Source organism: Sorex fumeus, unplaced genomic scaffold, assembly GCF_029834395.1.
Source record: "Sorex fumeus unplaced genomic scaffold, SorFum_2.1 ptg000047l, whole genome shotgun sequence".
Taxonomy (NCBI): Eukaryota; Metazoa; Chordata; class Mammalia; order Eulipotyphla; family Soricidae; genus Sorex; species Sorex fumeus.
In genome coordinates, this window is record NW_026606104.1 from 43,072,999 (window position 1) to 43,141,779 (window position 68,781).

Genomic DNA, 68,781 nt, shown 5'->3' on the forward strand with positions numbered 1-68,781 from the left:
CAAGGTGGGGCTCATCAAATCCATAATCCTTACCGAAGCATGGTTGGTGGCTACTGGCATATACCACTTAGAGACTTTTTTTTTCCTTTTTGGGTCACACCCAGCGATGATCAGGGGTCACTTCTGGCTCTGCACTCAGGAATTACTCCTGACAGTGCTCGGGGGACCATATGGAATGCTGGGAATTGAACCTGGGTCACTCACGTGCAAGGCAAATGCCCTACCCACTATGCTATCTCTCCAGCCCTACTTAGAGACTTTTTATTTTATTTTATTTTAATTAAGTTTTGGGGCCACATCTGGGGATGGTTGAAGCTGCTACTGGTTTGTTGTTTGGAGGCTGTTCCTATAATGCTCAGGAGATCATGTAGTGCCAGGGATCCAACTTGGTTTCCTGCATACAAAGCATGTCCTTTGAGCAATCTCCCTGACACCAAGCAATTAGAGATTTTTTGAGCACACCCAGCAGTGCTTGGGGGATACTTCTGATTTGGCAGTGTGCACCAGTGCCACAAATTGTACTGAGGCTTCCTGTCTGAAGAATGCAGTTATCCCATTGAAATCTCTCTCCAGTGGTCAATTCTTTAGGTCATTCTTCACCTTTCTAGCTTCTTCCTCATGTATTTCAACTTCCTTTTTTGACTCTTCTATGCTAGCATTTAGCTTTTTGTTTTGGGGACACATCTGGCAATGTTCAGAGGTTACTCCTGACTCTGTTCTCAGGAATCATTCCTGGCATTGCTCAGAGGATCATATGGGATGCTTGGGATCAAACCCTGGTCAGCTGCATACAAGGCAAATGTCCTATTGGCAGTACCATCTCTCCGGTCCATCTCCTATGCTAGCTTTAATCTTTCCTTCTTTCCTTAATTTTTTTTCTTTTTCTTTTTTTTTTTTTCCTTAGATTTTTCAGTGACAGGGCTGGAGCAATAACACAGTGGGTAGGCCGTTTGCCTTGCACACGGCCAACCTGGGTTCAATTCCCAGCATCTCATATAGTCCCCTGAGCACCGCCAGGGGTAATTCCTGAGCGCAGAGCCAGGAATAACCCCTGTGCATTGCCGGGTGTGACCCAAAAAGCAAAAAAAATTTAAAAAATAGATTTTTCAGTGACATCAGTGGGGTAAAAAAGCACTAAAGTGACTCCCAGTCATTCTTCCATCTTAGTTCCTTTGTGTGATCCTCTCTTCTTAGGGCAGTGCTCTGGAACTACTCCATGCAGTGCTGAAGGTTGTTTCCTGTGGTGCTCAAAGGACCATGTGGTACCAGGGAGAAAGTCAGGGGCTGCTGTGTGTAACACATGAGCTTCAGCCCTTTGAGCATCTCCCCGCCTCTGATTCTCTCCTCTTGGGTTTAAGTGGTACCCTCTAACTTAGAAAACATGGCAAAGGGAGGGTTGGTAAGATAGTACAGCAGATGGGGCATTTACCTTACACAGAGCTGACCCAGGTTTGATCCCCAGCATCCTATGTGGTCTCCATATGAGCCCCACCAAGAGATTCCTGAGCTTAGAGATGGGAGTAATCCCTGAGCATCACCAGGTGTGTTTCAAAATCTAAAATAAAGAAAAGAAAAAAAAGAAAACATGGCACAGGTGATGACATGAGGGTCCAGCACTAGAGAACTTGCCTTGCATGTGTGAGATTCAGGGTTCTGTTCCCAGCACTGAAAAAAAAAAAAAAGCAAACCATTTAAGGGTGTGTGTGATAAGATGTCACTCCCATTATGTATGTAAATTGAATTGTTATATAAAACTGTCTTAGCTAACAGTAGCAAGAGGACTATCCCTCCAGGCTTGTTGAAGTAAGCAGCCAAGTTAGTGAAGCCCAGGTGGTAAGGACCTGTGGTAACCTAGGAACCTTTGACAGCCTCTTGCTGAGGAAGGCCTCCTGCAGATGGCCAGCAAAAAAGTCTGGGTCCTTAATCATGTAGTGACAAGGAAATCACTTCTGCCAATTAACACAGGTGGGCTTTCATGTGAATGTTCTCTCCCAGTCGATTGCAGTTTTGCTCAAGGACTATGCTATGCTGGGGAAGGGGAAAGTTCCTGTGGTGACCTAGAGTCTGAGATGATTGTATATCATTTTAAGCAGAGAACGTTATTTGATACCCAGCAAAATAAAATTAAAAGAACCAGCATTCGGAAAAGCACTGTGGCCCTGAGGCATGAGCTCTGCTTTGGGGAGTTCCCTGTGATCTGCATCCAGATCACACAGACAGGCGATGGAGTCCAGATGTGGCCCACGCCCATTTTGGACTTCCAAGTCTCGGCTTTGGAAGCCGATTCTGTCATCACCCCCATACTGTGGAAGTGCCTGCTCGGTGGGTTCTCAACGATCTGTGGTGAATGGCTCTCGAATTCCGATTGTCAGAAGTAGATCATGAAGTCGCCCCCAAATCTCGGAGTTTGGCAAGGTGCCCAGCACCCAGGAGGAGCCAGGAGGAACCCGAGCACGAGTGATTTTTATTATAAAAGAACGGGGATAGTCCTGGAGTGCACATCTGAGCGCCGGTCGTTGTACCCAGGGGTGCCGACAGCTTAGGGGCCTCAGCGCTAAGGGCGGGGAGGTGGGTCCGAGCGCGGTCCCGGGAGCAGGCAGAGAGGGCGCTGCGGTGGGAGGCCGTGGGGGGCGGGGCGGGGCGGTGAAGGGCCCGCCCCTCGCGAGGGCGCGCCGCGTGTGCGCGCGCACGCGCGCCCCCGACGCTGCCGCCGCCGACGCTGCCGCCGCCGCTGCTCCGCCCGGGTCCCGGTGCGGCCCGGCCCGCCCGCGGGGTGCGGAGCCGAGGCCCGCGGCCGGCCGTATGAAGGACTGCGAGTACCAGCAAATCAGCCCCGGGGCTGCTCCACCGCCCGCCTCCCCCGGGGCGCGCCGCCCTGGTCCTGCCGCGCCCCCCGGCCCGGGGCCCGGGCCCCCGGCAGCCGCCGCCGCCGAGCCGCGCTGGAGCGGCAGTGGGAGCGGGAGCATCGGCCGCCGCCCTCAGCGCAAGTGGGAGGTGTTCCCGGGCCGCAACCGCTTCTACTGCGGCGGCCGCCTCATGCTAGCCGGCCACGGCGGCGTCTTCGCGCTCACGCTGCTGCTCATCCTCGCCACCACCATCCTCTTCTTCGTCTTCGAGTGAGTTCCGCGGCGCCCCAGTTCCCGCCCCCTCCCGTGCGCATCCCCTGCCCCCGCTGCGGGGCGCTCCCCGCGCCTGTCCTTGGCTAGCGCCGGACCTCTCCCTGCTCGGCTGGACGCCACTCGCCCGCACCTGCAGGCACCTCCCCGCCCTGCGGCTCCGCTGCTGGCGTTCTCTGGCTCTCGAATCTGCCCTGGGGCCGCTCTGCTCTCTGCATCTCTCTCTGCCCCTTCCGCACTTCGCAACCGCCCATCTTCGGGCAGCCCGCGCGGCCCCTAGTCACCTTTTCTCCGGCCTGCCCTTTGTACACCGTTCTTAAGCCCACACCTTCCCTTGGCCGGCCTTTGCCCTCCCACGTAAGTCCATGACCCGAGTCTGCTTTCTCTGAAGCTAGGCATCCTCAGTGGATAGATCCCATAATCCTCACTTAACCCGCCAGAATAGGCTCCTGCCTTCTCTCCCTCGGGGTCCTAAGTGTCTCCTGGACCCCGTTTCTTTGTATCCTTTCCTAACAACTGAATTTCCTTGGTGTCTTTTGGGCTGTGTACTTTAACCACTGGTTTCCCGGCCAACTTCCTCCTTCCATTGGGGTCCCTCCAGGGTCATCTCTTTTACTCTCAGTCCTGTCCCCTGCGTACCCTCCCCCCCCCCCCCTTGTTGCCCTGATCACAGAGGTGTCTCTCATACTTCCCTGGCCCTCTCTAGCACCCTCCTTCCCTCCACTTGTTCTGGTCCCCCAGAGGCTGCAGGCCCTTGCTGGCTCCCCACTGCTCCCCCACCTGGCTCTTTCCCAACTCATCCCAGAGCATCTATGAGGAGTGCCAGGCTCTTGTTCTTTTCCGTTTCTTTCTGTGTTTGTTAAGAACTTCACTGCAGCAGCAGAGTTGGTTGGGTTCAGTCCTAGCTGCCCATGGAGCTGACTCCAGCCTTCGGAGCAGCCATGTCATTTCTCAGCACCCCCATTTTCTCATCTTTCACCCTCTGAGATTGTTATGAGGGTAGCCTGAAGTCACCCATATCAGTGTCTTAGCCAGAGGCACTTAATGGCACACAGTTGCTCTTATCTTCCCCCAAAAGACACTTCCTGAGTTTCTGCAGCCCTAAGGTGGCCACAGACTATCAGAACCCTGGTGCTCCTGTCTGGGCAACCTCCGGTTTCCCCTTTGCAGCAAGGTGAGGACTTCCTACAAATCAGCTTCTCTCTTTTGCCTGGCCTTTTTGAGTCAGGCTAGTTTCGTGATCATTTAATAAGCAGAAGCTCTGGGGTGCCTCCGCCTGGCAGTTGGGCTATTGCTAATCTGCCTTTCTCAAGGCCAGGGTAGGTTTGAAAATGCCTTTCCCAATCCAGGTGGGTCCTTCACTCAGTGCTGCAGCCAGGGCAGGAGGAAGCAGTGGCCTGCGGTGGCCCGCAGTGGCCTGGTGACCCTGACGTATGGGATTCTGCAGTTCAGAAATGGGATCTTCTCTGCACTGAGTGGGTTTCTCCTTGGTGCCAGATTTCTCCCAGGAGGTGAACACGGGGACCTGTGGGCTTGGGAGAGTTTGTGAATCATCTTTGTCTCTGCTCCTCCTCCGTTGGGTGGTGGAGTTGCATTTGCATCCCCCCTGGACTGGCATGATGTGTATGTTGTAGGTGACAGCATTGGAGATCACAACTCCCCATTGCACTGGGGAAAGAGAAATGCATTGGCTTCCTCAGGTCTTTGCTGCTCTGAAGGGTTTTGCTTCATTGTCTGGGGCATTATCGTGTTGGACTTGTAGCTTCTGCCCTGCCTCCCCACTCTGCAGCCACAGCGCCCTAACAGGGGATCCAGCCTAGATTGGCCGCATGCAAGCACCCTACCCACTGTATTCTTAACTCCACGTTAGAGCAGAATCCTCCTGGCTCTGGGAGTAAGAGCCAGAGCCCTGAAAACTGGCTTCCCCTGGGCACTCCTTTCAGGCATATCAGCCCTGTTCGCTCAGACATCGCACTGTTAAGGAGTCACCTTCCTTAGCTTTTACACTTCCCCTTTCCCCCCTTCTTTGCTTGCTGCTCTTTGTGGACTGACAATTGCACACACATTTGGTAGCTGTGCTCACCCAGGGTTATGCTCCGTTTCCTTGTGGTGCTTGGATATGTGTCTCCAAGGGTCAAAAGTTTTCCCTGTGGTGCTTCCCCGCAGCTGCTCAGCGGCTGTGCAGGCATGCTTGGCTATGGAGCTCATAGGTGAGGAGCTGGGGCCACACCTGTGCATGCGAGAACACTGGGAATCAAACTTACAAGGCAGGCACTTCTGTCACCAAACTATCCCTAGCCCCCTCCTTATTTAACTGTTTTAGGGTAATTTTTTGGAGGTGCCAGGAATCAAATCCAGACTTCCTAAATCTGACACGTGCACTCCACTTAGCTACTGGCCTTGCAGTTAGTTCCCTTCCTTTTGAGAGTCTTGTGGCCCATTCTCACACTTTCTCCCATCCCTGGCTGTCCCTGTGACATAGTAAACCACTCCCTTCTTTCCAGTCCAGACTCAACTGTTCTTTGAAGGTCTGGCCAATGTGACAGTACTATCTGTAATTTTCAGTAGTTTATTCCTTGTCTTTGTTTATTTGCTTGTTTCTTTTTGGTTCATACTCAGTGGTGCCCAGGGCTTACTCCTGCTCTGTGCTCAAGGATCACGCCTAACTCTTAGATGGCACAGGGGACTATATGAGATGCTGGGGATCTAGCCTGGATTGGCCACATGCAAGCACCCTACCCACTGTACTATTGCTCCAGCCTCTCTTCCTGGTTTTTTTTCTGGGAAAGCAGTACTTTTCTCCTTGCTGCCATGTCTTTAGTGCCTGGGACAGGGTGTGAGTGTTGTAGGTAGCCGTGCGATATTTGGTCAGTGAATGAATAGAATTCTTTTGCTGAAACCAGGAGACCAATCTAACCAATGACTGACTAACTGACCACAGCTCTGGCGGTGGGGCTCAGCATCGGTAGAATCGAGGCTAGAACTCAGTTCTTCTTAAGGCTCTCTGCAAGTCTCAGGATTCAAGTTATTAGTGTGTAGGATGTCTGGCTGGGCCTTAACTGGTTGAGTTGCTATGTCAGGGACAAGGAGGGCTTGAGACTTTCAGCCAGGGACCATGGAGACATTGGAGTGGAATGTGGCCCACTTAGAGTCCTTAGCCTTGTTTACTCCTGAGGGAAGGACCTATGTGGAGGCAGCTCCCCTGCCAGTGGTGGCTCTTCAGGGAAGCTGGAGGTGCCTAGGATTTCCCAGTCACCCCTGTCCTGGCTCCAAGAACTTCAGCTGACTTGGGCCTCCTCACCCTCCAGATGCCACAGGTTCTAGGAGAGGAGGTAGCGTGGGCCAGTGACTAGAAGCCTGGGCAGCTCCCAGTTCAGACCTGCGGACAAGCTGTTCTCCCAGCCAGCCTGGACTAGGGGCAGATCGAACTGATTCTGGGAGGTAGCACCTGGGGCAGTGCAGTGAGTGAACCATGCTCTCTGCCAGCCCTTCCTGACCCTGCTTTCACACCACCCTTCGGACACCCACATGGCTTTTATCTGTTTATAGCTATTTTCCTGGCAGGGTCATGAGCTTCATTGGAGAACAGTTCCCTGCCATTATTCCTGTTGCCTATGGAAGATATTGCCCTGCAGGAAGAAGACAGTAAATATTTGTGGAGTGTATGGCTGAATGATTGAACATTGTTGTGTTCAAGTGACAATACAGTTAATTGGCAGTAACTGCCAGAAGCTCTTTGGCTAGAGAAATACTCAGTGAAAGGGTTAAGGGTGCTGAGATCTCTCCACCATGGGAAAGCGCAGGGATCAGTTAGTGATGTCTGCTGGAGTTGCTGTGGGGATACTGCTGCCCCAGAGGCTGTATTCAAGATTGCAGCCCTGGTTACTGGTGTGCCACCTGTCTAGGCCTGTAGCCCTGTGTCCTTGTGTCCTTGGGGCATCTCTCACTTCTCTCTCCCTTTCTCCATCTAGCTGTCCCTTTCTGGCCCATCATCTGACCCCTGCCATCCCTGTCATCGCTGCCATCCTTTTCTTCTTCGTCATGAGCTGCCTGCTGCAGACGAGTTTCACCGACCCTGGAATCCTGCCTCGGGCCACCGTCTACGAGGCAGCAGCCCTGGAGAAGCAGATAGGTGAGGCTCCGCTCCAGCCAGACCGGGTCTCCCAACTCTGCATCCTTGGCTTGAGGAGAGCTCTGCTTCTCTCTTCCCACCCTCTGCCAGGAACAGGGTACGGGAGTGGGTTAGCCTGACACTGACCCCAGAGTGGCAGAGATAGATGACAGATGAGCCCTTCCTTGGGCACATCAGAAAATGCTAGAAAGTGATGCCTGCTAACAGAGCTCTGGGTTCTTCCTCTGGACAGTAAGCTTTTCCTAATGCTGATCTTATTTTCTTTCCCTATAATCCTACAAAGTATGCTGTTTTCCCACTTCTGAGGAATTAGAGCATGTCTCAGAGAAGTGAAGTACATGGGGCAGATCTCACAGTGGAAGGAAATGCAGTGAAACCCCAGGCAGTCCGATCTGAGCATCTAAACAGTCATACACTATTCTTCGCTCACTACCAGACCTGTGCACCAGGTGTTTTTCTAGATGTTGGCAGTGGACAAACCTGACAATAATCCCTGCTCTCTTGTTGCTGACATTCCAGTGGGAGAAAAGGACAAAGAAACGGTAACAGTGAAACATCTGGGATGTCAGACAGAAGAGGAAATCAGTGAGGGCGGATACAGTCTGCAGGGAGGGTGTATGATTTGAAGGGCCGTTATGGTAGGCTTCTTGAGGAGGTGCCATCAGAGAAAGATGAGTGGCTGGGCATCATGGGTATGTATGTAGGGAGGTGGACTAGTTAGTGGAGGTATCAGAGGAGGCCTCGAGGAGGGGGCACTTGAGGTGACCCCCAGCTGGTGATGGAGCCAGTAATCTGTGGTCTAGAAACAATAGCAGCAGGAATACCAGTGTGGCCAGGGACAACTTGTACTCTCAAGAAACCCAGGTGGTTCCCGCCACCTCCCAGAACTCTGGGGCTGGGCCTGGGGCCTGGGCCTTAGTCTCAGCTTGCTCTGCCCCAGCAAAGAAGTGACATGGCTGTTTGCACACCTCAGGGGGTTTGGTATGTGGTTGGCTCCTTTATGCAGTAGCATGGCTTTGAAGCAGGCCCAGCTTTCCTGAGGAGCCCAGTGCCTGTAAAGGTCAGCATCATGGTGGCCCTGCGGGAAGCCAGTACAGGAATTCTCTGAGCCGACTGGCGGAGGGGGTGGGGGATGTTTCCTGGTTCTCTTCTGCCCACTCCTGCTCAGCCACATCTTGGGGTGCTCTCTCCTGCCTGCCCACCCTCTCACACATCGGCAGGGGGCTGAATGGCAGCCTCCAGGTGGCACTGTGATAAAGCAGGAGCATTACCTGGCCACCCAGGACTGCTGGCCTCCTATGAACTATTTGGGTGATCCCTTAGGTTTGAGGAGCATTTGGTGGTATCCTAAATATTTCCCATCCTTTACCCACGAAATCCTTAAACCAGCTCAGCTGCAGATGCAGAAACTCCTGTTAGGAGTCAAGAGTGTGCTCCCTGATTCCCACATCCCATGATTTCTCCTTGAGATGAGAAACAAGACATAGCCTAAATCCATTTTTTGAGGGGGTGGGGGTTGGGGAGTGTGATTTGGGGCCCCACCCAGTGATGCTCAGGAGCTGATCCTGACTCTCTGCTCAGGAGTGACCCCTGGTGGTACTGGGAGGATTCAAACCTGGGCGCCTACATGCAAAGGATGTGCTCTGGTCCTCTCTAAGCTCCCAGAATTTTTTATTTTGTTTTCTTTTTGAGTCATATCCCGCTGTGCTCAGAGCTTACTCCTGTCCCTGTGCTCAGAGATCACTCCTACTGGGGCTCAGGAACATTATGTGGTACTGGGGATTGAACCCAGGTTGGCCACATACAAGGTAAACTCTTTCTGGCCCTTGGAATTTTAAGTTGTTTTTTTTTTTTTTTTTTTGCTTTTTTGGGTCACATCCGGCAATGCACAGAGATTATTCCTGACCCTACACTCGGGAATTACTCCTGGCGGTGCTCGGGGGACCATATGGGATGCTGGGAATCGAACCTGGGTTGGCCATGTGCAAGGCAAACGCCCTACCCACTGTGCTATTGCTCCAGCCCCAGTTTTTGTTACTTTTAGGGCCATAACTGGTGGTCTCTGGGCTTCTCCAAGTTTGTGCTTCTGACAGTGCTCTGAGGATCATGTAGTGCCAGGGATTGAACCTGGGTCACCCAGTACTATCTCTCTGACCCCTGTAGTCAGTCTTATAAGGACCCTGAAGGTCAGGGTCAAACAAAGACTTCCTTTTGAGAGCAGTTGCCAAGCCTGCACAGTGGCATCTTTGTGGCCTTTGAATTCTCAAATGAATGGGAGCCAGAATAGAGGGTGCAGCCAGGAGGCTTCCGATCAGAGTGAAACGGACTTTCTTGAAAAGGACTTGAGGTCATGGAGTCTTTCTGAGAAGGTGGGAGCCTGTTCTGAATTGGGTGTTTCTGTAAAGGGAGGCAGTTTGCCTGGGCCCCAGCCCCTATAGGCGACGGGACCACTCAGACCCAGCAGTTTCCCACCTGTGAGGATGCAGGTGCGGGTGACCAGATACACCCCCACCCTCATCTTCCCAGGTCTGTCCCTGTTTCCACACTGCAAATCCTGTTTCATGGGCCATCAATCCCCGAGTTGCAGACAGGCTAGGCAGTTGGTTGCTCTGAGCTGAAACCATGACTTCATAGCTGCGACACCCTCTAGGGCCACACAAATGCCCACAGTTTTGGTCAGCGTGGAAAAGAGTTAAGGGCAGAAACATCGTCTCCAAGAAGTTCCAGATGTGATGGGTTCCACCAGAAACCTCAAATCCAGTGCCACGAACCTAGACAGTTAATAGCTTGCAGGAAACACCTAAAGGTCACCCCACACCAGCTCACCAACCACATCCTGCTGGTGTCCAGGAAGTCTCCCTCAGGCTCTTCTGACACCTCCTGCCCCACCAGACGTGACTCTTTTCTACCTAGATTGTCTCAGGCCCCAACATCTGGTCTCTTCCTCTGAGCAGACTTTTCTCTCCCAGGTTTGTCCCTGGCCTTTCTTAGCTCAGCACCATTTCCTGAAACTCTGTTAGTGGCATACTCTTCCATGGTTGTTGCTCTCTTCTTCATCTCATTTTTTCATGTAGGAATCATGCCTAGTGGTGCTGGGGCATGACTGACTCCTGACTCTGGTTCGGAGAACCATGTAGCACTGGGATTTACACCCTTGCCTCCTACATGCAAAGCTCTGTTGAACACTGTTGAACTATCTCTGTAGCCCTTTGTTGCTTTCTTGAATACTCCTTCCGATCCCATCCCACTTAGTGCCTCTGTGTCCCGTGGTATTGAGTAAGAAATGCCTTTCACTGGGGGCTAGAGCAATAGTATAGTGGGTAACACATGTGGCCAATGTAGGTTAGATCTCCAGCAATCCATATGAATCCCCAAGTGCCACCAGGAGTGATACCCTGATCACAGAGCCAGGAGACCTGAGCACCATTAAGTGTCATTCCAAAATAAAATTAAAAAGGAATGCTTTCAGTTGACTATCTTTGGATTAGTCCTTCATGTTGTATCATCTCTAATTTGTGTCATGATTTTACAAGGTGATTTTAATGCCCATTGAGAAAACAGAGACTCAGAGATCACAAAATCACAAAGCTAGCTAAAGAGTCCAGGTTTCAAAACAAGAGTGAGGGCCGGGGAGCTGGAAGTGATAGCTCAAGGAATAGAGCGTGGGCCTTACATGCTCACGGCTTCAAGTCTGATCCTTGGCACCATGTGATCCTCTGCACTGTCCAACCTGCACTGAAATCAGTGCATGACTTGGAGTGACCCTGCTCACCCCCCCGCCGTGGCCCCTCCAGCAGGAGTAACCCCTGTATTCAGTAAATCAGGGGGCCAGGGAGACAGCTCAGTGGGCTAGAACGCAAGTGACCCAGGCTTGATCCTTGGCACTGCACGGTTCCCTGAGCACCATGCTGAAAGTAGTCCCAGAGCATTTACCCCCCTCCACTCCTCCCCCCCAAAAAAAAAACAAAAATTAAATCTATGATCCGATTGATCCCAGGTTCACTGCATTTGACTCACCCAGCCTCTTTCTCCAGCTGTAGAGATCCACCTCTCCCACTCTGCCCTCCGGCCTGCTTTTCCCATATCTCTGGCCCTCCCCTCAGCCTGCTGCAGAAGGGCGCTGTGATCCTGAGTGGGTAGAGAGTGGCCCAGCACTCAGAGCCTGGGCACTCTGGCCTCAAGCTGGCCTGGAAGCTGAGGAGACTTCAGCCTTGCTACTGTTTTCCACAGTACTGGTGACAACAGAAGAGCTTGGGTCAGAACCCAATAGTCAATGGAGAACCTTCTCGGCAGCTTCTGGCCCCCCAGGCTGCTCGTGGCCACTTGCACTAGGCTCAGCCCTCGCTGCCCAGCATTTGATGGTGGAGGACTTGCCTGGTCTTTCCAGCAGGCTCTGGTGCAGTGAGAAGACACACATGCCTGAGTAAGAGGAAGGTGTGGGGAAGTTGATTGCTTCTGTCCACCTTAGAACATCCACAGGAAGAACTACATAGAAAGAGGAGTTTTACCAAAACAAAAACACAGGGGTGTGGGACAGAGAGATAGTATAGTGGGTAGGGAGCTGCACACGATTAACCCAGATTCAATCCCCAGCATCCCATATGGTCCCCTGAGCTCTATGAGAAGTAATTCCTGAGTTCAGAGCTAGAAGTTATCCCTGAGCACCACTGGGTGTGGCCCAAAAACAAAACAAAAGGGTTTTGGGGTGACACAGTAGAAGCCGTTGAAGGTCATTCACCAGCCCAGACTGGAGAATAGCTTCAAAGAGAAGGAGTAGAGGGGCTAGTTTAATGCCTGGCAGAAATGGAGTGACCTAACACATTCTGGGTCTACAGAATTATACTCCTTCTGGTAGTTTTTCTGGAAACTCCTGCATGTTCATGAGGGAGAGAGTGAAGTGTGCATGCAATTGAGAAATATACTGGGTTTTACTACGCAGTCTCCACTGGCCAGCCAGAGAGCCTTGGGTTCTTGTCAGTGCAAAAATGTTCTTAAGATTCCACTGTGGCCAGTCAGAGCCAACAGAATGCAATGGGGCAGCTTCTCCCTGGGAGAGGCCGGCACACCCTCCAAACTACAAGCCTCAGGCTAGTCTGCCTGAGCTTTTCCTAACCCCAGAGTCATTTTAAATGTTGGGGAGTTGGGGAAGGGGGAGAGAGGCTTCTCACAGCTGTCCAGTGAGGAGGACCCTTTCCCTCATTCTTCTGGCCCAGGACTTGGTAGCCCATCTGGAAGGGCCACCCAAGGTTAGTAGAGGGGTGTCCCTTCACTTCCTGGGAAGAGCCTGAATCAGGAAGAACCCAGAGGAGACCCTCTGTGCCTCTAAGCAGGGTGATGTGTCTTCACTGGCATTTCTCTCTGCACTCAGTAGATACCATCTGAACAGGGTGAGCACAGATGTGGCTGTCTCTGTATACTTGTCCCTTAGTCCCCTACTCCTCCCCCATCCGCCATCCATAGGCCTTAGCCTGGTTGTGCTCGTGTTTGAAGGAAGGAACAAATGAAAGCTTGGAAGACAAGGATTCTCATGTTAGCGTCTCTGATTGAAGTCTGCTTCTGCCGTTCTCCAAGGTGGGCCTCGCCCTTGCCCAACCCGGAGCTCTCAGTGTGACAAGCCAGGATTCTCTATTTCTGTTTATTGTCCAGTGCCAGGGCCTTATACCTGCAAGACAAGTGCTGTGCCCCTGAGCCACATCTCCAGCCAATGTCAGTGCTCAGGGCTTGCTTCTGACTCTGCACTCAGAGATCACTCTTAGTGTAAGGGGCTCATATGGGGTTCCAGGGATCGAACCAGGTCAGCCGCAATCAAGGCAAGCACTGTTCACTCCAGCCACAATGTCCGGAGTCTTTGTTCTTTTGTTTTGGTTTTGGGCCACACCCTTTGGTGCTTGAGCTTACTCCTCGCTCTGTGCCTTGGGGTCGTTCCTGGAGAGGACAGTATAGGGTGCTGTCTATTAAACCAATGTCAGCTTTAAACCTATGTCATCTGTGTGTGAGGCAAGCACCCTACCTGCTGTACTATCACTCCAACCCAATGTCAGTCACTGTCACTGTCACTGTCCTCCCCTTGTTCATCAATTTGCTTGAGCGGGCCCAGTAACTTCTCCATTGTGAGATTTCTTGTTACTGTGTGTGGCATATAGAATACGTCACGGGGAGCTTGCCAGGCTCAGCTGTGCAGGCGGGATACCCTCAGTAGCTTGCCAGGGTCTCCAAGAGGGGCGGAGGAATTGAACCCAAATCAGTCGGGTCTGCCGCGCGCAAGGCAAACGCCCTACTGCTGTGCTATCGCTCCAGCCCCCCAATGTCAGTACACTTTGAAAAGTGTTTTGTTCTTCATTTTTTCTGTTGAAATGTAAGAGACTAGGGGCCCAGAGAGTAGCTCAAGGGGGCGAGCACCACCTGGCATGGCTCTCTTCTTAACAAACAGAAGTGCTTAAGAATCTGGAGAGCCTTGAGCCTTGTGGTCAGGAGCAGCAGGTGGACTTGCTGTGGGCACCAGCAAGTTACCTCGGTGGGAGCGTTGGGGGAGGTAGGCAGGAGGCTTCGAGATGCGGCAGTGACTGGTCAGCTTTGCTGCTCCTGCTTGTCTTCTCCCCGTGTGGAGCTCTGCCTCTGCTGTGGCATCCCTGCAGGGCCTCTTGTGACCTATTTAGGGCCCTGTGCTTGGGTGGCTGTCCTCCAGCCAGCCTCTCTGGGTGGCTCCTGTTCTGCGCTGCCTGAGGAAACACTGCAGAGCTTCACTTCCACTTTCCCAGAGTGCTAGAGGGGAGGAAGTTTCAGAACCTGCTGGGCTGAGTCCCTCCCTGCCTTGTGGGCACAGGGCCTTTGTGACTCCCTGAGAGTTCCAGAAACTTCTCTCTGTCCTGAAGAGACTCTGACTGCCCGGCACTCAGGGGGGCTGTGTTCTGAAGATATTTTCCGAAGTCAGTGGGCTGGGCTACTCATAGATCCCACCGAGGTTTCTGTGAAACTCCACAATGGCTAGTATTTATTAAGCTCTTGTCTGGTTCAACTCACAAAGCCCACGTAAAGAACTCTCACCTCATCCTCCTGACGGTATTAGGAGAGTTACATTGCTTTTATTTTTTTCCTTAGAAAAACGTTTCCAGAATTCGTGTGACTTGGCCCATCTCACACTGCTTGTAGGTGGTTAGGTCCGAATCCATACTCATGTGTTTGGTCTGGCTCCAAAGCCCGTGTCCAGGTCTGGGAGACAGGAGGGCTGGGCTGGAAACTGGAACCCCCTGGTGTCTGGTGGGATTCGGGCCTGGGTTTGGAACAGCACCATAAGCTAGGCATCAGCTGGCCTGTCAGTGGGAACAGTTAGGGTGTCCCTGAGCACTCCTTCCGCCCTTACCTTGCACTAGAGGTTCAAACTCATTTCCATTTTACAGATGGGAAACTGAGGCTCTAAGAGGTGGGAAGCTTCCTTAAAGGGCAGTTAAAGTAGTAGCAAAAGGGCTGGAGCAATAGCACAGCAGGTAGGGTGTTTGCCTTGCATGCGACCAACCCAGGTTCGATACCTAGCATCCCATATGGTCCCCTGAGCACCGCCAGGGGTAATTCCTAAATGCAGAACCAGGAGTAACCCCTGTGCATTGCCAGGTGTGACCCAAAAAGGAAAAAAAAGTAGTAGCAAAACTAGGATTCAAACCCAGTGTTCTCAGACTCCAGAACTGCTCTCTGCTTTCCTGCCGATGAAAACGGCTACTACTGAGCACTTACCAATGACAATTCATTGTTCATTGTTCTACTCATCTGTCCTTTTGTGGGGGTGGGAGGGGAGGAGAGCCTTGGGTTTTTTTTGTTTTTGTTTTTGTTTTGTTTTGTTTTGTTTTGCTTTTTGGGTCATACCCTGTGATGCTCAGGGCTTACTCCTGGCTTTGCACTCAGGAATTTCAGGAATTACTCCTAGCAGTGCTCAGGGGACCATATGGGATGCTGGGAATCGAACCCGGATCGGATCGGCCGCGTGCAAGGTAAACGCCCTACCCGCTGTGCTATCACTCTAACCCAAGCCTTGGGTTTTCGCTGACCACATCTGACTCAGTGATCAGGTGTTGCTTGGAAGACTAAGCAGTGCTGGGGTCAGAGCCAGGCGTGCGTTCTGGACTTCACTTCATCTTCTTTGACAGGGGTAACACCAGACTCTGACAGGTCAGCAGCTCCCCTGAGGTCCTGATGGAAAGACAGGAATTGAGGTCCATGCCTGCCTATGTGCAGACCTTTGTTTCGCTCCTTCCCAGTCAAAGGCCCGGGATGGCTGCTGCTTCATGGGGTGTCATAGGAGAGACAGTGGCTGCACAGCTGTGATCGCTCAGCCATGAACTCTGAGCTGTGTGTGACGCGCAGGAGCCCCTGAGATTGATGTGGTTAGAGAGGCTGGTGGGGAGCGGACAGGGCGGGCTGAGTCCCAGGGAGCAGAGACTGGGTGGTCCAGGGCTTGGCGGTAGCAAAGGCAATGGGAAGAAAGCAGAAACACAGACTGGGCCCAGTTGTGGTAAAACAAGAAGTTTGCCCTTTATCTGATTTTTCAGGAGAGTTTTGAACTGGGAATAGGTTCAGGAGAGCAGTTTACTTAATTTTCTAAAATTTAATTTTGCTGTTTTTTGGGCTCAGTGCTTAATCCAGGTTTGTTTTTGTTTCGTTTGGGGCCACACCTAGGAGTTCAGGAGTTACTCCTGGCTTTGCGCCTAGAATCACTCCTGATGGTGCTCAGGGGGCCATATTAGGTGCCAGGGCTCGTACCCAGGCCCGCCATGTGCAAGGCAAGTCCCTTAACCCCTGTGCTCTCTGGTCCCTCAGAAAGGTTCTCTAAGAGGAATGTAGCAAAGTGTGTGGGGCAGGAGGGCTGGGAGCACGCAGTGTCAGGGGAAGTGATTTGGAGGTACAGCCTGATCAGAGCCAGGATATTGGGTGTGGAGGGCGAAGGATCCTGAAGGAAGCATCTGTTCAGCTGCTTCTGACCCCAAAATGAACAAACAAACATCCTAGCCAGGCAGGAGAGGGAGAAGGACAACACTCCAGATGGGAATCCCCTGTGTCTGCTAGGCTTATGTGTGTGACCCTGGGCAGATCCTCAGCCTCTTTGAACCAGTTTTCTTTTTCATAATAGAGCCAAGACCAGAGCAGAAAGATAGTGCAGTGGGGAGAGTGCTTGCCTTGCACGTGGCTGACTCCGGTTTGATCCTTGGCACCCCATATGGTTCCCAAGCACTGCCTGGTGTAATTCCTGAGCGTAGAGTTACCCCTGAGCATCATTCGGTGTGACCCCAAAATGAAAAACAAAAGACAAGAAAAAGAGCTGAGACCATCAACAGAAGCACATTTGTCAAGTGTGTGTGTCAGGGGTGGTGCGACACTCTGTGTTCTTCCTCTCTTGGACTGTGCCTTCAGCGGAAATCAGGAAGCACTGGAAAGTTGACAAGACCTCCAGCCCTGGCTTTGGAAACTTGGCTCCACATCCTTGCTCTGTCGCTCACTAGCTAGCCCAGTGTTTTCCAGCCTGCTTCTGACCCATGGCCTGCTTCTGACCTCATTTCCTTCCTGTGGCCTTCCTATTCTACTGATTGGTCCCCTGGTCTTATGCCATCATCCCCACTACCACCACCACCAAATTTTGCAGTTTACAGTCATGGTCCCCTTGGAATAGCCTTGGGCACACAGCTAAGAAACGCGTTGTTCAATGCTGAGGGTCCATCATTTCACCTGAGTGAAAAGTCTTCTTAACTGATCCCTGAAGACAGTGATGTTCTTCCCCCCACACCGCCCCCTGTAGGCTGTCACAGCACTAAAGGAGATAATGTCTCTTCCCTGTCCCCTCTCATCATTCTTTGAGTTTCTGGCAATGCATACACACACGTGCCCCTTTTACCTCCGCAAAGACAGGAGCATGGTCCCCTCCCAGCCCTGCTAGGAGGTGATTCTCCCACCCCCCCACCCCCCATTCAGTGACTGATGAGAGAGAGACCCTGATGTGAATCTTTTGTCCAGCCTGGTCCAGCAAGGGTGTGTCATCAGGAGGTGGGCCAGGCTCCTAGACACCTTTCCCCCTTGTACAGATGGGAGAGAAGTGGGGCTCAGAGACGTTCATTTCACTCCAGACCCCACATCACTCAGTGACTGAAGCAGGTTTCCACTCTCTGAGCCTTCCACCCCCACTCTGTGTCTCCACTTTTTGCCTGATGATGGGTAGGAGTTTTTTTGTTTTGTTTTGTTTTTTGTTTTGCTTTTTGCGATGCAGAGGGGTTACTCCTGGCTCTGCACTCAGGATTTACCCCTGGTGGTGCTCAGGGGACCATGTGGAGTGCTGGGAATCGAACCCGGCTTGGCTGCGTGCAAGGCAAACGCCCTACCCGCTGTGCTATTGCTCCAGCCCCTTGTTTTTGTTTCTTGTTTTGTTTTGTTTTGTTTTGTTTTGGGGAGCCACACCTGGCAATGTTCAGCGGTTACTCTTGGCTCTGCACTCAGGGATCACTTCTGCCAGACTTGGGTGACCATATGAGGTGCTGGGATTGAACCCAAATTGACCACATGCAAGGCAAAAGCGCTGCCTGTTGTACTATCTCTCCAGACTCTACTGATTTCTTCTAAGGGTGAAATACTCAAGGGGGTGGACCAGAGTGATAGTACAATGGGTAGGGCGTTTGCCTTGCATGTGGCTCACCTAGGTTCAATCCCCAACATCCCATGTGGTCTCCCAGCACCTCCAGGAATAATTCCTGAGTGCAAAACCACGAGTACCTCCTGAACATCACCAGGTGTCACCTTCCCCTCCCCCTAAAAAAATGTTCAGGGGCTTAGCTCCTTTTGTTGGGGAGTCTCCCATGTTCTGGAGGTCTGGAGGCCCTTCCCAGCAGCCCAGGAATCTGTTCCTAGTGCAGGTGAGGGGGGTGGGAAAGTACACTGTCTCTAACCCTCAGGTCCCTGGTCACAGCACTGTGCTAAAGCTGATGGCAGAATAGCCTGGAATCATCAGAGGCAAATAGGCTGGAGCTGCTCTCTGGGGAGGTGCCTGTTGGAATCACATGACCATCCTGGGGGATGTTTAGAACTCTCTCAAGGAAACTCTGCACTCTGGAAGGCCCAGAGCCCCCAAGGGTGAAATCGTGGGTTTCCCCTTTGCCAGGTGTCGGTACAGCTCCTGTTCCGCTTGTACACAGCCGCACAGCTGCACACCACCAGGTGCAACCATTTTCTTTTTCTTATTTTGCCAAAGTCTAAGGGGCTCAGAAAAAAATATAAAGCCTAACCTGTAAGATGCTCGGTGCTTGGCACACATGCTTTGCATCTGCAAGCCTGAGTTTGACCTTGGGCTCAACCTGGTCCCTTGAGCACCATCAGGTGTAAACCCAAAACAAAGAAAAAGAATATAAATCTTATGTTTTGTTGTTGAATGTTCGCAAACTGAGTGCAGCCCCTAAATGGCATTTGTTTTTGGTTTTTTTTTTTTTTTTTTTTTTGCTTTTTTGAGCCACACCCAGTGATGCTCAGGGGTTACTCCTGGCTCTGCACTCGGGAATTACTACTGGTGGTGCTCAGGGGACCACATGGGATGCTGGAGCTTTAAACCAGGTCAGCCACATTCAAACAGTAAATGCCCTATCCTCTGTACTATCACTCCAGCCCCAAGTTACCTGACTTTCGATAAAGACCGGGCAGGGGATCTTGTAGATAGATGTCCTACATTCTAGATCTGATTGATTCCCAAGAGTTGTTTCCTTATTTTGTTTATTTTTGTCTTTTGGGCCCCATGGTGCTCAGGAACTGCTGCTTCTAGTTCTGTGCTCAGTCAGTCACTCCCAGGGGTGTCAGGAATCAAGCCTGAAGCTCCTCTAGGCAGTCCATTGAGCTAGATCTCCACCTGTAGAGTGGTTTGCTTAGAAACTGGAATGTAGAGCTGGGCCTGCTCAGATGCACTTAACCCTCTCAGCCTTCCTGGTAGTCTTACAGCTCATCCCTGGCAGTGGAGGAATCCCTCACATCAAACAGGGCTTGATGCTTTGCATGATGCTTGGCACACAGCAGGTGTCTGGAGGGAGTCCCCACTCTTCCCACTGTTCCTGCCTCAGGTGGCCTTTTACCTCCCTAAAAACAATTTCTTTCAGTTCCAGGAAACGGTTTCTTTCTTTTTTTTTTCCTTTTCGAGTCACACCCAGCAATGCACAGGGATTACTCCTTACTCCTGGCTCATGCACTCAGGAATTACTCATGGCGGTGCTCGGGGGACCATATGGGATGCTGGGAATCGAACCAGGGTTGGCCGCATGCAGTGCAAACGCCCTCCCAGCTGTGCTATCACTCCAGTCCCCCTGGAAACGATTTCTTTCAGGCTTCTGAACCAAGGGACAGTGGCTCCCCCAAGCTGAGGCTCCTGGCCTTAGGCTGCCCTGGACACTTCCATCTTTCTCTTTCTCACCCCAGACAACACCGGCAGCTCCACGTACCGCCCTCCGCCTCGGACGCGGGAGGTGATGATCAACGGGCAGATGGTGAAACTGAAGTATTGCTTCACCTGCAAGATGTTCCGGCCGCCCCGGACCTCCCACTGCAGTGTCTGTGACAACTGTGTGGGTGAGTGGGAGACAGCAGGGAAATGTGGGGAGCCCTGGAAGACACGGGGGAGGGGGCAGGAAGCCTGGACTTGCTCTCTCTGAGTAGGGACCTCAGAGCGGGCCTGTGAGCATGACCATTGGCACTTCTTATCAGATTTGTGGATTGCTTCCCCTGGCTCTGAAGGGCCCTGATGAGAGGCTTCTTCCGCCTGACCCTTAGTAGGCCCAGGATCCCAGGAAGCAGAGGCTGGAGCAGCAGGATTCTCTAAGTGTTTGGTTCCTCAAAGAATATTTCCCACCCAGGGGCCTGATGCGCAGGGAAGGAATCAAACCTGAGAGCCGAGGTTAAGCTTGTGAGGCGGAGAGGATGTTGGCAGTTTGGGGCGCTGAGCCCCTGACACCCAGCTGTAGTGGTTGCTGGAGAACTGAGGCTCTTTTCATCCCCCTCTGTTCTCCAGAGGCCAGACAGCTCCAAGGAGGAGCCGCCATGTGCCCCTGGGAGCGCGTCACCAGGTTGAAGCTGCAGGAGGTTCGGGCGAGCTGAGCCATGGTGACTGAGCACCGTGGCCGGCAGTGAGCTCATGCGCCCACTCAGCGTTTCTCAGCAAGTAGCTGGGGAACACCCTGATGGCATCCAAGGGGTGACTCAGTGGGTGGCGCTCATCCCCGAGAACAGCCCCACCCAGCCCGGTGATCACACGAGCCTTGGCTAGGGGCCTACCGTATCCTCCCAGGGGACTTCTTCATTTGTGTGTGGTGATCCCATCCCAGGGCCATGGCTACTGTGAACTTGGGCCTCTAAGGCCGCTTCTCCACCAGCTCCAAAGCCAGGCTAGAGGTTATCGGGTGACGTACTGAGTTTAGGGCGCAGGCCAGCAGCCAGGAATTTTTTTTTTTTTTACTTTGGGAAGTGACACCTGGTGATGCTGAGCGGTTACTCCTGGCTACTGGCATTGCTTGGGGGACCATATGGGATGCCAGGGATTGAACCCAGGCCAGCTGTGTGTAAGGCAGATGCCCTACCTGCTGTACTGTCACTCCAGCCTCCGAGCCAAGATTTCTTTGAGTGCCATCATAGTATCAGGAACTGCTGATCCCTGGAATTCAGCTCACTGTGAAGCCACATGGTCCCCCCTGAAGAGCTTACCTATGGCCAGTCTAGTCCATGTAAATCAGCATGTAAACGCACTCACACGCAACGTGCTGCCGAGTCTGAGTTCCCGAGCACAGGCACAGGCGCTGCTGGAGGAGACCAGCGCAGGAGCAAGGAAGAATGCACAGGCGAGGGAACCCTCCAGCACAGGTGTCGAGGATCTGAGTAGGGGAAGGGAAGGAGGTGCCAGCTGTGACAGGAGAGGGCTACACACCTCGGCCAGCTACAGGCCACACTGGCCCTGACTCTGCTCCCGCGGCCTCTTTCCAGAACGTTTCGACCATCACTGCCCCTGGGTGGGTAACTGTGTGGGGAGACGGAACTACCGCTTCTTCTATGCGTTTATTCTTTCCCTGTCCTTCCTGACGGCCTTCATCTTCACCTGTGTGGTCACCCACCTGACACTGCGTGAGTGGGGGTGAGGTTGGAACGGGGGTGGCGGGGCAGGGCCTGTGAGGGGACCGGCCCCCTGAGCTGTGCCCGCTCCCATTTCTCCCCCTTCAGGCTCTCAGAGAATCAACTTCCTCTCCACTCTGAAGGAGACACCGGCGAGATATCCTTTGTGGGCTGTGGGTGCCGTGCTGGGAAGCCTCTTGGCCAGTGCCCCTCACTTGTCCTGTAACTAGAGGGGGTTGGGGGAGCCTTCTGAAATGAGCTGTGGGGGACTTTCAAACCCCAATTTCCATCCGGGACTGTAGCTCAGCAGCAGAGGCCCTGGGGGTTTGAACCCCAACTCCACAGGAAGGACATTAGAGCTCCGTCCCAGCCACAGTTCTTTTTTTTTATTTTATTTTTTGCTTTTTGGGCCACAGCCCCATGATGCTCAGGGGCTACTCCTGGTTCTGCACTCAGGAATTACTCCTGGTGGTGCTTGGGGGACCATATGGGATTCCGGGGATCAAACCCGGGTCTGCCATGTGCAAGGCAAACATCTTCACTACATCCCACCCAATGTACTATCTCTCCAGCCCCCCAGGCACAGTTCTGTCTACCATCATTTTCCTGGATCCATCCAGCCTGCCCTTGAGGGATCCCCAACTCCCTGACTAGCACCCAGGAGGTGATCCTGTTGTGAAGTGGTGACTGGGCCATAGGCAGGTCACAGCTGGGTGCCTTCCCTGAGAAATGGCTGCACAAAGGCTGGTCCAGCGGGGCCAGGGTGGGCCTCCCTGTCTCCAACAGTTCCTTGACTGCCGCGCACTGTGTTGGAGCTGGTGATCTGCTTCTTCTCCATCTGGTCCATCCTGGGCCTCTCAGGGTTTCACACTTACCTCGTCGCCTCCAACCTGACAACCAACGAGGACGTGAGTAGGGCTTCAGCAGTCCCCCTTCTAGATGAGATCCTCTAGGAGGCAGGGCCAGGGCTCCACAGCAGGCCTCCCAGCACACTGAACCATGCTCTGCAGGGGTGCGGGCCGCACAGGCGCCTTTCTTGCCTCCAGGGTTCACGCTTGGGCCTGGGTGATGCAGGCGGGCTTCTGAGGCCCACATCTGCCTCTGCCCTCAGTACAGGCTCCTGGGACCCTACAGAGGCAGCATCTCTGCCTGGCAGCCATAGCCTGCCAGCTCGTTTACATTTCCAGTTCTTTTGCTTTCTTTGGGTCCTTCAGCTCTGAAGTGAAGGGACAGGGACTTTTTCTTTGCTAGTGGCTCAGTGGCTTGTCCTGGGCCACACATCCGGCAGGTAAGACCCGGAACACTTGCCCAGAGCTGTGGCTGAGGGCTCTGCCACCATACTGCGCTGGCAGGCAACTTAGGGTGTTTCTTTGGCATTCTTGTGGGGGGCTGTGGGGAGATACAGTTCACTGGCAGGGCTCCCGAATGCATAACTTATTCCCCAGCCCTTGGAGCCATCTCCCTGCCCTCCTCCATATTCTCAGTAAGGAGAGCGGCCAGGCTACCACCTGCCCTCCTCCCCCCTCCCCCCCCCCCCCCGTGCTACCTACAGTTTGAACATTTGCTGTGTGCCCAACCCTGGACCAGATCTGACCACACTGTAGAAAAGAAAGTGGGGGGAAGCAAGTGAGGGGTCAGAACTGTAGTACAGCGGGCAGGGTGCGGCCAGCTGAGCACCACCGGGTCTATCTCCAGAACAAAACAAGCAAGTGAGGACATCTGTTCCGACTTCTGTAGCCCATTCTAGAAGTCCCGTTTCATAGAAGAAAATGTTTTCCTGAATACTCCAGCCTGTCATTTTTGTGGAGGAAACAAATATGCCACGTATGCCAGAGGATCTAGTGCTGGGGATCGGTACAGAGAAGGAAGAGGCCACAGTGCCTCCTGTCCATCCGGCCCGGGTCCTGCTGGATAGACCCATCATAAGCAGACATGCTTGGAAAACACCCAGTAAAACGGGATCCTTGACTGCTGAATGCCTCAGAGTAGCTTTCTCAAGCAGAGGGGCAGGATTTCATCCCGCACTCCCACAGACCTGCTGGGGGTTTGGTATCAGTGGGACAAAGGTTGAGATGCAAGTGGTAACATGAGCAGGGTCTGGCATAGCTGTGAGTCGGTGGCAGGGCCGGAGTTCACCGCTGGCTGAGCCCTTGCTGCCCCTCTTAAGTGGCTGAGCAGAGAAGGGCGGGGGCACCCACAGGTTTTTGTCTGGCAGCTTCTCTCTCACTCTGTTCTTCAGTCCTGGTTTGGCCCTTGCACCATGCAGTCCCCTACATCTTCACTACGTCCTGAGTTTAAAACTCTACCGTATCAGAACTGGCTTCAGAATTCCTCAGTCTTCCCCATCTCAATGCCTCAGCCCTAGAAACAGGTGTTGGAAGTAGGTGCCTGACCCAGACCTTCCTGCTTGCAGATCAAAGGCTCGTGGTCCAGCAAGAGGGGTGGCGAGGCCTCGGTCAATCCCTACAGCCATAAAAGTGTTATCACAAACTGCTGCTCCGTGCTCTGCGGCCCCCTACCTCCCAGGTAAGCTGAGGGGACAGGCAAGGTCCTGGTGCCCAGCCTGGCACAGCTCTCTGGGTTTGGGGTGTTTGCAGGTCTCTCCCAGTATCACACATGCCCTTGGATCTCAGCCCCAGCCTTCCTTGCGGAGAGCCCTCAAGGCATTTGTCCTGTGACAAAATTCTGTCCTTTAATTCTGTGCTCATTTTGGAAGCAAGTCTAAAATATGAGCACATGAGATGTCACCGTGATCTTACCCCCAGGGCTAACCACAGTTAATGTTTTGGCCAGGCTTGAACAACACTTTCCTTCTGGTGCTGGTGTCCCAGACTCTGGATGATGGATGTTGCCATCTGCCTCAGCCCTGCTGGGAAGTTCCCCTCCATCCTGGCACCAGGGGGCACCAGAGCGCCAGAACGGGTGTTAAATAGCCATGGACGCTGGCTGCCCGGGATGCTCACCCCTGACCCGGGAGAGAGGGAGGAGATGGGACAGTAGGAATCCTGACTGTTTCCTGACGCCCATTCCTCCTGCTTCTCCCTCCCCCGCAGCCTGCCTCCTTAACCATCTGACAGTAAGATGGGATAATTTAATAGTGAGTAAATTCTGTGTCCAAGAGCAGTTGTCCAGAGTCCTTCTGGAAGACAAGGGCCTTGTGCCTCCTACAAATAGAAGGAAGCTCTTTCTCCTCAGTCTCTCTAGGGCTGGGACTTCCCTGGCCTCAGCCACGCAGCCCTGGCCTGGAGCTCTGGGGTCTGCGGGGCCCTCAGTGTCCCCCTATGTTTGTGTTTTGGAAGCCTGATTGACCGGAGAGGATTTGTGCAGTCCGACGCTATGTTGCCCTCGCCCGTTAGAAGCGACGAGCCCACCTTTGGAGCCAAGCCTGACGCCAGCATGGTAGGCGGCCACCCCTGATCCGGCTCAGTCCTTGCCGCTCGCTGGCCTGTCCAACCCTCCGCACTCAGCTGCTGGGATCCGCCCGCACCGTCCAGGGGAGCAGAGCTGCCGACTCCAGTCTTGTCTTATTTATTTCCCACCCTGCGTGGCTTCCCCCCTTCCTGCTCCTTGGCTGTACCCTCTGCTCCTGAAACCGGGTTCCTGTGGCTAGGGGCCTAGATCCCTTTAGCCAATGAGTGACAAGAGGGCAGAGCCCGGAGACCTCCCAGGGGACCATGCCAGGTCTTCCCTACAGCTGCAGATGAGTGGGACTCTGAGAGGGGTCCTGACCCGGCCCAGCTGGATCCAGGGGGCAGCGCCTAATCTTTAGTGGTGGTCATTGTTCGTTCTTCCATGGTTTTGTGTTGTTTTGGGGGTTTGGTTTTTTCTGTCTGGACTTGCCCAGTTGGATAGAGCTGGGATTGCAAGTAGAAAGGCAGCATTGTTCGGGGCTGGAGTGATGGTGCAGCGGGTAGGGTATTTGCCTTGCACTTGGCCATCCCGGGGTTGATCACTGGCATCCCATATGGTCCCCCGAGCCCTGCCAGGAATGATCCCTAAGTTAGAGCCAGGAGTAACCCCTGAGCAACGTCGGGTGTGACCCAAAAGAAAAAAGGCAGCATTGGGCAGAAGGAAGCAGCCAGCTTCCCCGGAAACTCAGCTGCCATGTGATTCCTGGGTGGCACTCTAGGAAGGCCTGACCTTACCCTCTCTCTGCCATGGAGGGCTCTCTAAGGGACCCCAGCCTAAACCCCACCTCCTGCCTGAGTCAGGTCTCGGGGTAGGCATGTTTTGCTCACAAGCCAGCAGTACTTGAAACGGGTCGGATGCTGGGTATTTTGCACAATTTTATAGACCTCTTTTCTACATAGCATTTTTTAAATGGAAGAATTTTAAAAATAAAAAAAAAAGAAAGAAAAAAAAGAAAAAGCAGCCCCATTGCTCTCCGTGCAGTGCCAGGGCACATGCTCTTAGTTGGTTTTAGCAAGTTTAGGACAAGAGGCCTGGCTCTGGGCGCAGGTGCGTGTAAGAGCATGTGCGTGAGCGTGCCCTCTTGTGTGAGTGTGGCTGGCTCCCACCTCCCAGGGCTGCCCTTGAATGGGAGCCAGCAGCAGTCACTGCCTGCGCCGTGGTGGCGAGGAGCCTATGCATTTGGTCATGAGACTCCCATACCCCTGCCGAGCCCCCATCCTCCTCCGAGAACCAGTGACTCGGGACTCTGCCACCACTGCGCCTGCCCTCACCCCCACCACCCAACCCCCAGGCTAGGCTTCCTGCTGGGACCTGCCCAGACAGGCCGGGACTGGGTGTGGTGGATGGGGTAATGGCTGTGGAGAGCGGCTGCCTCTGACAGGCCACACCCCCTCTGAGCATGACTCCCAGTGCCAAGGAAAGGGGACAGGGCACTTTTGCCAATGGGAGCTGCTCTCCAGAAGCCAGGGAGGAAGGTGCCGGGTGGGCTGAGAGGCAGGGGTGGAGTGAGCGAATCTGGGCCAGACACAGGGCACTTCTCTGCTGGGAGTTCTCATCCCATGTCAGCATGATGGGACACTGTCCCTCTGTCCTCGGCCTTGCTAGTGGGATGGCTCCTCTTGCAGTGTCCCCCGTATCTTGGTCTGCCTTGTTCCTGAGGCCAGTAGGTCACACACCGCTTAGAAGTAGCCACAAAGGACCCCCGTCAATTAGGGTCCTCCTGGCGAGCCCGTAGTGGCCCCAGGCGGTGGGGAGGCAGCCAGCTTGAGGCAGTGATTCCCACGTCACTTCGATCTAAGCCAGTGTTCCTGTTCTTGCTTGTAATAAAACTTTTGTTTTTAAGAGTTGATTTGCTTTGGTTTGGTTTTTCTTTGCTCTTCCTTTGCTGAGGCCCCAGCCGGCAGCCCTCAGTTCTCGCAGCCCAGCCCGCCCTCTCCCGGAGTGCCAGAGCAAACAGGCAGGCCAGCACCCAGCGGAAGCTCACTCATAGGCAGGCCCCGTGTGCTGGGGCCCAAGTCGGGAGGACTTGGCCAGGCCCTGCAGGCTGCCCCCTCTTCTCTGCCTCAAGGACCTGGAGAGCCCAGGTTCTTCCCTGCTGCCTTTCTCCTCTGACCCCCGACCACCCAGTCTAAGTTTGAGAGCAGGAGCCTCCCCGGCCCCCACACCTGGGCAGCAGGGCCCAGCCAGACATCTCATAATCCTGGCCCACCTCTCTGGTATCTCCCCCAGGAGGACACCTGTCAGGATTTTGCCATCTCCTGCACAGCCTGAGGGCAGCTAACAGGCCTCTTGGCGAGGGTTAGCTGGTAAGACCGTGTCCCTCCCTGTCAGCCAGTGCTGCCGTTTCCCCCACACACCGTCTCGTCCTCATCGCATGCCTCGCCCGCCCTGTGGAGCCATTCATCTGTCTGGCGTGTGTTGTGTGTGTGCTGGGGTGGCAGGGCCCCCCCCCCCCCCCCCCCCGCCCCGGGCTCTCCTTGAGCCGAAGGATGGGGTGAGGGACTGGCAGTTCAGCTGCTCCGGACTGAGGAAGCAGCTTTGCGTAGCGCAGCGCTGGTGCCCAGCGGAAGGGAAGGGCGAGGTGGGGAGAGGGTGGTGGACCTGGTCCTAGGGGCTGGGGCCTGTCCTGGGGGGTCCTGTGGGCCGGGCCCAGTCACTCCTCTCTGTCCTGGCTTCCTCTCACCTGCCTGTTCTCTCTCCTGCTTTGTTGCCTGCTGCCCGAGCCTTGGCCCTTTTGTGGGGAAGGAAGAAGCAGGGTGGCACCTGACCCCGTTGGTCCTGCATCTCCCCCCCAATCCTGCTAATCCTCTCTCTTCTCCCCCTGTGCTTGCCTGTGGGATCTCCAGTGTGTGCGGGGGCTTAAGGACCTCCTGAGGACCGCCGCTCTCTGCCTGTCCAGGAAGGGCCTGGGGGGAGCCAGGCACCCAACACCCCCACCTGCCTAACCCGTGGCCCACCTGCCACCGTCTGTGCCTACAGGCTATGTCCCCAAGCCTGCCCCATGTGTGCTCTCTAGGGCCCTTCCCCCCCCCATAGGGACAGGGGCTGACCTCTGCCCCACGCCTGCTCATGCCCACCAGAGTATAGAAAGCCATACCCGCTGTCACAGGGTGGGTCACAGATGCCGACACGCCCGCCCACGCCTGTCCCCCTGCCGAGACTGTAAGGTGTGGAGACTGGGAATCTTGCCTACAGCCCCCCGCGCCCGTCAGGCAGAACCCCAGTCAAGCTGAGCAGGTTTCTTCAGGGGCTGTCTGGCTGGGTGGCCATGACGATGCCGATGACGCTGCTGAACAAGTTTGGTGACTGTTCTGAGTGCAGCTGGCCTGACACCGTTCCCACGGCCCCTCCGCCCCCACCATGAGAGTAGGCGGATGTGGGGAGGGTGCTGGCACCCTCTGCTCGGCGCTGAGGAACTGAGCTAGCGCCGACTGACAGCCTGTTCTTCCGAGGAATAACCGGGCAAGCCCAGAAGTTTCGCTGAGCCCCCTGGCTGGGGGCTGCTTGTCTGCTATCCTGTACCTTTATTTTTAAGCAAAATAAAGATTTCCTTCTTCTTGCCATATCTTTAGCCGTGTGACATCGCCTTTACTTTGGGTCTGGGGTGGTACTGCAGGGTTGCGTGGGAGAGCATCAGGCAACTTGTGTCTAGCCAGCTGGTTGTGGAATGTCACCCAGGTGATAGCGAAAGGGACACAAAAATGGTGGCCAGCGGCCTTCATTCTGCCCCCTCAGAACTTGTTCTTGTCCTGGGGATATGATACAGTGGGCCAGGTGCAAGCTTGAGGTGTGAGAACTCTGGGTTCAATTCCCAGCACTGCATGATCCCCAGCACCTCAAGGGTACTGGGGGCTGGAGCAAGAGTACAGCAGGTATGGCACTTGCCTTGCATGCAGCCAACCTGGATTCGAGCCCTAGTATCCCCGGAGTGATCAGGAGTACCACCAACTGTGATCTCTGAGCACAGAGCCAGGAGTAGGTCCTGTTTACTGCCATGTGTGACCCCCAAATCAAAATTGATAGGGACCCGACTGAGAGTACAGCAGGTAGAGGGCGTTTGCCTTGAACATGGCCACCGGGGTTCTTCCCTGGCATTCCATACGGCCCCCAAGCACAGCCAGGAATAATTCCTGAGTGCAGAGCCAGGAGTAACCCCTGAGCATCACCAGGAATGACCCGAAAAAAAGAAGAAAAAAAAACTCATAAAAGATAAAGCAGCGAATCCAAGATTTCAAACTGTTGGCTGCCTGGTGGGGCAGGGGATGAGAAATCCAAAAATTAGAGAATATCGGTCAGCAGGGAACTTAGGGATATCTGTGCCAGCCTCTTGCTTGCTGTTGAAATGGAGAAACTGAGACCCAGAGGTAGAAAGGGACCTGACATAGCTTCGAAACAGCCCCACACCCTGATCTCGTTCCGTTTGCTTTCCTAAACTTCCCCTTTACTTTCAGGCCTGTACTCAGCAAGATATGGATTCTCCCAACTATGGGGCACTGAGGAGAAAAGACTCAGAAGCTGAGTCATTGAGAGTGATCTTACATCCCTCCCACGGGGACTCAGAGGGTGTGCTGGGATGGCCAACTCAGCTGCACGAGGTGATGGTGGCAGAAGAAAAGGCATCCAACTTTCCCACTTACCTGCATTTCATCATTCCAACACACTTTCCTAGCAACTTCTTTCTGGCCTCTCACCAGAGTTCCTTGGGTACCATCGGAAGCCTGTCCCATTCTCAGGTGAAAATGGCTTCCTTCTCTCTACCACTGCCACCTTCAAAGCTGTTTTTCCCAGCTAAGAAGGTTGCAAGGAGACCTAAGGCTTGGAGCTCAGGGTTGAAGGGCTGCAGGACAGGAGGGTCGAGGTGGGACAGCCACAGGTGGGAGGAGGAAACCCTTTGGGCTGTAGCCCGAACTCTTAGGGCCTGCTGACTCAGGCAGCAAGCTGACTGTAGCACTCTATGCCCTGCCAGGGCCTGATGCCTCCTGCCTGCCAGGCCTCCTAGACTTGGGAAATGGACGCCTGGAGGCACAGGGAGGGGCCTGAGACAGGAACTGAGTCAGGATCAACAGGCCAGAGCGGGCAAGAGGTGTCAGGCAGCCTGGCTCCCAGATTCACCTCTGAGCTTCAGGCCAGGAGGAGCAGCAGTCAAGGGCCTGTCTTTACCTCCTCGCTTAGGGCTGTACTGAAGGCAAGGAGCTGATAGTTCTGACCCACCAGGTTCCCTGCCTGAGGAGTAAAGAATTCCCCTTCCCTCAGAACAAGTAGCCCCACAACACCCAGGCCTGCAGCAGCCCTATCTTCCAGGACCCTGAGATTCTGGGATTTCTGAACTCCTCCCATGGCTGCATGTCAGGACAAAGGAAGACCCGGCTGAGGGACAGAGTGATAGTACAGCGGGTAGGGTGTTTGCCTAGCATACAACCAGCCTGAGTTTTGATCCTTGACATGTCATATGGTTTCCCAAACACTGCCAGGAGTGATTCCTGAGTACAGAACCAGGAGTAACCACTGAGCGTTGCTAGGTGTGGCCCAAAAACTTAAAAAAAAAGACCCAACTGGGAAGATAGCACAGAGGATCGGGGGCTTGCCTTGCATGTGGCTGACCCTGGTTTGATTCCTGGTACCACATAACAATTCCCTGAGTGTGACCCCCTGAGCACAGAGCCAGGAGTAAGCCCTGAGCATGGGTATGGCCCAAAAATAAGAAAACAAAAGAAGGCTCTTTAGAGTCCAGAGCTTGCGTGTCTATTGTGGTGAGAGTGGAGGCAGTTGAGTGATCCCATCTGTCTAGAGAGAGAAAATGAAAGCAGCTGGACTGGTACTGGCCTTCCGCTCAGGCTTGCTGTGGATGCCTTCCTCACTTCATAGAACCATGTTAAGCTTTTGGGCGTAGGTGTCTGTAGCACTAAGGGTGGCTGGATTTTAGGGACCAGAGTGATAGTAGTGCAGGTAGGGCATTTGCCTTTTATGTGGCTGACCCAGGTTTGATCCCTGGCACTCCATAAAATCCCCCGAGCCTGCCAAGAGTAATCCCTGAGCACAGAGCCTAGGTGTAAGCCCTGAGCACTACTGGTTGTGGCCCAAAAATAAATAAAAATAAAGTTGGCTAGATTTGATCACATAATGGTTACAATCCATGCTCCCAAGCACTTTCCATCAAGTCATTCTGTATAAGACTGCATTATCACACTTTGAGAAATAGAATCACAGATTAAGGCCACGACACCTTTTAAGAATTTAGAACTGGGGCTGGAGCGATAGCACAGCGGGTAGGGTGTTTAAAGCAAAAAAAAAAAAAAAAATTTAGAACTGAAGAAAATAAGAAGAAAAAAGAAGAAAAGAATTGAGAATTGAGAATTGAAGAGAGAAGGCAGCAGGCAGGCACTGGCCTTGCATGCCAACCTGGGTTCTATCCCCAGCATCACATACGGTCCCCTGAGCCCACCAGGGATGATCTCTGGGAGCAGAGTCAGAAATTCTTAGCAATGGCCGGAGTGGTCGCACAGTGGTTAGGGGACTTGCCTTGCACACAGCTGACCCACGTTAAATTCCTGGCAACCCATATGTTCCCCTGAACACCACTAGGAGTGATTCCTGAATGCAGAGCCAAGAGTAACCCCTGGGCACTGCTGGATATGACCCCCAAACAAACAACAACAAAGTTCTGCACCATGGGTGTGACCCAAAACTTAAAAAAAAAAAAAACTGAATCCAGGGATTGGGGAGTTTGCTCAAAGTCCAGGAACATAGGCTTGACATGCATGAGGCTCTGGTTTCAATTCCCAGCACAACATGGATCCCTGAGCACTGTCTGGTGAGGTAATATCAGAAATGGTGAGTCCAAGTCCCTCTCGCTCTGGGTCAAGCCTATTAGGAGTGATCCCAGGGGGATCCTAAGCACTGCTGGGGAAACAGAAAAAAAATGAACCCTCATAGTCCAACTGAGGGATATTAGGCTAGACTATTATAGAAAAAGACATGATCACTTTTAGTAACTCCATGTCAGTAACAAAGAAAAAAGGTACAGGACAAAAAAAAAAAGGTCCAGGACATGCAGGCTCTCAACCTTCAAGGATCTTCCTTTGACCCCAGCCAACCTAGGTGTCCCCAGACCCTGTGCTCAAGATCCCCGCAGCCTGCGGATGAAAGCTGGATCTGCATATTGGCATGTCACTGTGTCTTCTTCCCATTGTTTTATGTGCCTAAGTTCCAATTTGAGCAAAACCTTGGGGACAAAAAGCCTAAAATCCCTTCTGCTGCTTTGGCAAACTTGTAGTATCAGCCCAAATATGTTCCCTACAACCCTCAAAGAGCCAGAACTCATCTTTGGACCTAAGTTCTTTTTTTTTTTTTTTTTTTTTAATTTTAGGCCACACTTGGTGGTACTCAGTATTCCTGGCTTTCCTCTCAGGAATCACTCCTGGCAGTGCTCAGGAGACCATATTGAGTGCCAAGAATTGAACCCAGGTTAGGTGCACACGAGGCAAATGTATTACCCACTCTACTATCTCTCCGGCCCACTGAATTCTGAACCAAGGACCCCTCAGAGTGTCCAGACACCAAGAAGAACTGGGAACAACAGGCCTGTAAGATGGCCCTGGCTCCATCAAGATGAAACTGGCTGTATCCCAGGGGAGGGGAACCCCACCCCGGGCCCACGTGGGCTGTGGCTGGTAAGCATGAACCCACCCTTACAGGCTCACAGCCAACAAAGTTAGTTGAAACTGTGCTGATAGGACAGTGCCTCAGTGAACAGGGACAGATATTGGCTAAAGAGAAGTCTCATCTGGGGGGGGGCCTCTGCCAGGGGTCAGAGGGAGAGCCATGGACAGGACATCTGAGGCAGGCTAGAGGTGGGAGAGGGATGCGGCAGCACTCGGGAGTCGGCCCCATAAAACAACATGGTTATGTGTCACCACCCCCGCCTTTTTCTTGGTCTTCTCTCCCCAGGTTGCTAGCGTCCCCCCTGGGGAACCAAACTGGGCTCAACATCAGGTGGCCTGCTTCCCAGCCTCTGACAGAGGACAGGCTGAGTCAGGCAGCTAAGTGGGACACCCAGCACCCCCACCCTTTGTGAGCCCCACTGATACAGGACAGCAGGTGGCTTGAAGGGGCAGGTGACCTGGCATGGAGAGCCAAGGGGTAAGTCCTCAAACAAGTGGCAACAGGCCACCAACTTGAAAGGGAAAATTGTGCTGCGATGGGGAAGGTGGCCAACAAGCCTACTGGGTGACTAATTACACAGGCTGGGCTGAGCGTCAGAGGCCGCTCGTTAAACACCTCATTAAGTGGCACCCTGAAAGCTACCCACTGTGCATTATGGGAGCTGAAAGGGGACAGGACCCTGGGGGCCAGTAAGGACTAGGAGATAGGACCATTCCGGGTAGAGTGGAAGAAGTCTGCTTCTTCTAAAACAACCTGGAGCCCCTAATTCAGAAACCTCAATGGGAGAGAAGCCAAAGGAGGTCGGATGCACAGGACTTGCTAGCTGTGACCCACCATGGGCAAGACTCAACCCTAAGCAGGAGTCACACACCTGCCCCTCTCAGAGATAAGTTAGGTCATGGGTCGGCAGTGAATGAACTCCCCTGAGCCCTGAACCAGAGGGTCAGTGTCCCCACAGGATTAGGAACCTGCCCTCCTGCACTTGGCCTGCTGTCCCTGCCCCTCCTCCCCCCATCTGACTCAGGAAACTGGGGCGGCTCCCTGATGGGGGAGGGGGGAGTACCTATATCACAAAAGCAGGGACCAAGAGGGGGCAGCCCAGAGCCTGGCAAGGTGCCTGCACAGGTGGGGCCAACTCCTCCCGCTGACTGTCCCGATGACTCACACCCATCCAGCCCTTCTACCTGTAAGCGAGCGCTAGAAAGGGTGTGGGGAACCCAGAAGACAGGAGGCAGGCCCCGGCTCCAGTCCCGCCCTCAGCCCCTCCCCAGACTCCCCAGCCCCGCCACCCAGCCAAAAGGCAGCCAGAGAGCCGGAGAGGCACAGAGTCCAGCATCGGTCCCGAGACAGCCCGTCAGCCCCACCACCTGTCTGTCCCCAGAGCCATGGAGAGAGCCAGTCTGATCCAGAAGGCCAAGCTGGCAGAGCAGGCCGAGCGCTATGAGGACATGGCAGCCTTCATGAAGAGCGCCGTGGAGAAGGGTGAGGAGCTCTCCTGCGAAGAGCGGAACCTGCTCTCCGTGGCCTACAAGAACATGGTGGGCGGCCAGCGGGCAGCCTGGAGGGTCCTGTCCAGCATCGAGCAGAAGAGCCATGAAGAGGGCTCGGAAGAGAAAGGCCCTGAGGTGCAAGAGTACCGGGAGAAGGTGGAAACGGAGCTGCGGGGCGTGTGTGACACCGTGCTGGGCCTGCTGGACAGCCACCTCATCAAGGAGGCCGGGGATGCCGAGAGCCGCGTCTTCTACCTGAAAATGAAGGGCGACTACTACCGCTACCTGGCCGAGGTGGCCACCGGGGACGACAAGAAGCGCATCATTGACTCAGCCCGTTCCGCCTACCAGGAGGCCATGGACATCAGCAAGAAGGAGATGCCGCCCACCAACCCCATCCGCCTGGGCCTGGCCCTGAACTTTTCCGTCTTCCACTATGAGATCGCCAACAGCCCCGAGGAGGCCATCTCACTGGCCAAGACCACCTTCGACGAGGCCATGGCTGACCTGCACACCCTCAGCGAGGACTCCTACAAGGACAGCACCCTCATCATGCAGCTGCTGCGAGACAACCTGACGCTGTGGACGGCCGACAACACGGGGGAAGAGGGGGGTGAGGTTCCCGAGGAGCCCCAGAGCTGAGCCCGCCCGCGTCTCCCTGCCCTGCCCTCCCCAGTCCCCCACCCCCGCAGAGAGGACTCAAGGGGTGGGAGGCCCCTGTGCCCTGCTCAGAACCAGCTCCCTGAGCAGGACCGACAGAGCCAAGGCCTCTGGGGCAGAGGAGCCCCTTCCTGTGGTGCTCCCATCCCACCCGATCCTGCTCTCTGCACCCCAGTTTTGGAGACCCACCCCACAATCTGGCCACTTCCCCCCATCTTGACTCCCATCTGCCTTCGGATCTTAGGAATTGAGGAGTGTCCCACCCTTGTGGCTGAGAACTGGGCTGGAGCGTGTGTGTGTGTGTGTGTGTGTGTGTGTGAGAGAGAGAGAGAGAGAGAGAGAGAGAGAGAGAGAGAGAGAGAGAGAGAGAGAGAGAGAGCTGGAACGAGAGGAAAAGCATGTCTGCTGGGTGTGGCCGTGTTTCCTCTCAATAAAGTTCCCTGTGACACTCCTCCTGTCTTTGCCGGTTATTGGCGGAGGGCTGAGGCTGGGACTGGGGTATGATTTACAGAGACCCTGATTTTGGACCTTCGTTTTAGGATCCTGACTCGCTCTCCCCCCACCCGCGGCTGGCTCCGCAGGCAAGAACCTGAGGCGGGGAACTGCAGGCGAGGCTGGGAGCTCGGCCCTCCCTCATAGATTGGCACAGAAGTAAGCGGGTCAGGTCTCTGGAGGGTCAGGGCCAGCGCAAAAGCGGCCAAGGAGGGGGGGAGCTGGGAGGGAGGCAGGAGTTGAGATCCGAGGAGACAGGTAATTAGTGAGGCCTCGGGTATAGGCGAGTGGCACTCAGTGTCAGTGGCACTGAGCACCCCAGATGTGGACATGGGGAACAGTTCCACAGGGGCTCAGACTTGGATGCTAGGAGAACGATATGAGGTGCCGTGTAACGCCTCATTAACCGCCTACATCAGCGGAGAGGGGAAATTCCCCACGGAGATAGGAGATTGGGACAAAAAAGAAACGAGTCGGATACGAGGAGCAAACGGGATGGGAAGGGCCGGTCCAAGCCAACTTAGCTTGTCGTCGCTGCTGGAAGCGGAGGAAGCTGTTAGCTGCCGGGCGAACCTTTACTGCTGGGGGTGAGGGGCTGGAGGCGGGCCCAAGGCAGATGCTACCCAATCATGGGAAGAAGCTGCTTGGAGGGCCCACCCTCGGAGCCTGCCTGGCCAATGGGAAAGTGAGAGGCAAATGCGCGCGCGGTACGTCTTTCCGCCTGCCCACGGCCCCGCCGGCTCAGCGCCGCGCTCTCCGACGGAGGGCCCCTGCACCCACCGAGGGCCTGGGCGGCGCTTTCCCGGTTTCAGTCAGACAAGTTCTCACCCGCCCCGAGAGCTCAGCATCCTCAGAGCAGCGGGCCGGGGCGGGGCCCGTCCTCGCCCTTTGAGTCATCCCCTCAGGCAGCGGGGCCTGGGCCGGGCTGGCGGGCCACCTGGGCGTCCCCACCACCGTCGAGAGTCCGGGCAGCCCTGCACCCGAGCGTGTCCCGGAGTCGGGGTGGGAGCTCGCAAAGCCGGTCTCATCCCCGGGACCTCGGTTCCCCTTCTGGATTTTCTTTCCTTCCCCCACTCTTGCCCGTCCCGAGGCCCCATCGCCGGCCCCTTGAGTACTCTCCCAGAGGACCGCGAGGGCTCAGACTCAGGCGAACTACTGGTTCTGAGGCCAACTAGGGCGTCGATTGCCAGCACTGCCAGCCTGCCTTGACCAAGCTGCTCGGTGGGGATTCAAGGTGTGTTTGGGAGTCAGCTGCGAAGTTTGAGGCCGGTGATGCCGACCTCCGAATTCAGGACCTGCGGGATGCGTTTGCGTGCCCAAAAGCCCGCGCGTCGGACCACGACGTCCCAGCTTTTCTGACAGAGCTGACTAGAGAGCTTCCTGCACAGCGCCACGGTGCTGGCCTGGTATCAAGCGGTCACTCCACCCGGCCATCAGGGGAAACTCAGCCCAGCCTCATCAGGTTCCCCAGTCCTAGTTCGGTCACACCCCGGGGACATAAAATTGAGGGATTCTTAGCAGAGCTTTTGACTCTCCACGAGAAGTTGGCAGGACCCCTGAGATGCGGGCTGGCTCTGATTTTCTTCCCGCTTTGCCTGGCAGTGTGTTGAATTTCAGAGTGCCAAACTGGGTAGAAACTCTGGGCTAGTATTAGTGACACCCCCATCAGTTTGGGAGGTGACCCCATTTCTCTTACCATACAGGTCTGGTGACTCTAATGGGTTAGGTTCCGGGGAAAGGAATTTCTTTTTTCTCATAACCTCTGTCTTGCCCACACTACTCATGATTGCCCTATATGGGAAGAAGTAAGCTCCCCTAAAGTAACATGCATCAAAGTGGCCTTGCCTCTCTGGGAATATACTTAGACTGGCTGACCCGTATGGTCACGCCTCAGGCCCAGGTGGGAAGTTGTTCAGGGACAGGGCCAGGCAATGCCAGGGATTGAACTCTGGGCCTTGCAGGCACTTCAGCCCTAAGAGCTATCTTCATAGTCCATCTATATATTTGTTTGTTTATTTTTAGTTTTTTTTGTGTTTTGAGGCCACACCCAACTGTGTTCCCGGCTTAGCTCTGTTCATGGATTACTTGGGTGGTGGTGGGGAGGGGGTGTTGCCAGGTTCTAGACCATATTTGGTGCCTGGGATCAAATTCAAGTCAGCTGCATGCAAGAAAACACCTTAATGCCTGCACTGTCTCCCCAGTACTTGTTTTTAGTTTTTGGGTCATACTTAACAGTGCTCAGGGGTTACTCCCACCTCAGTGTTTTGGGAATGGGTGCTGACAGTGCTACATGCTGTATGGCATTAAACCTGAGTCTCCCAAGTGCTCAGCCCTTTAAGCTACAACTTTTCCCCATATACGCTTAAAAAAAAAAGGCATTTAGCTCAGTGTTAGAGCATTTGTGTAGCATGTGTAGGGTCCTGTGTTCAAACCACAGCACCACAAATAACAAAAACCCACCTCTCTAAAGCTTTTACACTGTTTACTCAGGTGGGGTGTCAGTGAATCAACTTTTTCTTGACTTTATTAAAAAGCTTTCAGGGGCTAGAGCAATAGTATAGCAGAAAGGGCCTTTGCCTTGCATGTGGCAGACATAGGTTTGATTCCTGGCACCCATATGGATCCCCTGAGTACTACTAGGAGTAATTCCTGAGTGCAGAGCCAGGAGTAACCCCTGAGCACTGCCAGGCGTGACCCAAAAAGTGAAATAAAAAAATGAAACTCAAAGCTCAAACCTTTCAGAAGGGCTGGAGAGAATGTTAACAAGGAGGGAAATGCTTACCTTATACACAGTGATTCAGGTTTGATTCCTAGCACCATATATCACACTCCCACACCCATCACCACCAGGAGCAATCCCTGAGCACCACTAGGTATGATGCCTGAGTGATCCCTGAATGCAGAGTCAGGAGTAAGCCCTTAGCACTGCTGGGTGTGGCCCAACCCCCACACACCCCCAAAACTCCAAATTTGATCTGTAGACCCGCAGGAGTAGGAGAAGAGAGAAGGCACTGGGGTCAAGCAGGTTACCATGCCCTGCTTGTAGAAGCTTCCAGAAAGTCAAGACAAGCACGAGTATGCACACACACTTCATCACACACATCAACATGCCCAGTACCTTTTCAGAAAAAAGCTAATTTCATAGCTGATTGCACCAAGATGTTCTTCTGCCCACTCCTGCTTCTTTCAGAGAACAGAGAACAGTAAGGTAACAATAGCAGTTGGGATAACTACTATGTGGCAGATAGTTTCAATTCTTAATCCTCACAGAAATGTATTATCATCCCTGTTTTGCATATGAAGAGACCAAGGTTTAGAGCAGCTAAATAACCTTATAACCAAGGCTTTACAAGTAGTTGGGTACCTGGGGAGGTGAATGGGTATAACTCCAAGGTCCAGGATTTTAAAACTGCAACAGCTGTTTCCAAACTGTTCAGGGAGTCCTCAGAAGCTGCAGTTGGGCAGGAGTCCAGCAGGAGGGTTTCCTACAGTGGAGCTAAAATAGCCACACATATGTCTGTTTTAGGTATTGGAGTTTCATGAGTTAAAAATAAGATAGAAAAGAACCACATAATACTATGCTTTCCTGATCCTCTTGAACTTTTTAAGAATCAAAAGAAATTTTTCTTGGGGCTGGAGTGATAGCACAGCAGGCAGGGCATTTGCCTTGCACGCGGCCGACCCAGGTTCAATCCCCGGCATCCCATATGGTCCCCCAAGCACCACCAGGAGTAATTTCTAAGTGCAAAGCCAGGAGTAACCCCTGAGCATTGCTGGGTATGACCCAAAAAGAAAAATAAATTGTTCTTGCACTGAGGATATGGCCCCATGGTAAAACACACGCCTCAGATATGTGTCACTCTGGGTTCAATTCCTGCACTGAATAAGGAAAAAGAGGACTGGGGATGTAGCTCAGTGATAACTTGTATTTTTTTTTTTTTTTTGGCTTTGGGGCCACACCTGGCAGTCCTCAGGGCCAATTCCTGGCCCTATGCTCAGGAGTCATTCCTGTGTTCAGAGGACCATATGGGGTTTTGGGGATCAAACCTAGGTTGATTCGCCTGTTAGGCAAGTGCTTTATCCACTGTACAATCTCTCTCAGGCCCTATAACTTGCCTTGCATATCTGCGGCTCTGGTTTCAATCCCCAGCACTGAAGGGAGGAAGGGACTAATTTTGCCCTCAAAGGAAAGCCACGCAGAGCAGGCAGAAAGGAATTGTCTTACATTTAAAGAAACAAACTGTGGTGGACCAGGTGCTGGCTCACTTACTAAGTGTAGGTTTCCTTAACCTGGTTACATCTTTTGTTCCTTTTCAGTTCTTCACCCTGCTTGCAGGGTTACCCCATCCCCCACCCCTGCTGTGCGTGGGGGGTGAGGAAGGCAGGTTTCTACAAGGTAGGTCCCCCCTCCTCTTTGAACCCCCTTGGCCCTACCTACCCACTGAGTCAAAAGCCAGGAATGTCTGTGGGGGCAGCAGACAGGTATGTCACCGTGGGGGAGTCAGAGGCTGATTCATCCCAACCCCACCCAATCTCCCTGCTGCTCTCTGGGAAATTTAACTGCTTATTTGTCTAGAGATAGGGAAATCTCAGACTCTGAAAAGCACCAGTCTTCAATATGGGGTTATAAACGGTATATATCAGATTATGGTATTCAGTAAAGACTTCCTAAAACAGAAGGAAGGAGCTGAAGAGATTATACAGGGTTTAAGTCTCTTGCCTTGCATGTGGCCAACTCTTGTTTGATCCTCCCCAACACAGCATTGCTCCCAAGCACTGCTGGGAGAGAGCCCTGAGCATGGAGCCCAAGTAGCCACTAGCACCACTGGGTGTGATCCCAACACCACCTCATCCCACCAACACCAACAAAATGAAACAGAAGGCAGGAACCTCTACCCCTTCTTCATCCAGAATAAAATTAACCTGAACTTGTCTGGTAGTAGGGGAAGGTCTGCTCTTAACCTAGAAAACGTGTTACCACTAGTATGAGTTGGGAGAAATGATACCTATATCTCCCTTTACTGTTTCTAGGATCTGGCAAAATGATGTGGAGGAAGAGGCGACCCTCAGTGCAAAGGGGAGCTCTTTGCAAGGTAAGCCCATTGATTGATTTCATGGTGTCAGAGAGCGAACCCAGGGCCTCATACATGCAAGGCAGTGCCCTACCACTGAGCCACATTCTCTGCCCTACTTACTGCTTTAGATTTTATGCCTGGTTGGGATGGCTTAAAAGGGGCCTCTCATCTGTTCTACAGCTGCTCCAGGGGGTTGGATAAAGAGAAAAAGTTAAAACATCACCCTGTATTCTAGTTGAGAACATTTTACTAATATTTAACTTCTTATTTTTTTTTTTAACCTTAGTTAGGCCCCAGATTTCCAGTTTCTCTCCTTCCTGTCTCAGACCACCAGGACACCTAGATGTCTCAGGCTGTTTGCATTTGGTCCCACAGAAATGGAAGGAAAATGATTGGAAACAAAGTAAATAGCTTCTGGTCACAGCAGGCTGATGCTGTAAAGGTCTATGTGGGTTTGGGATTCTTCTTTTTTTTTTTTTTTTTTTGCTTTTTGGGTCACACCTGGCGATGCACAGGGGTTACTCCTGGCTCTGCACTCAGAAATTACTCCTGGCGGTGCTCGGGGGACCATATGGGATTCTGGGAATTGAACCCGGGTCACCTGTGTGCAAGCAAATGCCCTACCCTCTGTGCTATCACTCCAGTCCCTTTTTGGGGTTTTTTTTGACCACACCTGGCGATGCTCAGGGGTTACTCCTGGTGTTGCTCAGGGAACAATATGGGGTGCTAGGGATCAAACCCAGGATGACCACGTGCAAGGCAAGCACCCTCTCTCCAGCCCCTTCTTCCTTCTATTTATTGCCCCCTGCCCCCAGCCTTCTTGCTGGGGCTAGAACCCCAGGTCTAACAATTGGGAGGCATGTACTCTGCTGCCCAGCTTAACCCCCAGTCCTTTGTCCATCTTAGTTGGCCCCAAATCCCCAGTCAATCCAACCCAGCCTCTCAGTCTAAGACCACCCTGAGCCACATCTGTGGTCCTGGGGCACCTCTTCCTTAAGGGAACAGGAAAAGGAGGCCAGGCAGGTCGGGGCTCGGCGACCAGGCTCAGCAACCAGAGGAAGAAAGGGCAGGGAAAGACGCGGGCTACTCGCTGTGCTAGAGAATTTCCAATGAGGATTCTGGGCAGTTGGTCTGCTTTCAAAATTGAGGGGTTAGGAGGTACTTAGTACTGGGCTGTGTGCAATTACCTCCATCCATTCCAGGAGGCTTGAGAAAAGACAGAATTGCAAGGACTGACCTCCCCTTCCTCGCCCCACAGACCCTCACAGGACCCCCACCTCAGCAACACGGGAAAGCGGTTTGTTCATTCTGAAGCAACAGGGACAGACTGAGGGGGCTTTAGAGGAACACCCGCACCCCTCAGGCTCCCCAGGCTGGAAGGCTTTGCAATTACCTGTGATCCCTGAGGAACTCCCAATTGTTGGGGGTCCCGGTTCAGAGCCAGAACTGCATGTCTTCCACTGCCTCTGATTGGCAGATCTGCATGGAAACCCCTCAGAAGGCACTCAGATGTGGATTCTGTCCCAGAAGTTGAAGTTGTTCACAGGTTTTTCACTATTGGTGGGTATAGTGAAGTGGGCAAAACAAGGTGCTGTGGGAGGGGAACCCTTCCCTGATGTATTCAGGTATAAACCCACACTTTTCTGGTCCGCCGATGTGGAACCACTTGGAGGCTTGACTTGGCAGGAGAAGAATAAATGTGATTCAGGAAATAAAAAAAAAAAAACACTTGTCAGGAAGACTTTTTTTTTTTCTGGTTTGGGGGGCCACACCTGGCAGTGATCAGACTTACTACTGGCTCTGTACTCAAAGGTCACTCCTAGCAGTGCTCAGAGATAAGGATCAAACTTGGGTTGGCCTTGGGGCTGGAGAGATAGAACAGTGTGTAAGGCACATGGCTTACCCAGGTTCGATCCCAATATAACATATGGTCACTCCTGAGCACCACCAGGAATAACTTCTGAATACAAAGCCAGGAGTAACTCTTGAACAATTCCAGGTTTGTCCTCAAAACAAATAAACAAAAAAATAAAGCAAAAAACTTGGGTAAGCCACCTGTAAGGCAAGTACTTTACTTGCGGTACTATTGCTCTGGCCTTTTGGAAGACATTTTGGCATGATAAATCCAGAACCTGGAAAATATTTATTCCATTTCTTTTTTTTATTTGTTTTTTTGTCTTTTTGGATCACACCTGGCAATGCTTGGGGGTTTCTCCTAGTGGTGCTCACAATATGGGATGCTGGGGATCGAACCTGGGTCAGCCATGTGCAAGGCAAATGCCCTACCTGCTGTACTATCACTCCGGCCCTCTAGTAGCACTGTAGCACTGTCCTCCCGTTGTTCATCGATTTGCTCAAGCGGGCACCAGTAACCTCTCACAACAAATTGTGAGACTTGTTACTGTTTTTGGCATATCTACTCCGTCACGGGTAGCTTGCCAGGCTTTGCAGTGCGGGCGAGATACTCTTGGTAGCTTGCCGGGCTCTCTGAGAGGGGCGGAGGAATCGAACCCGGGTCAGCCGCATGCAAGCAAATGCCCTACCCGCTGTACTATCACTCCGGCCCTCTAATACTTTCTTAAATGCTACAAATAGAGACTCAGGCAAAGATTTAGGTACTAAAATGTCAATTAAAGCACCATCTAAGGGCCCTGAGCACAAACCTCACCTCCCCACCATATACACACTAAAAGGTCTTTTGAGCTGAAGAGTTGGTGCAGGCATTGGATAAGGCACTTGCATACAGCTGTCCTGGATTTCATCCACAGCATCTCATATGGTCTCCCAAGTAATCCCAGGAGTGACCCTTGAGATCATCTCTAGATTGATCTCCCCTCCAAAAAGAGGGGAAAACTTAACCCATTATGTTATTTTGGTTTGTTATTTGGGCCACACCTGCCTGTGTTCAGGGCTTATTCCTGGCTCAGTACTCAGGGATCACTCCTGGCAGACTCAGGGGACCATGTGAGATTCCAGGGATTGAGCCCAGGTTGGCCACGTGCAAGGCAAGCGCTCTACCCACTATACTCTTGCTCTGGATCCCCAGTTAGCATTAACTGGAAAAAAATTAATGTTTGTATTAGCTATTTTAAAATTATTTTAATAACTAAAAAATTGGATTATTTTGAAGCAGTTTGTGTTAACTGAAACAGGCAGGTAGCAGTTATATTAGTGCTATGGCTGTCTCATGTATGTACAGGAAAAGAGGGCAAAAAAGGGCTGGGGCTGGGGCTGAGGGCAGAACCCTTGCCTTGCATGCATGAGACCTGGGTTCAATCCCTGACTGGACCCTCCAAAACCCCCATTAAGATCTTGAAAAAAGTGAAATAGTAAAAAATATTTATGCATTTGAACAGAAATATTTTTAGTTTTTATTTACACAGTGGTGTTTGGGATTGCTCCCAGAAGTGCTCAAGGATCATGTGATCCTGGGGATCAAATCTAGGGTTCCTGCATGCAAAAAAGCATGCACTCAGCCCACTGAATTATCTCTCCATTCCCAGAGGGGGAAAACTTTAAACTGCTGCATGCCATACCTATTGGGTGATGCTCTCCCCCAAAGCTGGACAAGCTTTGCCTGGAACCCAGGCATCTCTGTATCCAGCTGATTCTGTTCTCAGGAGGTAGACAAGCTACTTATTGCAGAAACCCCTTGCCTCACATGAAGGCCCAAAAAACAAAGTTTTCGATCATTCCCATCTTTCCACTCCAGACTGCAGAGACTAAATGCCAAGGATGCTCAGATAAGACCATAAAGTTTTAAACAGCGCCTTCCTTGCAACTGGTTTGCTTTTGTGAACGCTGGGGCGTCAGTGAGGGGTAAGCATTAAAAGCCATGACCGCAGCTCTGGGTACTATTTTTAAAAACACAGCACCCACCCTCATGCCCTTAGTGATGAGGAATTTGTACAGCAGTCGGGCGTCAGGATTCTTGGGCTCCAGGCCCCACAGGTGACTCACAGCCAGCCCCAGGCTGTACCTCCTGGCCTCAGTTTCCCTGGCTGGTTCTATTGCTACTCCCCACCTACTATGCAAAGTGTTAATAGGGGTGAGATGCTTTGAACTCATAGATGAAAGAGACTGAGGAACGAGCACCCAGTTATTATCCCCTCTGTGACCAGGCGTGGGAGCGGAGGTCGGCTGCTTTCATATACTGCACCAGCCATAGGAGCCTCCTCAGAGCCCTCGATTCTTCAGCCTTCTCTTCTAGCTGCCCAAATTGGAAGGCAAAGCAGTTAATCCCATCTCTAGCATTATGTTTTTGGTTTGGGGAGACACTCAGCAGTACTCAGGGGCCATTGATGATGCTGGGGAGGAAACACAGGGCTCCAGCATACAAAACTTGTTTCAGTTCTTTGAACTAACTCCCTGGCTTCTTAATGCTTTATATTTTTGTTTTTGGGTCACACCAGGTAATGCTCAGGGGTTACTCCTGGCTCTGTATTCAGGAATTACTACTGGTGGTGCTCTGGGAACCATATGGAATGCAAGGATTGAAACTGGGTCAGCAATGTACAAGGCAAATGCCCTACCCTCTGTACTATTACTCTGGCCCTTTAAAAAATACTTTTTTGGGAACCTGAGAGACCACAGCTGGCAAGAGATTTGCCTTGCATGCAACCAACCTGGGTTGAGTCCCTGGCATCCCATATGGCCCCCAGAGCCCCACCAGAAGTGATTCCTGAGTGCAGAGCCAGGAGTAAACCCAAAAACCGAACAAAAATTAAAACACTCCCCAAAAAAGAAACTTTTTTGAGGTACTAGGGATAGAACCCAGATCTTGTGCATGCAAGACAATCCTCTTATCTCTAAGCCATCTCCTTGACCCTCAATGCCTTCACAATAGGTTTTTCTATTTTTCTTGTTTTGTTTTGTTTTGGGGTACCACCCAGAGGCTTGAGTCTTACTCCTGGCTCTGCACTTAGGGATCACTCATGGAGGGCTTGGGGACTATCTGGGGTGCCAGAGATTGAAACGGGGTTGGCCACGTGCAAGGCAAATGCCCTACCCACTATACTATTTCTTCAGTCCAGGGAACCCTTCAACTGCCCAAGCCACTAGTAAACCATGTCACCCTCAATTTATAATTTTGAAATACTCTACAGCTGTCTGACTGGATACAACTCCTATGGGAGTGATGATATTTCATGATTCTCATAAAAAGTCAGCAAAGCGGACTATGAAAGAAGCAAAGTTCGAATTTATGTGTTTCTTCTCTGTAAACTTCGTAACATTACTCATCTCTGAATTGCTGTGGGAATCTGAATGCAGAAAAAATCATTAAAGAACAAACCCTTCACGTGTACTAAAAGGATTGAGCATCCACAAATCAGACTCCTGGCACAACCATCACATGTACCCTACTGATTGCAACTGCGGAGGGAAAATAAGCCTGGGATGCCATCTATTGGTTGAAATATAAACTGCAGTTATAAGAGCAAAGCTGGAAACTCCAGTACTTCCCATCGTCAAGACACTTTCAAGAAACAAAATTTTTTTGTTTTTTAAGCCACACCTGGCAATTCTCAGGGGCCACTCCCTGCTCAGTGCTTGCGGTTGCTCTCAGCAATGCTTGAGAGACCATGGGTGCCAGGGAGCAAACATTGGCCTCCTGCATATAAAGCAGGTGCTCCAACCCTTTGAGCTATCTCCCTAGCCCCTAAACCATTTTTAATTTCTTTGTCTGGGGGCCATACTCAGCGATGCTCATGGTGTCATGGTGATGCTTGGGGGACAGTCTAGGACACCAGGGATTGAACCTGGGTCAACCATGTGCAAGGCAAGCACCCTACACACTGTGCTATCACTCTGGCCCCAAGCACCTTTAATTTTTGCCATACTATCATATAAAGTAACCATCACGTCACATTATATACTCAATCTTTTTCTTCAAATCACTCTATTACACTTCATATGAATCATTTTCACATTCAAATTTTAATTGCTATAAATGAAAAACTAGGTTAATACTTGCCCAAAACAATTAAAACCAAGAAATTAACACAGTGAAAATGCCAAGTTCTTAAGATGTTACAAGGAGGAAAGGTTGCCTGTGATAGCAGCACCCAGTAAGGCCTGTACTTGGGGGAGCATCATGAGTGGAGAGAGAGCTCCTCCCAGGGAAGGTGGGGGTCCCTTGTCTGTCATCAACCTGCTCTCCTCTCTTCCATGAAGTTTGGAAGTGTAGTCACTGCGGCAATCCTGGCAGCAGCCCCCAGAGCTCGAAGCACCGAGGGTGATAAAGATCTGGCGGTCGCTCTGCTGGGCCCGGGGTCTTTTGGTTAGCAGTCTTTTGCTGGGCTGAACATCCTCATAGTCCTCCAGCTCTGGCTGTGGCCTGCGTCCTTGGCTCTGCCTCCCTCAGACCCGAGCGCTGGCTTCTTGCCATGACAGCTCTCCAGAGCTCAGCTTGCTGCTATAGCTGCATGGCTTCCTGCTCCACAGATTGATCTGAGGAGGCCAGGTACTTCTCCTGGAGGCCCAGGGTGCTAAGGAAGGGTATGTTAAGGCGATAACCTAAGAAAGAGCAACAAGTTTGGGCAGGATCTGAATACTACCCATGCCTGTTGCTGTCACACCTGGCAGACCCCTTACCCACCTCTGATAACTTCAAGCCCCAGGAACAATGGATACGCCAATCCAAATGCTCTGGTATCTGACTGTTCCCCACGCTGCCAAGGATCATAGGTGCAGAGGCAGCTAATTCACAGCTGTGTGATGCGAATGCTCTGGGGCTCTGACTGGAGGTGGGGAGAAGGGAGAATTTTGCTTAGAGAACTCTGTTTTGCAGGGAGGGGTGTGGAGGTTCAATGCCTGGCCTCAGGACTGCTGGACATAGTTCCCCATTCACTGAGTTGGGAGTAGCCTATGAGAAGTACTAGGTGTGGCCTTCACCTCCCCGCTGTTGGGGCCAGGATGATAGTGATGCGGGTAGGGCATCTACCTTGTATGCAGCCGACCTGGGTTTGATCCCCAGCATCCAATATGGTCCTGAGTCCCACCAGGAATAATTCCTGAGTGCAGAGGCAGGAATAACACTTGAGCATCACCAGATGTGGCCTCAAAACAACAACAACAAAAAATAAAAATTAAGAGTTGTGAGGGTCAAATGAGATAACAAGAACAAAGTGTCTAAGATGGCACCAGGCACCTTGCAGGTGCACAAGTATTTGTGACCTTTGTTTTAGGTTTTTGGGTCATACCTGGTGATGTTCAGGGGTTACTCCTGGCTCCATGCTCAAGAATCACTCAGGGGAGCATATGGGTTGCCGGTGATCAAACCAGGGTCAGCTGTAAGGCAACCCCCCTGCTTGCTGTACTATCACTCCGGCTCCCGGTGACTTTTCTTTAATGCCAGGGAGGGAGCTCACGGTTGCTCAAAGGAAACAGTGAATTTCTGCTTGGGCCACAGGGTTTCTTCAGCCTCTCTGGAGAGCAGGCAGATCAAAGGCAAACACAAATCAGATTCACAAAAAAAAAAAAAAAAGATTTACAATGCTACGGACAACGGAGACTGAAGCTGCCTTGTGAGAGTCTGGGTTGACAATGACTCCAATGCCAGAAAATCAGACACAAAAACTGAGGGATGAGCCATCCATGTTCCATCCTGTGAGCGGACACTCTCCGAGACCCCAGAGCCTTCTCCATAAAAGGGGGCTGGGGAACAGGGAGAGTGCTCACAGGGCTGGAGCACAAGCCTTATATGCAGAAGACTCTGAGTTCAATCCCCTGCATTGCATGCCCCTCCAGTGTGGCTTGGTGGTCCAGCAAACATTTCCAGGGAGGCCAAAAGATAATTTGAAAAAGGGACTGAGAGGCTGGAGTAATAGCACAGCGGGCAGGCCGTTTGCCTTGTATGTGGACGACCCGGGTTCAATTCCCAGCATCCCATATGGTCCTCTGAGCACCGCCAGGGGTAATTCCTGAGCCAGGAGTAACCCCCGTGCATCACCGGGTATGACCCAAAAAGCAAATAAAATAAAATGCATCCCATATGGTCCCCTGAGCACCGCCAGGAGTAATTCCTGAGTGCAGAGACATGCAGAGGCAGGAGTAATCCCTGAGCATCGCTGGATGTGACCCCAGAAGCCAAAAAAAGAGGGACTCAACAAGGACCAAGTGACATCCTTTGAGTGGAGCAGGTAGCCGACCTCAGATGGTCAGTCAGACTTAGGGATCCACTCGCCCAGCCCATCTTGCCCTTATTCTGATCACTCATTGCCTGTGCCCAGCTTCATACTGCCCAGATTCAACGCCCTGTTTCTGTGCAAGAGCCCTGCAGGTCACTCAGAATCAATGGAACAAGGTGCCCAGTATCCCGCCCTCTTTAAACCACCCTGCCCACAGCACCTGACACAGCTCCTGGGCCTCGTTCCAGTTCTGTTTGGCTGTGACTGTTATAAAGTTGAGTGCTTTCTCTCCCACGTGTGAAAGGGCTGGATAAAAGTTACTAGCGCTGGCCACCGCCTGTCCTTTGCCCCCAAGCCCCCCTGGAGCCCACCTGTCTCAGTCCTGTCTAGATGCTGAGTCCCTGAAACTATCAGCCCGCAAGGCCTGCACCTCCCTAGCCTGCCTCCCATTAGGCCTCTGGGACCAAGGGACACCCCTACAGGCCTGTGCTCCACCCCAAAGGCTAACTAAACCAGCTCTATTTCCAGCTGCCTCCCAGATAGCCCTGGTCCCTCTCAAAGGCCATACATCTGCCAGCTCACATCCCTCCCATCCAGGTGACAAGCCTGTTCTTTCCTCTTTCCTTTTTCCCCCGGAGCAGGGAATATACCCAGCAATACTCAGGAATTACATGTGGTCCTTAGGATTGAACCCTTGGCCACATGCAAGGCAATCGCCCAATCCATTAAACTATTGCTCTGGCCCCACCTCTTCCCTTTCTTGCCTTTGTGACAACACAACCATTTGGACTGCTAAGTCAGACCCCTGGGGCATCTGCTCCACCTCCACCTATCCCATAACCATCTAGACACCAATTGTGAGTCTAGCCCCTTTAGAATTTCCCCAACCTGCACCCTTTTTCCTGTTCTCACAACTTAAGTTTCATCTCTCCTCACCTAGGTTGCAGAAACTCTTCTGCTGCAAACATAGTCCTTAAATGCATTTTCCACCTTGGAGGGGCCTCTTAAAAAGGTACACTCCGTAGTATTCTGTCCCGCTGTCTCCCACAGCTCCTTAGCAAGGCACTTCAGACTTCCACTGCACTACTAATCTCCTGTACCAAACTGAACCCCTACAGCTTGCCCAGTGATCAGTGTTCTTCCATGTCTTTTTTTTTTTGGGGGGTGGGGGCGTGCTCCTCCTAAACAGCATTCAGGTAACACTCCTGGTGACAGCTGGCCAACCTGTGTGAGTGAACCTGATGCTTCAGTGCTGGGGTCCAGCAGTGGAGATCGTCAGAGCCAAACCAGTGATGCAGGGGAGATGCTGATGGGGGCATGCTGTGCGGGGGTTCAAATTCAGGGCCTTGAGGATGCCTGTGGGCTGGAGCGATAGCACAGTGTGTAGGGCAATTGCCTTGCACGCGGCCGACAGGGCTGACCAGAGTTCAATTCCTCCGCCGCTCTTGGAGAGCCTGGCAAGCTACCTGTGACGTAGTCAATATGCCAAACACAGTAACCACAAGTCTCACAATGGAAACGTTACTGGGCCCACTCGAGCAAATCAATGAACAATGGGAGGACAGTGACAGTGACAGTGAGCATGCCTGCATGTGTTCCAGCTCTGGAGCTGTCTCCCCAGTATCTGCCTTTTCATTTTTGAAGGGAGGTATTTACTGCTCCTTCCAATAAAAATCCTTGCCTGTCCGCAGGTACCACCGATCCTGAAGCCTTCTCCAGGATCAGCTTTGCACATGAAATCAGCCAGGCCAGACAAGACCATTGCCGGGGCTCCCTGTGAGTAAGGATACGAGGGGAAGTGGAAGTCGGCTCCCATGGCAGCTGACATCATGGCCTCTAGGCTTCGCTGCTCTTGAACCCCGAAGCAGTAGCCATTGGCTTTATCCACAGCCTGCAGGACGCGCTGAATACTGTCCTTATCCTGAAAGGGGAGGAGAAAAACAGCTGTGAGTGATACAGTGTGGTGGAATCAAGGTAGGACTGTACCTTACTACTGTGATCTCCAAACGCCCCCTCGATCTCACCTCACACGGTATGCTCAGCCCAGAGAGCAGTGTGTGTCCTCAGAGGTCTGGCTGCCTCCCTCTTTCCTGACCTTAAATTCGGACAGAAACTCTCCCTTGTGCACACCCCAGCTTCCTCCTCCACAGCTCTCACCCTATCACAGTATTGATGCCTGGGAATACCTTGACTCCCCTACTTGACTGTGTCCCTGAGGTCAGAAATGTGTTTGTCACAGATCTCCCTGGCACAGTACCTAGCTAACTACAGGCACTCAAAATCATACCCGGAAGGAACCCCTTCTCTGCTAATGAACAGGGTTAGCAGCAGCACATACATCACAGCACGAGAAAGAGCAGATCAAGACAAAGTGGGGGCAGATGAGCCGAGTGGTCTTAGTAAGTGGGAGTTTCACCTCATTTCACTTTATTCTTTTGTTTCTTTGTTTGGAGCTTCACCCAGTGTTCTGCGTCACTCTCAGAGCGGAGTCATCTCTCCTTCCCCTCATTTAAGGGTTTTGGGCCACACCCAGTTCTCAGGGGTTAATCCTTGCTCTGCACTCAGGAAAAGCTTCTGGGGGGCACATGGGGCCATTAAGGGATGCCAGAGATGAAACCCAAGCTGGCCATGTGCAAGGCAAACACCCCATCCACTGTACAATCGTTTTGGCCTCTAAAAAGCTATATATATATTGGTGGAGAGTGGATCACAAATCGGCAATGATCAGGGCTTACTCCTGGCTCTGCACTCAGGGGTCACTCTTGGCACGATCAGGAGACCATATAGGGTGCCAGGGACTGAATATGGGTTGGCCATATGCAAGGCAAACGCTCTATCCACTGTACTATTGCTCTGGCCCTTCCCTTCCCTTCATTTTATTTTATTTATTTATTTATTTATTTTAGTGGTTTATTTATTTACTTATTTATTTTTGGGTCACACCCAGCAATGCTCAGGGGTTACTCCTGGCTCTGCACTCAGGAATTACTCCTGGCAGTGTCGGGGGACCATATGGGATGCCAGGAATTGAAGCCAGGTCAGCCGTGTGCAAGGCAAATGCCCTACCCACTGTGCTGTTGCTCCGGCCCCTCCCTTCATTTTAGAGTAAAAATGTGTGACACTAAAAAAGAAAAAGCTAAGTGCACTCGAGTCTATTCACAGTACAATCCTTTCTCTAACATATGTCTATGTCTTTGCAGGGACAGAGAGGGGTGCCGGGGAGGGACGACCATAGCTCTGCACTGTCAGCACAGCACCACAGTGAAGGAATGAGTCTTTCCCAGCCTCCCTCTCCACACCGGGAAGAGTATCTGTGCTGAGAGGCTCCTGTGGCACAGAACAGAGAAGTCTGGCCCATCTTTGTAACGAATCCTGCCCAGTACCACCCCTACTCCTGAAATCCAGGGGACCAAATGACACCAATGGACCCAGAACAAAGACTACTGTTTGAACCCACATGCACTTAAGTTGCAAATCTCTTATAATCATTGGCTTGGGAAGGTTACAAGGAGATGAGACCTCTGACTTGCCAGTACCTGAATGTTGAGAGGGATGAAGGAGACCAGGCTGTAGTCTTCAATGAGCTGCACCAGCTTCTCATTCAGCTGCCGGTAATGCCGGAAGAAAGGGTCAGAAGCCAGGTGGTCAAGCAGGTAGGATAGGTCAAGGACCTCTGTGTAGTAGTCCAGGTTGAAGGCTAAGGAGAGGAGTGACATTCAGAAAAAGCTGGATCACGTTAAAGATGTGAGGACATGGGGGCTGGAGCGACAGTACAGCGGGTAAGGTGTTGGCTTTGCACACGGTTGACCCAGGTTCAATCCACCAGGTTAGGGTAAGGGTTAGGGTTGGGGAGTTAGGGTTAGGGTGAGGGTTAGGGGTGGCCTAAAAACAAACAAAAAGATGTGAGGATAGAGCTGGGGAGATAGTATAGTGGGGAAGGCATCTGCCCTGCAAACAGCAGACACAGATAATCCAGTTAGATCTGGCATGGCATATGTTGTATCTCCATAGTCTCCGCCCCCTTCCCCCCTCAGTCCTCAGTCTCACTCTGGAGTAATCCCTGAGCACAGAACCAGGAGTAAGCCTTGAACACAGATGGGTGGGGCCCCAAAACAAACCAACAAACACAAACAAAACAGAGAGCATGTCTTCTTCCTTCCCTTGCCTTTCTGGATGCCTTCATTCACACAGTATTTGCTGAGATAAACTCTAACAAAGACTACTTGGTTTCACCTCTGGCCCTCCCACCTGGAGGGGCTATGCGAGGGCTAAGTGGTCTAAACCACCGAGAAGAGACTGATCATAGTAACAATGACACTGAATAGACAGTCTCAGCCCCCAGTCCCAATGCCTGCACACACAACATGGAGACTGTGTCTACGCTGCAAACGGCATGACTGCTGCACTCGGCCAGGGTGACCGCCTGGGTAAATCACTTTCTTTCTGGGTTAGGGATCTTATGTACAAGGAAAGTCCAGACCGGCTGACTCAAGGACCCTGAGTCAGTTCTACGAACACAAACTTGCCACAGGGACAGGAAGGTGGGATGCTCAGCGCGGTCCACTTCTGTCCAATAAACAAGTACTTGGGCTACTCAGCAGGTCTGTCCCAAAAGGAGCCCGGGACTCAGGCTGTCAGAGAAGCACAGACGCTTCCCGCCTCAGCCCCTTAATTCCTACTTCTACTTAGAAACTGACACCTGAGTCTGCCTACATGAAAATGTCCTGGTCTTGAATTATCTGACAGATGCGTCTCCCTGACTTAGGAACCTTAATACTGAGGCCAGGGTGACAGAGCAAGATTCGTTCACGTTTGATTCTTGGTTTGATCCCCAGCAATACATGGCTCCCAAGCATTGCCGGGTAAAGCCCAGAGAACCCCGAGCATCGTTTGTGTGACAAGGGTGGTCCCTGGCACTGCAGGGCTGCAGCCTTGACCCTTGACCACCCGAGGGTGACCATCACTGGGAGTGGCCTCCTGAATACCACTTGGGTGCGCCTGTCCCCCTCAAAATAAGGTAAAGGTAAAGGTAAAGGCCCTCCCGTTGATCGTCGATTTGCTCGAGCGGGCCCAGTAACGTCTCCATTGGAGACTTTGTTGTTACTGTGTCTGGCATATCGAATACTCTCGGTAGCTTGCCGGGCTCTCCGAGAGGGGCGGAGGAATCGAACTCGGGTCGGCCATGTTGGCTGCTTGTAAGGCAAATGCCCTACAGCTGTGCTATCGCTCCAGCCCTCCTCAGGGTTTGGATTCCTTTTTTTCTCTTTGCATTATTGGGGGGGGTGGGGAAGGGGGGACTCTGCACTCAGGAATCACTCCTGGTGGTTCTCAGAGTACCGTACAGGACGCTGGGGATCAAACCTGGGTCGGCTGCATGTAAGGCAAGAGCCCTACCCCCTGTGCTACTGCTCTGGCCCCTGGGTTTAGATTTCATCTCCAATAACATACTAGCTGTGTGACTGGACCAGGGATACAGGGTATTCATATAAGATCTCTGGGCTTCAAATGCCATTTGGGACCTGCAAGTAAGATATGAGGGTGACTGCAAAGGCCAAGGATATCACACAGACATCTGGGATGGGGGCTTTTTTGGAAAGCCAGGTATGAGCTGGCAGTGACAGGGCAAATGCAACCTCATAGGAGAGGGGGCGTTCCTGGCTCGTCCTTCACACCCTACTGAGGTCACGAGTTGCCCCCCATGAGCGGCTCTCTGGCACGGCCATGGCTCCAGAGCCACAAAAACCAATCTCATAATTATCTGGCTCTCGGCAGAAATCCCTCCAGGCTTAATAAGTAAAATGTCAGAAATCTAAAATCCAGTATTATATGGTTCTCATAACCAGTTGTAGGAAATAAATTATTTCACAATGCCTTTTCAACAGTTCTGATTGTTGGATGTAAACTCTAAACAATAATGGTGCATCTTTTGTCAAAATAATGAATGTAATCAAAGTAGATAGAGAATTAAGTAGAATTCATCTGCCTCACAGGCATTGGGAGGGTTGGGGGGGGGGTATATTGGGGTTCTTGGTGGTGAAAAATAAGTACTGGTAAAGGGAAAGGTGTTTGATTATTACATGATCGAGACTTAAACCTGAAAGCTTTGTAACTTTTCCCACAGTGATTCAATAAATAGAGAGAGAGAGAGAGAGAGAGAGAGAGAGAGAGAGAGAGAGAAATACAAGGAGCACCTCATGGTGCTTCACTAATAAAAATTAAAAAAAAAAAAGAAATACAAGCTCTCCCAACACCCCCAAACCCAGTATCTTGTAGAGAGTGGTACCAAATAAATGGACAGGGGCCTGTGTCTAGTATCACCAGGCCATGCTCGGGCCCCGAGCAGCCTCTCCAATTCATTCTGCATCACTGCTGCCCTCCTCTCCTGCCTGGATCAGCTGTTCTTACCCAGCTTCCCATAGTGCTCTATGAGGTCCATCTTGGAGAGAAGGTTGACATGGGGCAGCTCCACATGCAGCATGGTGGCCAAAGAGGTACACAGCACCGAAATGAACTTGGCCGGGTCTGTGCAGTAGTGAGAATCCACCAGGTGGACAGCAGTCAGCTGGGAGGGAGCAAGAGACAGGGTGAGAGTGGCTGGGAGGGGCAGGACCCCTCATAACCTGTCCCCTCCCCAGATTAGTGACTTCTGAATTCAGAGTGCAAACTTCCTGGCAAGTCCCCCTCTGCTTCTGTTCCATTCAAATGGTTGCACTCACTTCCTTATTTAGCAGCTATTAAGCTTTCCTCTTTTTGCTGTATTAAGGGATCACGGCAGGTGATGACTGAGATCAAACACAGGTCTGATACAAACATGACAAGGACCTTAACCGCACTATCTCCAGTCCAAGAAGCATTTCTTGCAAGATGCCTCTTACTAACTGTGCCCAGATGGAAATAGGCAGTTCCCACTGCACTGGCTCCTTTTTGTTTGGGAACCACACTTAGCAGTATTTTGGGTGGGCCTGATGCACTCATGGATTGATACCTGCAGAAGTCAGGGAATCATGCTATAGGAAATTAAAGCAGGCCAACCATGCATTCCAAACCCTTAGGTTATCTACTCTAATTCATTCTTTTATATTTTTTAAATATCGGAAGGACCATATGGGACGCCAAGAATGAATCTAATCCAGATCCCCTGGTGCAAGGCAAGTAAGTACCTTACTCTCTGTAGGATGGCTCCTGGCCCCCACCCCCACCCCATTTCATTCTTCCACTTATTGTTAGCCACGAATTTGCAACAATCACCGTGCCACTTTCCACATAACCCCTCTGATGACCATGTTCCAAATAATCCCAAACTGGGCAATAACACCCTTTTACAGACGAGAAAACTGAGGTTCAGATAAATCTGACTTACCCAGGGCCACACAGCTAGTCAGCGGGAGTCAGAATCCGAACTCACACCTTTTTTTTCTCCAAAGCCACTAGGCCCCTACCTCGCTGTGTGACATGGAGGCGTGGCAAACATCCTCCTCCCTGTCTGTCTCAGTTTCTCCATCTGCAAAAGGGGCCTGCCCGACCCGAGACGCACCCTGAGGTCCCACTGCGCCATCTGGGAGAAAATGCTGCGTAGCGCGCCGTGGTGCGTGCAGAGCTCCACCTGTCCCGGGCAGTCGAAAAGAAAATAGTGGCCTCGGAGGGGGTCGAGCTTGGCGCGCAACCAGTCCAGGTTGGCCTCCAGGTACTCCATGCAGTAGAGCAGGCCGCCGTTGGGCCCCAGTCGGAGCGCGTCCATCACATCGCCTAGTCCCACCAGCTCGCTCACGTCCACGGCGCACTCGTAGGGCAGCCCCTCGTTGGCCGGGTCCAGGTTCACCACCGCCACGCGCCGGCCCAGCGCGCGCAGGAACTCGCTCATGCCGAGGCAGTACGTGGTCTTCCCCGAGCCCGGCGGCCCGATCACCGCCTGCCCGAAGGCCGTGGCCGGGGCGGCCCCCGCCATGGGCGCCACAGGGCGCTCTGCGGAGCAGGTGGGCTCGGCGGGGAGGTCACACGGGCGGCCGCCGGATGCCCGCCGCTGCGCCGGACACCCCCCCGGAGCGGCACAGCAGGAACGTACCGGTAGCTGGACACTGATGTGACCAGCACCGGTATCCAGACCGCGCCGGAAACGGAGAGGCGTCGAAAGGAAGTCCCGCCCCCAGGCGTGACGCAAGCGCTGAGAGGCGTGGCCAGCGTCACGCCGCTTCCCTGGCGAGGGAAGGGCGGGGCCGTGGCTCACCCGCGCGGGTGGGGAATCTTCCTCCACGTTCTCTTCAGGTCCAGTTAGTAACAAATACCCGGTGGTAAACTTAATTTATTATCTCTCTTTAGGTGGCAGATCTGGGCCACCTTCCACAGTTCCACCTCTCAGCTGAGCTTAGCCAGAAGATACATATAGTACAAATATTGGAGTCCTGATTCAAGACCATGTCTACCGAGCGCCATAAATCTCTCTTCTACCCACTGCACTATTGCTCTAGCTCCTAATTTATGATGATGCTTCCTGTGTACACCTCCTTTTCATGGAGATCCACTCTTAACACCAGCCACAGGGAAGGCGGTTCTTATAAACACAGTTAATACGACTTTTCCAGGTACAGGAGGAGCAAACCGAGCCAAACTGGGTCTAGTCCCCACAAACAGGAAATAGGGTTAGGAGACCAAAGAGAAGTCAATAATCCTTAATCTGGAAGTAGAGCGGAAGAGGCTTTCTGTAAAAACTTCCTGGACTGGACGGAGCAATAGTTCAGTGCATAGGGTGTTTGCCTTGCACTAGGCCGACCGAGGTTGGATTCCTGGCATCCCCAAGCACCACCAAGAGTGATCCCTTGTAGTGCAGAGCCAGGAGTAACTCCTGAGCATCGCCAGGTGTGGCACCCAAAGAAACAAAATGACCTGGAGGTAGAAAGCTAGAAGGCAAATTCAGAAAGAAGCACCCAGAACAAGCTGCTTCCAGTCTTTTCACACTTCAGTGGAGGATAAAGTCACACAGCACTGTCCAGTTTGATCCATACTAAGGACCCCCAAAGATGTCATTCCGGCTCTGAAGGGCTTTCCCAGGCATGGTTGGAAGCCCTCACAAAAGCCATGTCTGGCCGAAACTTCATGCTAGTGGGTGGCTGGCGACGGAGCAGCGACTCCCCTTGGTCCTGGGGCAAGGGTTCATCATAGATGGTGGAGATGAGCCCCAACCCTGTTCCACGGGACTTCTTCAGTTGCCCAAATGGCTGCAGTTTCTCTCCATGATACCTGTATTTAAAAAAAAAAAAAAGGTGGCAAGTTTCGGTGGAGGCAGAGAAATGATAGAACAAATTTAAGGTGCTTGCATACATGGTTTGATCCCTGACACTGCATATTGTTCCCTGAGCACCACCAAGAGTGATCTTTAAATACAGAATCAGGAACAAGCCCTGAGCACCTCTGGGTATAGAGCCCTCCTCCCACCAAGAAAAAGAAAAAAGGATAAAAGAAGAAAGGGCTCTCAGTGAGAAGGCTTCTATAACTCAGTGAAGCCACTGAGAAAACAGGAAAGAAGCTAATACATATCTGGTTTGTCCCAAAATAAAAACTTTTAAATTTGGATATTACTCTCCAGCCCCTTATTCTTCCACTGATGGTGTCAACATGCTATTTTCATTATTTTTTTTGATTGAGGAGCTCTGATTTATGATACCGTTTTTTTAATTTTGCTCCTGGCTCTATGCTCAGGAATCACTCCTGGTGGGGAGTGGGGGATTCTAGGAATTGAACCCGTGTCAGCCACATGCAAGGAAAGTGCCCTACCCACTGCACTATTGCTCTGACCCCTAATTTATGATATTGTTAGTTAATGGTGTTTCCTGGGTATATAATTCTAACATCACATCATCACCAGTGTACCCACCTCTGACTGCTTTTAAACAGGGCAGAGAGTAAAAGTGGCACCACTGTTAGAGAGACTTCTTAACAGCAACAAGTCTAAACCCCTCAAATCTGCTGGGTTTTCCTACTTTTTTTGGGGGGTGGGGAGGTCAAACCAAACAATTCTCAGGGGTTATTCCTGGCTCTGCACTCGGGAATTACTCCTGGTGGCGCTTGGGGAAATCATATGGGATGCCAGGAATCAAACCCAGGCTGGCTGCATGCAACTACCTGCTGTACTATCTCTCCGGAAATTAGGGGAATGACAGTTCCAGATCAACGATGGGATCAAGGATTAAGGATTTTAAATGTGACAAAAAGATAGGGCTGGAGCGATGGCACAGTGGGTAAGGCATTTGCCTTGCACGCATGCGGCCGACCCGGGTTTGATTCCCAGCATCCCATATGGTTCCCCGAGCTGCCAGGAGTAATACCTGAACACATGAACCAGGAGTAACCCCTGTGCATCGCCAGGTATGACCCAAAAAGCAAATAATAAATAAATGTGACAAAAAATATGTGCTTGATCTTCTTCCTTCTCTGTTGGAGTCCATCCCTAAGCTTCTCTGGCAATAATGTTGACACCACAAGAAAATCCCAGTACAGCTGAAAGGCTAGTGTGGTCCACTCGGGGAGGTTCCTCAGCCACTCACCCCAATCCACGTTTGCATCTGGGGTGCTGGCCATCACTATCCAGGGCCTCGGGCACCCCTGAGCACTGGCTGCCCAAGCCTTGGCCTTCTTCCCAGCCCTGGCGCTCCATCACTCTCCGTCCGATGCCCTGTGGAGAAAAGAGAAAACTTGAGATGGCGCTCTAGGGAGGCAAACAAGGGAGAAGTGGGTGGCCAGGGCACAGTGCTTACCTTTGTGTGGCGCTCAAAGGTTCCCACCTGGCGCTTCACCAAGGAGCCATCCTCCTGGCCGTCCCGGAGTCTCCGCTCCAGGCGCATGCGGACAGAGTCCCGGGCATCCTTGTCTCCCCCATCTGAGGAAACAGCACAGCTGGTGTTAGCTCTCTTCCAACAGGAGGTGAAATCAGGTCTCTCAGACCTCAGAAGACTGACTTCTTCCTCTCTGGTGTTCTGATTCTCTCTCTCCAAGATGAAGCTCACCAAGAGTATGAACCTCAATTCTTCCATCTCACAGATAAGGAAAGTTGGGTGCACAAAAGTCCCAGAGCCAACAAACAAGAGAGAATCAATACAGGTCTCCCCTGCCCTCACCTTCTCTGGGCAGGTCATTTGTTAATCTGCCTGTGCCAGCCCCTCTCCCTCTGCAGAGCCAGTCCACCGTGACTATAGACCCTGAGGGTTGTCTGTGCTGAGCTTCTTCCTACATACAAAGGAAGAGGCTTTGCTACCACTGGCTTGGGGTAGTACATGCAAACACAGACTCTTCATGGGAGGAACCCCCTCCTTGGGCCACCCAAGGAAATTGGTCACCCGCCTCAGTCTCTGCTAAGTGAGTCTGGTAATGTCACTGCAGGACCAGCAGACACACCCAGCACCACCTCTGGCAAGTACCTTGGTCATAGTATACACTCATGTCCACATCCCAGTCATCGGCCGTCTGCTCATCGAAGTCTGTGGGAGAGAAAACCATCAGGCAGAGGGAGCTAAGATTCTCAGTTCGGTTCGAAGCAAACCTGGGGGGTGGGGGTGGGGAGGGAATATGAGAACACTGGTAGAGGAAGTTGACACCGATTGTGAGATTAGTGTTGAAATATTAAAAAACACTGTCACTGTCCTCCCGTTGATCATCGATTTGCTCGAGCGGGCCCAGTGACGTCTCCATTTTTTGAGACTTGTTGTTACTGTGTTTGGCATACCAAATACATCACAGGTAGCTTGCCAGGTTTTGCCGTGCGGGCGAGATACTCTCAGTAGCTTGCCGGGCTCTCCAAGAGGGGCGGAGGAATCGAACCCGGCTTGGCTGGGCTGGCTGCACGCAAGGCAAACACCCTACCACTGTGCTATCGCTCCAGCCTGTTGAAATATTATATCTGTAAAAGTCAACTATCAGTGGGACTGGAGCAATAGCACAGCGGGTAAGGTGTTTGCCTTGCACGCGGCCGACCCGGGTTCGATTCCCAGCATCCCATATGGCCCCCTGAGCACCGCCAGAAGTGATTCCTGAGTGCAAAGCCAGGAGTAACCCCTGAGCAGATGTGACCCAAAAAGAAAAAAAAAATCAACTATCAGTAACTTTGTAACTCACAGTTCTTTAGTAAAAATTTATTTTTTAAAAGAGTCAAACTTCAAGTTAGGCATATATTCTAGAACTCAGGGCTTCTAATTGCATTTTGGATTTTTTTTGGGGTCCCCAATGGTAGTACTCAGCTTATGCCTGAAAAAAGCTAAGAGATAAAAAACAGAAAAAAAAAAAAGCACAGCAGGTAGAGTTTTTGCCTTGTATGTAGCTGACCCGGGTTTGATCCCCGGCATCCCATATAGTCCCGAGTTCTGCCAGGAGTAATTCCTGAGTGCAGAGCCAGGAGAACACCTGAGCATCACCAGGTGTGACTTAAAAAGCCAAAAAAAATAAAAATATATATATTAGAGTTTACTCCTGGAGATACCCAGGGCAGGGGAAAATATGTGGTGCCTGGGACTGAACCATTATTAGTGGAACATAGGCAAAAGGCAAGTGCCCTGCTCACTGTACTAGCTCTCCAGCCCTGATTGTATTTTCAAATCTCTCCTGTAGGAGACATTCAGAACTTGAGGGTTGGGACACATTTTCTCTTCACCCCTATTTTAGGGGTGTTGCCAAAGCGAGCACTTCTCTCCTCCCCTAAAAAGGATTCCTGGTCATGCCCTTATTTGGTGGCCAATGGACCCCCCCAAGCACCGGTATGTGCTGTCCCGCCCCCTTTACCCCACAGAAAACAATAAAGAGTCGCCTCGTCTGCCACATGCCAACAACGGAAGCTTCGCCTAGTCCTTAGGCGCACTGTCTAGAAAAGCACTGTTTGGGCTAGAGACCCCCCAGAGCAGACCGCCAGCATCACAGCTGCCCCCGAAGGACCCCAGCATTACCTCCTTCTTCCTCCTGCCAGAACTGGGCATCCGTGTAGAAAACCAGGCCGGAGCCACCCTTCTCCCACTTGAGCTCGATCTCCTCCTCAAAGAGCCGCTCGGTGGTGCGCTCCTGCCTGGTAACATCCTCATGCAGCGCTTCATGCCGCTCCCACTCCTCACCCCGGTCATCGTCCTGGGCGAGAGAAGAAGCGACTGTCCACCAGCCTCTTGGCTTGCCAGTCCCTAGGCGGGCAGCACCAGGCACACAGGCCTGTAACAATGGCCCCATGTGGGCCCCTTGTCTTAGAACCCACGTATATTTGGCCCTTGACCCACACATCTCCCTCATTGCTGTCACCTCAACAGATGAGTGCCCTAAGGTCTGACCAGCGTGCTTTCGGTCACATTGTCCTAGCTGAAACACCCTCACTCCTGCCACCTCCCTTCCTCACCTGATTAAATCCTCCTCCTCCTCCCTCAACCCCTACAGGCTCCATGGAGGAGGCCCTCAGCACTCTCCCTGTTCTCAGCTTGTCAGGGCTTAGCAGGACACACTATGCTAAGGCCTTTATACATTATGTCACAAGGAATAAGAACACTTGTCTGCCACGTCAACTCTTCACGCGTGTTAGTGTCCTTTCCCCTGCCAACAACTTTATAAGGTTAAGTACTATTCTTCCCAGTCTACAGATCAGGGAATCTGGGTTCAGCAGAGGACAGTGACTTGCTCCAGACAAGGTCCTAAGAGTGTCACAGCCCTTTGCAAATCCATCAAACACCACGCAGTCCCTCCAGACTAACATCTCTGAAGATCTTAGTCTCTCTGAGGGCACAGGCTGGGTCTCAGAATGACTTTGGGAACCTCTTCTAGAGGCTCCTGGGATTTCAAGCCAGTCATAGTCATACCTATGACTATGTCTGTATGTCCTAGTCATACACCAGGAAGCCTCTGGAATTACTGCCAGAGCAGCAGGGCCAGGGCGACTCATGGTAACTCACGTCATCTGAGTGCGACTCTTCTTCCTCTTCCTTCTCCCCTTCCTCCTCGGGCTCTCCACAGGAGCTGGCTGGTGTGCCTTCCAGGCAGGTTCCCTGAGGTATTTCAGCCCCCTCGGCCGTATACACATGTTCTTCCTGTTCTACCATTTCAGAGTCCTCGTACCTGAATGGTACGTTGCCATAGCGCCGGGAAGAACCTGTCTTTGGGAACTGAAGCTGCAGCTGGGTGATGATCCGAGGAGGTAGGCGGCAGGACCGGATCAACTCCAAAAAGATCCGAAGTGGAGTGCCCACATTTCCGTTGGGCATGAGCACCGGGGGGTTCAATTCTGGCAGCTGTCTCAGGTCGGCCAGAGTGAAGGATTCGCTCCTGGCCTTCCGACTCTGCAGCTCCTTCCGCGTCTGGAAGGGAAAGGAGCCCAAACCTTGGAAGGGAGAGAGAATCGTTCTTGAAGTTAAGAAGCCTTCCAGTACATTTGGGAGAGCAGTGCGTCAAGGTTTAAACACCTGAATCTGAAATTTTACTCCATGGCTTGGAGGCCAACCACACATGCTAGGGGAAAAGGGAGCTCAGATAGAGAAGGGAACACCAAATAAAGGGTGTTGGGAGCATCCTCCCAGGATGGGAGAAGCATGCTGGAAGTAGACTATAGACCAAACATGATTGTCACCCATTGCCTCTTTTGCAAACCACAACACCCAATAAGAGAGAGAGAACAAAAGGAAATTCCCTGCCACAGAGGCAGGGTGGGATGGGGGGCTGGGGGGTGGGAGGGATACTGGGATCCATGGTGGTGGGAAATGGGCACTGGTGGAGGGATGGGTATTTGATCATTGTATAATTGAAACCCAAGCACAAAACTTTGTTAAGTCTACAACTGTACCTCATGATGTCTCACTAATAAAAATTTTTTAAAAATAAAAATAAACACCTGAATCTAACTCTGCTCCTCCTTTTCAAACCTCTCTGGAGTATGGAAACTTTCCTCCAGTCCATCAGATCCATCTAGAAATCTCATTCTCTCTCATCACCTTAGTCAAGCACATGTTTCTTCCAGGTATGTTTCCTTCTCGTTTTCTTCTCTAAGCTTGTGGGCCACACTCTGAGGTACTGGGGTGGGGAACTACTCCTGGCTTTGTGCTTGAGGGTTGCTCCCATTTGTGTTTGGAGGACCATGTAGTGTTAAGGATTTAATTTAGGGCTCTAGTGTGCACAAAATATGCACTGCGATCTGTTATCTTTACAGGCTTAGAATAGTGCCTAGTACACATACAAAAAGTGCTCAGTGTTAACAACTAGAATGGCAGGGGCTGGAGAGATACTACACGGGCAGGGTGCTTGCTTTGCAATGCAGCTGACCCTGAATCGATCCTGGCACTGATCACCCAAGCTCCGTTTGTAGTGATCCCTGTGTGCAGTCAGAAGTAGGCCCTCCGCACCACTCAGGGGTAGCCCCAAGAATCAAGAATCTGGTTTTCCCATTTCATTCTGTTTCAGTGCAACCTGGCACACAAAGGACTCTAAGGGGAGACCAAATGGGAAATGGAAGCCCATCCCAATATGCTTCCCACACCCCCCGCATTAAATAAACGTGAAAGTGGAAACTAAAACTTTGTCTACAGGCGTCTTCAGAGATCTAATGCATTTTCACCCCACCCCGCACGCCCCAGACAGGTGCCTCAGTGATAGGGCCCAGTCTACTGTCTCTCCCACTCATACCTGATGCGTCAGTCGGAAGCCTAAGTCTGCGGATGAAACAGCGACCCGGCAACCAAGTCCCCTGAGGATCCAGCCACTGGCGGCCCGAATACATGCGAAGAAACCTCTGGGCTTGAGCCACCCCCCGTATCGAGATGACGCAGCAACAGGTGCGGGTCTGGGAGCGGGCAGAGTCCCCAGTGGACAGAGCGCGGGCATCTGTGACCGAAGGCGGGGTGAGAACCTGGTCGACCGCGGCAAGGGAAGGGTCGGAAGCAGCCTGCGGCGGGGCGCGCTCAGGCCGATGCCGGTAGTGGAAACAGAGGAAACCACAGTCGCGCTGCTCCCGAAACTGGCTAAAGTAGCTTCGTAGCTGGGCCGACCTCAACCTGGAGGGAATACCGCTCACTATTAAGTAAACTACTGCTTCCTCCTCCGCCTCGCCGGGCAGCGCCATCTTGGACGATCACGTGATCGGCTGTAAGCAACGCTCGCGAGAATCTCGTAAACGGTTCTCGGGAGTCCGCGTTGCTAGGATCCCAGGATTTATCCTCCCATTTTGTGGATCCTGAGTGTGGAGAGTCCGGGAAAGGTGGTTGGACGTCTCCGTTCCCCACAAAGGGAGGTTGCTGACGACGGGGAAATTCGCCTGAGAAATGGGTTACAGAGCTCATTCGTACGCTTCTAGTTAGTACCAAATTAGAAGCCAGTGAGGGGCATTTTTTGGTTTCGTTTTGTGGCCACACCCGGTGGTGCTGCGGTGGCGGGGAATTTCTCCAAGCTCAGTACTCTGAGGTGACTCCGGGAGGTTCTTGGAAGTCCATGTTGTGCAGGTTTCCGTACAGAGCTCGTGCTTCAGCTCGTCGACCTAGCTACTTGATCAGGACGGGCAATTGTTTTGTTTGTGGGTCACTCCTGGCTGTGCTCAGACTTTACTTCTGGCTCTGCGCTCAGGGATCACTCCTGGCGGTGCTTAAGGGACCGTGTGGATTGCCGGGGATTGAACCCGTTTTGCCTGCCTGCCCGGCCTTATTCTCTCTAATATCGCTCTGGCCCCATTTCGGGCAATGTTTAAAATCTCTTCAATCTCAATCCTTAGTTCAGAGCCTTTTCAGTCATTAATCCAGTCTTCTGAAATGCGTTGGCGAACTCCCACAAATCAGTTAAGAACAACAATTGGGAAAACTGACCTAAGACACAGACAGGAAAGAAACAGTGCAAGATGCTCTGTCTCATTAAGCAGGGGAATGCCAGGAGACCACAGCATATCTACTATATTAACAAGAAGCTCTTTTAAGTCCTCTGGTGACAATGCAGAGCAACCACCATTCCCGTATACTGGTGGTGGACATGTAAGCTGATGACAACTCCAATTTGATGTTATCTAGTAAAAGTGAAGCTACGCGTATATTATTTGAGTCCAGCATTTTAAGGAAATTCCTTCACATTTGTATCAGAATTGACAATGTTGAACTGGGTAAGAAAGCTCTCCATCCTTTTGTGTTCTGGAACACAGTTAATTGCAAAGAAACACCACTCCCTCCATGACTTAGGGGCGGGGAGCACATGCTTTGCAAACTAGGACCCTGGATTGAATCTCTCTCACCATAAGGACCCTGAGTATTAGGAGTACTCCCTCAATGCTTCAGGGTGTGATCCAAAAATTAAAAAATAAATTTATGACTTAGAGAAAACTCATGGATGCCCCCTTGTTTAACCATCACAGGCTAGACACAGACTCTCCAAAATTTAATCTTTGCCTAGATGAACAAATGCTTAGATGAACTGCTTGACCATAATGCTCTGAACAGTTTGTTTGGTCACACCCAGTTGTACACAGAATGCATCCCTAACTGTGCCGAGGACCACTCCTGCTGATGCTTGGGGAAGCATATGCAGTGCTGGGAATTGAATTGAGGTTGGTAAACGCCAGGCAAGTGCTTTAACCCCTGTACTGTCTCTCCAGTTCAGAATAAAATGTTTCCTAACCAAACACTGGTTGAACTCCTCTCCTTACGAGGTTCCCAAAGTTCCTAAGTTGCATCCCCTTCCCCAATACATAGAACAAGCAGCAGACTATGCCTGTTTAGCAGCTGAGAAAACGTTCTCTGATCTATTATCCCATCATGGTCATCCCACATTACCACACTCAGTTCTTACTAGTCTTGTTCTCTCCTCCCTGTGAGAGAAAATCTGTAAACTTTAAGACACTTGCAGCTTTTTTTGTTTGCTTGTTTTTTGTTTTTGGACCATACCCTGGTCATACCCTGGGCACTCAAAGGTTAATCCTGTCTGCACTTAGGAACTGTTGGTCGCAGATATTTTTTGTTTGTTTAGGGGACCATACCCTGTAATGGTCGGGTTACTCGGGGCCATGCACTCAGGAATTACTCCTGGTGGTGTTCAGAAGATCATAGGGAATGCTGGGGATGGAACCTGGGTCATCTGCATGCAAGGCCAGTGTCCTACCTGCTATACCATTGCTCCAGCCCCACCCCCCCATACTTCCAGATCCAGGGCTGGAGCGATAGCACAGTGGGTAAGGCGGTTGCCTTGCACGCAGCCAACATGGCCGACCTAAGTTCGATTCCTCTTCCCTTCTCAGAGAGCCTGGCAAACTACCGAGAGTATCTCACCCACACGGCAAAGCCTGGCAAGCTACCCGTGATGTATTCGATATGCCAAACACAGTAACAATTAAGTCTCACAATGGAGACGTTACTGGACCCGCTCCAGATCTTATGTTACTGCATTTTGCTTCTCCCAATTGCCATGGTTCCTTTCCTCCTTGAATAATCATTTCAGGGGCTGGAGTGATAGCACAGTGGGTAGGGTGTTTGCCTTGCACGCAGCCAACCCGGGTTCAATTCCCAGCATCCCATAAGATCCCCTGAGCACTGGCAGGGGTAATTCCTGAGTGCAGAGCTAGGAGTAACCCTTGTGCATGACCTTGTGTATGACCCCCCCCCAAAAAAAGCAAAAAAATTAATAATTTCAAATAATAAATATAAGAAGAAAAATAAATAAAATTATGAAAAAAAAGTAAGGTGGAGTTCATGCCCAATTCAATCAGCTAATCAGTGGCTGAATAAATAGCAGTACTCCTACATTTAAAAAAATTGTTTTTTGAATTACACCTGGCAGTGGTGAGGGTTTTATTTAATATTTAATCTATTTTTGTTTGGGGGTCATACCTGCAAGTACTGGGAGCTTCTCCTAACAAGGAGTTGGGGGTTACTCCTGGTGGTGTTCAGGGGATCATGTGATACCACTGCTCAGGATGGGGATCAAACTTGGGGACTTTTGCATGCAGAACATGTGCTACAGCCCTTTGAGCCATCTCCCCCGCCCCATAACTAACTTTTCACCCAACATCATATACTCGAGGATGGGGTAGACAGTATTAATGTTACTGTAAATATTTGGGAGCTAAAGCAATAGTACAGTAGGTAGGGGATTTTCCTTGCACGCTGCTAAACCAAGTTTGATCCTATACATATGGTTCCCTGAGCCCCATCAAAAGTGATCTCTGAGCATTGCTGAATATGGTCAAAAACCAAATAATATTAATAAAACCTAAAGAAAAGTAGAAGAGCCGAGATGTGAAGGGTTCAACAGGCTGAGTGTGTGCTTTGCATGTGGGAGGTCCAGCTTCCCAGCACCACGTGTTTCCCTGGAAGTACCACCAGGAGCAACCCTGGAGTATTGAGTAGAGTGGTTCCTGAGCACCTCTGAGAATGACCCTTGAGCACCACCAGGTATGGTCCAAAAAACAAACAAACCTCCCCATCTATATGGATGAACAAAAAAATAAAAGTAGTTCTAATGAACTGTAATTGTAGCGATAGTGATGTATCTGAATTTTATGTATTTGGGGGAGATGTTGGGCTGCACCTAGTGAAGCTGTGATGCTTGAGATCAAACTGAGGGTGGTGGCAGGCAACTGGATGCCTCTATATCTGTACTCTTGGGTTCCAATCATTTTAACTTCTGTTATCTTGGGGTGGGAGGAGGAGGCATACCCAGCTATGCTCAGGGGTTACTCCTGGCTCTACACTCAGGAATCACTCCTAGCGGGACTCCAGAAACCATATTAGATACCAGGGATCAAACCCAGGTCAGCTGCGAGCAAGGCAAACACCTAACCCACTGTACTATCGCTCTGGCTACTCTTCTGTTTTCTTAAACCAAAGTCACTGAATCATTGAAGATGATGTCTCTGAAGTCAGTATCGTCGACTATTCTTCCCATGTTTCCTCAGTACAACTTATGGCTTTGGGTCTAGTGTCAAAGTGTGCTCAGGGCTTACTCCTGACTGCATTCAGGAGGAACTCCTTGAGGTGCTCGGAGGACCATACGGGATGCCGGGTATGAACCCATGCAAGGCAAGTGCCATACCCTCTATACTATGTCTCCAGCCCCTAGCATCAAGGTTTTAAAATATATTTTTGGTGATTTTGTTTGGTTATAATCCCAGTACATATTAACTTTGTCACCTTAGTAAAGTAAAGTAAAGGCCCTCCCGTTGATCATCAATTTGCTCGAGTGGGCCCAGTAACATCTCCATTGGAGACTTTGTTGTTACTGTGTCTGGCATATCCAGTAGCTTGCCGGGCTCTCCGAGAGGGGCGGAGGAATCGAACTCGGGTCGGCCATGTTGGCTGCATGCAAGGCAAATGCCCTACCCGCTGTGCTATCGCTCCAGCCCTTTGTCACCTTAAGCACATTATTTCTCTGTAGCACCTTGGTTCTTCCTTCCAGCTAGGGCTGAGAGAGTAAAGCAATAAGATGTGTGGGATGTGTCAGAGTACGACTGGAATGGGTGTTTTTGTTTGTTTGTTTTGGGGGCCACACTGGCAGTGCTTTCTCCTGTCTCTGAACTCAAGGATCACTCTTGGTAATGCT

General features: G+C 51.9%; 4 protein-coding genes and 1 long non-coding RNA gene across 5 annotated transcripts; 3 read left to right on the forward strand and 2 right to left on the reverse strand.

Annotated features, from left to right (window-relative positions):
* Positions 1–2,699: 2,699 nt before the first annotated feature.
* On the forward strand, positions 2,700–26,612 carry ZDHHC18 (zinc finger DHHC-type palmitoyltransferase 18). Its single transcript, XM_056123247.1, has 8 exons — positions 2,700–3,116; positions 7,088–7,248; positions 19,675–19,824; positions 21,229–21,366; positions 21,463–21,511; positions 22,160–22,262; positions 23,768–23,880; positions 24,654–26,612. Exons 1-8 carry the CDS (start codon positions 2,803–2,805, stop codon positions 24,769–24,771), a joined length of 1,146 nt encoding a protein of 381 aa, XP_055979222.1. The 5' UTR covers positions 2,700–2,802; the 3' UTR covers positions 24,772–26,612.
* Positions 26,613–26,845: 233 nt separating this feature from the next.
* Positions 26,846–28,336, forward strand: LOC130031757 (uncharacterized). Its single transcript, XR_008793706.1, has 2 exons — positions 26,846–27,071; positions 27,612–28,336. It is a non-coding gene; the product is annotated as an uncharacterized LOC130031757 (long non-coding RNA).
* Positions 28,337–32,514: 4,178 nt separating this feature from the next.
* SFN (stratifin) lies at positions 32,515–34,888 on the forward strand. The gene is made up of 2 exons (XM_056123384.1): positions 32,515–32,904; positions 33,809–34,888. The coding sequence occupies exon 2, from the start codon at positions 33,813–33,815 to the stop codon at positions 34,557–34,559; it is 747 nt and encodes a 248-aa protein (XP_055979359.1). The 5' UTR covers positions 32,515–32,904; positions 33,809–33,812; the 3' UTR covers positions 34,560–34,888.
* An 11,191-nt stretch (positions 34,889–46,079) lies between these two features.
* Positions 46,080–56,243, reverse strand: GPN2 (GPN-loop GTPase 2). The gene is made up of 5 exons (XM_056123219.1): positions 55,808–56,243; positions 54,679–54,835; positions 51,810–51,970; positions 50,064–50,194; positions 46,080–46,632 (listed from the first exon to the last, which is right to left on the reverse strand). The coding sequence occupies exons 1-5, from the start codon at positions 56,216–56,218 to the stop codon at positions 46,560–46,562; spliced, it is 933 nt and encodes a 310-aa protein (XP_055979194.1). The 5' UTR covers positions 56,219–56,243; the 3' UTR covers positions 46,080–46,559.
* Positions 56,244–57,140: 897 nt separating this feature from the next.
* GPATCH3 (G-patch domain containing 3) lies at positions 57,141–64,340 on the reverse strand. The gene is made up of 7 exons (XM_056123293.1): positions 63,898–64,340; positions 62,178–62,602; positions 61,197–61,371; positions 59,682–59,741; positions 59,022–59,143; positions 58,812–58,939; positions 57,141–57,507 (listed from the first exon to the last, which is right to left on the reverse strand). Exons 1-7 carry the CDS (start codon positions 64,331–64,333, stop codon positions 57,291–57,293), a joined length of 1,563 nt encoding a protein of 520 aa, XP_055979268.1. The 5' UTR covers positions 64,334–64,340; the 3' UTR covers positions 57,141–57,290.
* Between the last annotated feature and the right edge of the window lie 4,441 nt (positions 64,341–68,781).

Excerpts from the sequence above, each read along its gene's own strand:
- GPATCH3 (XM_056123293.1), bottom strand. The coding sequence starts at position 64,333 with ATGGCGCTGCCCGGCGAGGCGGAGGAGGAAGCAGTAGTTTACTTAATA. Across the intron at positions 61,372-62,177 it reads AAGAGTCGCACTCAGATGAC|GACGATGACCGGGGTGAGGA; the intron begins GTGAGTTACCAT and ends TCTCTCGCCCAG. Across the intron at positions 57,508-58,811 it reads AGATGCAAACGTGGATTGGG|GTATCATGGAGAGAAACTGC; the intron begins GTGAGTGGCTGA and ends TTTTAAATACAG.
- SFN (XM_056123384.1), top strand. The coding sequence starts at position 33,813 with ATGGAGAGAGCCAGTCTGATCCAGAAGGCCAAGCTGGCAGAGCAGGCC.
- ZDHHC18 (XM_056123247.1), top strand. The coding sequence starts at position 2,803 with ATGAAGGACTGCGAGTACCAGCAAATCAGCCCCGGGGCTGCTCCACCG. Across the intron at positions 3,117-7,087 it reads ATCCTCTTCTTCGTCTTCGA|CTGTCCCTTTCTGGCCCATC; the intron begins GTGAGTTCCGCG and ends TTCTCCATCTAG. Across the intron at positions 22,263-23,767 it reads ACCTGACAACCAACGAGGAC|ATCAAAGGCTCGTGGTCCAG; the intron begins GTGAGTAGGGCT and ends TCCTGCTTGCAG.
- GPN2 (XM_056123219.1), bottom strand. The coding sequence starts at position 56,218 with ATGGCGGGGGCCGCCCCGGCCACGGCCTTCGGGCAGGCGGTGATCGGG. Across the intron at positions 51,971-54,678 it reads AGAGCACTATGGGAAGCTGG|CCTTCAACCTGGACTACTAC; the intron begins GTAAGAACAGCT and ends TCCTCTCCTTAG. Across the intron at positions 46,633-50,063 it reads GCCGACTTCCACTTCCCCTC|CACCCTGGGCCTCCAGGAGA; the intron begins GTATCCTTACTC and ends ACCCTTCCTTAG.